This window comes from Dipodomys spectabilis, unplaced genomic scaffold (assembly GCF_019054845.1).
Source record: "Dipodomys spectabilis isolate Male_0828 unplaced genomic scaffold, ASM1905484v1 ptg000255l, whole genome shotgun sequence".
NCBI classification, from domain to species: Eukaryota; Metazoa; Chordata; class Mammalia; order Rodentia; family Heteromyidae; genus Dipodomys; species Dipodomys spectabilis.
Window position 1 is genome coordinate 395,978 of NW_024870932.1, and position 72,089 is coordinate 468,066.

The following is a 72,089-nucleotide window of genomic DNA, read 5'->3' on the forward strand; positions in this document are numbered from 1 at the left end:
TCCATTGTCCTGACACACCTGACCTAGGATCGTCCTCCCTCTTTATCTTCCTGCTTATCCCTTGCTCCGCCCCTGACACTCTCTCACCCCGACACCTCCCTAGCCCTTAGACACTTTCTTATTATCTGACCAGAAATAACTTGCTGGGGCCAGGAAGATTGAAACCTGGTGACTCACCCTGAGCCCTGAGGTTGCTTCCCCCAGCAGTTGGTTACCACAGAGCTCCTGGATATCATGAAGTTGCTGAAGGGTCAGTGACTTACTCCTACATACTGGCTTTAGGCTCTGAAATGCTACCCACAGAATTTGTAAATGGTTGGCTCTCTTGATCCAGGGACTCAAACCCAAGGTTCGCATTCTCTCTTCTTCCTTCCTTTCCTCGTTTTTTCCTTCATCCTTCCTTCCACTCTCTCTGGTTCTTTTTTATATTTTTATTTTTTATTTTTAAAATTCTGTACAGAGGGGTTACAATTACATGGGCAAGATAATGAGTACATTTCTTTCTTTTTTTATTGTGAGAATACCATACATAGGAGTTAAAATTACATGGGCAAGATAACTCGTATATTTATTATCAAGCCTTGCTGTCATCTACTTGTTTCCCCTTCCCATCCCTTCCCATACTCCTCCACTCACCCACCCTATCCTCCCTTCACCGCCCACCAATGTTGATAAATTCGTTTTTCGACATAATGACTTGTACAACTCATTTTTACAATGGGTCCTCCTGTATCCCTAGTTAAACGATTTGTTTCTTTCCCTCCACAAATTATACCAATATCAAATACAGTGAAAGTATGGACCATAGGGGAGGGACATTCAAAGCAACATAGAAATCATCTGATAAATATTATAGAAAGAATTACATGAAAGGAAAAAAAAACAAAAAAAATATTTGAATACTTATCTTGGGGTACATTCCACTAACATCAACTTATCTGACCTTTTCTGCTTGACTCAGACATATACTAGTTATTGCAAATATGGGAAACCATGGGACCTATGTTTCTTTGGTACTGGCTTAATTCACTTAATATAATTTTTTCCAAGTCTTTCCATTTCCTAACAAATGGGGCAATATCTTTCTTTCTGATGGAGGCATAGAATTCCATTGTGTATATATACCACATTTTCTTGATCCATTCAAATCCTGAGGGGCATCTGGGTTGGTTCCATATTTTAGCTATAGTAAATAATAGTGCAATAAACATAGTTGTGCTGGTAGCTTTAGTGTGGCCTTGTTTGTGATAATTTGGGTAAATGCCCAAAAGAGGGATTGCTGGGTCATAGGGAAGCTCTATGTGGAGTCTTTTGAGGAACCTCCATACTGCTGTCCAAAGTGGTTGAACATGGTTACACTCCGACCAACAATGCAGTAAGGTTCCCTATTGTCCACATCCCCTCCAGCATCTGTTGTTATTAGAGTTCTTGACTATAGCCATTCTAACTGGGGTGAGGTGGCTTGGGAGGGTTTTTATGACTAGGGAGGTTGAGCATTTCTTCATGTGTCTGTTGGTTATCCTTCATTCCTCTTCAGAGAAGTTTTTTTTTTTTTTTTTTAGTAGTTTAGCCCACTTATTTGTTGGGCAGTTGTTTCTTTATAGATTTGTTGTTGGAGGATTTATTTTTTTGAGTTCCACGTATATTTTAGATATGAGTCCCTTGTCTGTTGTATGGCTCGTGAAGAACTTCTCCCAATCTGTGAGCTTTCTATCGATCTTGCTAGCTATGTCCTTTGCCATGAAGAAGCTCTGAAATTTCATGCAATCTCATTTGTCCAACCTTTCTTTGATGTGTTGTGTTTCTGGATCTCTATTAAGAAAATTTCGGCCTGTGCCAATGAGTCCTAGGGTGTCTCCTATTCAGAACCAACTCTGTTTTGTTGATTCTTCCTATTTTTTTTGGATTCTAATTCATTTAATTCTGATTTAATTTTAATTATTTCTTTCTGTCTATTGTATTGGGGTTTATCTTGCTTGTCTTTTTCAAGGAGGCTCAGCTGTCTCATTAAGTTGTTAGTTTCAGATTTCTCCAATTTGTTGATGCAGGAACTCAGAGCTATAAACTTGCCTCTGAGTATTGCCTTTGCTGGGTCCCAGAGGAGCTGGTAGTTTGTGTGCTCATTTTTGATGAATATCATGAACACTTGAATTTCCTTTCTAATCTCTTCCATGACCCACTGGTGGTTCAATAGTGTGTTGTTCAGCCTCGATGTGTTACTGGACTTTCTTAGGTGGCTTTTGCTGTTGAATTCTAATTTTATTCTCTTATGATCTGACAGAATGCAAGGTATGACTTCAGTGTTTCTAAATTTGCACAATTTTGCTTTGTCTCCTAAAATGTGGTCTATTTTGGAAAATATTAAATGTGCTGGTGAGAAGAACGTGTATTCTGATGCTGCTGGGTGAAATATTCCATAGACGTCTGTTAAATCTAGTTGAGCTATGCAGTTATTTTTGTCTGCGGTGTCTCTGTTGATTTTTTGCTGAGTTTATGTATCTAGTGGGGATATATATGTGTTAAAGTTCCCAACAATTAATGTCTTTGGATCTATTTGAGATTTGAGAGAAAGTAGTGTTTCTTGGATAAATTTGGGTGCTCCGTTGTTTGGTGAATAGATATTTGGAATTGTAATATCCTCCTGAAGGAAAGATCTCTTAATTATTATATAGCGACCTTCTTTACCTCTTCTAACTAATTTTAATATGAAGTCTATTTTATCTTATATTAGTACTGCAACTCTTGCCTGTTTATGGGAGGGCTGTTTGCTTGGTAGATTTTTTTTCAGCCTTTCACATTCAAAATGTGTTTGTTTTTATGGGCAAGGTGTAACTCCTGAAGGCAACAGATAGAAGGATCTTGCTTTTTACACCAACTAGTCAGTCTATGTTGCTTAATTGCAGAGTTAATCCCGTTAATGTTAAGAGATAGGACTTAGAGGTATTTGGGAGTTCCTGCCATTTTATCCACCTTCTTGAGGGTTGCGGCACCTGGGTTCTTCCTATGGTTCTTGGATTCTCAGGTTGGGTGTGGTTTCTTGGCCTGTACTGTGGTCTTGTTGGTTTTCTATGTTTAGGACATCTTTAAGTATCTTTTGTAGGGCTGGTTTGGTGGAGATATGTTATTTCCATTTTTCTGTGCTATGGAAGGTTTTTACATGACCTGAGATTATGAAGGAGAGTTTAGCTAGGTGAAGTATTCTTGGTTGATTGTTGTTTGTCTTTAGTGCATGTCATACATCATGCCAGGATCTTCTTGCTTTGATTGTCTCTCCTGAGAAATCTGAGGTGATTTTAATTGGTTTCCCTTTATAGGTGATTTATCTTTCTCTTTGGCTGGATTAAGGATCCTTTCCTTGTTCTGAATTGATCCTTTGCGGATTATAATGTGACGGTAGGATGTCTTCTTCTGTTCTGGTCTATTTGGAGTTCTAAAAGTTTCTTGTATCTGAATAGGCCTATCTTTTTGTATGTTTGGGAAGTTCTCTGCTAGGATCCTGTTAAACAAATTTCCTAGACCATTAACTTCTGTCTCTAGGTGTTCCTCTACACCCATTATCCTCACATTAGGCCTTCTGATGATATCTTTCAAGTGTTGAATAGATCTATCTTATTTCTTGGACTTGTCTTGGATGGTTGTATGTTCTTCCTCTATAATATCTAAGTTGTCTTAAATCCAAGAGTTTCGATCTTCTGCATGGTCTAACATACTGCCAAGACTTTCTACTTTGTTTTTTCTTTTTTTTCCTTCTAATTGATCGGCTTTGATGGCTTCAAATTCTTTGTTGGAACTTTGTTCTAGATTTTGTGAGAACTTCTTTACTTCCTTAATTTGGTGTTCTGTGTTTATTCTCAAATCACTTAGTTGATTTGTTATGATTTCCGTGGACTCTCATTCCTTCTGATTTGCTCCACTGAGCATTCCCTTCCCGGTCTCCCTGATTTCTTTTTTTTGAGTGAGGGTCAGGTCGTGGGGCCTGAACTCTGGGCCTGGGCACTGTCCCTCAGCTCTTCAGCTCAAGGCTAGCACTCTACCACTTGAACCACAGTGTCTCTTCTGGCTTTTTTCTTTTTGCTTATGTGGTGCTCAGGAATTGAACCCAGGGACTCATGCATACAAGGCAATCACTATACCACTGAGCCCCCTTACCAGCGCATGTCTCTCTGATTTCTTTCAACTCTCTGTTTTTGTATTCCATGAATGCCTCCATTGATATTTGGCTATTCTCAGCCCCATCTCTCAGTTCCTGTATTTCTCTTTCATTAGCATCCTCACGTTCATGCATTTCCTGTAGTTCTCTTTGAGTGTTATCAGCCTGTTCATGCCATTGCTGACTTGCTCTTTGTCTGTTCTCAGCCAGCTCACGCAATTGCTATCTATCTCTTTAACTGATCTGAACCTGCTCACACAATTCCTTTATTTCTTTTTGAGTGTTCTCAATCTGCTCAGGAAATTCCTGTATCAATCTTTGAGTAGATTCCTCGTGCTCATGTGTCTCCTGTATTGATCTTTGGTTTGCCTCCTCTCTCTCCCTATCATGCTCACACTGACACCTTTGCATGTTTTCACTCTTTTCATTTACACTGTTTACCTGAGTGTTTGTAGAGCTTTTTGGGAACTCTCCTCTGGATTATGCATTATCTGTTCTGTCCCCTGATTGTCATGATTGGGAGTTGAGATCCCCAGCATTGCCATTTTTCTTGTGTTTTTCCAGCTTGTTCTGCCCATTTGGGATGAGAATAACACCAGTTTTGTGCTAGAACACTATTTTAAAGTAACTATCAAACAAAGTCTGTAATTGCACAGTCAAAAGTCTGCAGATAAAATCTTGTTCAAGAGATAAAATCTATTGAACATTAAACAACTATGTCTTAATGGCCTAAGAACAGCAATGGAGAATTTGGCAACCAGAAATTATTAGGTTTAGGGGAAATGTGGGGAAAAATAGGATTAGAGTGAAGTGGGAAGGTCAGGGAGAGTGGAATTAACCATGTCTTCATCTCAAAGAGGGAAATGGATTGGACAGAATGATAGCAGAGAGGGGAAAAAAAGAAAAAGAAAGAAAGAACAAGAAAAAAAAGAAGAAAAAGAAAAAAGAGAGAGAAGAAAAAAATGGAAAAACAAAAATTTAAAATTAAAAAGTGAAACCCTTAAAAACTGCAAATTTGAAGAATGAGGACGGAATGAGAGGAGGGGAGGGATAGGAAGGAGACATGAAAAACTAGAAAAATAAAAATGTTTAAAATATTATATGGTTATAAAGAGGTAATACTGCTATTAAAGAATTTAAGTCTAAGTGGTTTTGAATTGAGTAATAAATTTCTGGATTAAGTGTGTTCACAATGGAGGATAAGATCTAATAATCGACGACGGGTATATTTGAGGGTGAGCAGAACAGCAATTAAGTCATGCAGAAAAGAATGGAAGAGAAGAAGTGAAAATAATGAGAAAAGAAAGAAAAAGAAAAGGATCAAAAGGTCAGTACAGAAGAAAAGCACACACACATATACACCTAAAATAAAATTTATATGAGGAAAAAAATAATGTAAAACAAAAATTTTTTAAAATTAAATTTAAAAAAATTAAAAATAAGTTACAAAAAAGGAAAGGTCTGGTGGGGGATGGGAAGATTCAGTATCTCCCTTGTGTCCATAACCAGTCTCTTGGTGGAGTCTCTGGTCTGCTTGTGGTGTTTGGTTTTCCTACGGCTTGATCGGTTACTTAAGTCAGTTTGTTTGGGCAAGCTGAAAAATGCTCTGCTTTACCCAGGATTTTGTGATCCTCCTCCCAGGCTAGTTCACTGGGAGAGGGATCTGTTTTGAGTATCGCAGAAGAGGGAGATGGCTGTGCCCTCTAGTTTGGAGATGATGACATGAGGCTAGTTTCTGGGGTGAGTTGAGGCCTTTCAGCAAATAGTATTTATTGCCTGAGGGGCTAGCTTCTGAGACATTCTCAGAGTCCAGCCTCTAGCCTTTCTCAGGGTTATGCTTACTGATTTTCAATTATCTAGGCTGCTGTAGGGAGGTACAGCCTCTGGCTCTGTTTACCCAATGAAGAAAGCCACTCCTGGGGGCAGAATTTCCTCTGCCTGGGGTGGGTGACTATTTCCTTTTAGGGGTTGAGCCTGGTATGTCTGGACAGGTTCCTCTGACCTGCTAAATGAGTGCCTTGTTTTCTCCCAAGGCATGAGATGGAGCTGGCAGCTCATCCAGGCCTTTGTCTGTATCAAGATGGAGATTAGTGTTGAGAAAATTGTAATTAAAGGCACTAAGTGCATAGCCTAAAGATACACAGTGAGGAAGGAAATGAGTCAAAGTTTCCAAAAGCCTTTCAGCAATACAAAAATGGTAGGTAAAATCTCTCCATTCTCTTATACTCTCAATTCAAAATTCATATTGTCCAATAACTAATAACATAACAATTATGCCCATGTTAATTTCTTTTTGTCACATTTTGTCTTCAACACAGACTGTGTTGGTGACATTGGAATATCATGCACAAACTGAGATTATAAATTGAGGTCCAAAGAGAGCCAAATTTCTTCTGTTCCACAGTTCTAGTATCCTTTTTAAAAAGTACTAAAAGTATTAATCAGGGCAAAAAACCCCCATAAAATTATTTTTCAAAAATTTAAATGAACTAGAAAAGGGCCAGGAATGGAGATGTAGCTAATATATTAGCTGACCAGTATAGAGAGAAAAGGCCTAGCGAGTCCTTGAAGCCCTTAGTTCAAACTCTACGCACGCCAACAATCAGGTATGCACACGCACAAGCATGCATGTGCACACACACACACACACATTCAAAATATATTCGGGTCAGTGTATTGCATTAATTTCTTTGTTAATGATATAATATGGGTAAAATAATAGAAATAAACTCTTCCATCTCAGAATATTTTTAACCTTTTTTTATTGTAAAAATAATGTACAGAGGGCTTACAGTTACATGTGCAAGGTAATGAGTACATTTCCTATCAAGCATTGTTACCTCCCCTTTGTATTTCCCCCACCATCCCTTCCCTTCCACCTCCACAAGTACACTCCTCACCACTCCCTATCCCAACCCCGCCTAAATTGTAAAGTTAGTTTTTCAACATAGTGTCTTGTGCATATCATTGTTACAATGGGTCAACCTGTATCTCTTTTTAAGCATTTTGTTTTTTCCCTTTCCCTCCCCAAATTAGAGAAGTATATATACAAGACGCAGGCACAACGACATCAAATACAGTGTAAACAGGGGTTATGTTGTGTGGGAAGACCATATAAAAATAAAAAATCACATTGTACGTTATAATTACGTTAGAAACAGCAGCAAGAAAGAAAAAAAAAACAACCGTGTTCCTATCTTGGGGCTCATTTAGCTTAATATCACCTTATCTAGTCATATGCACATAGTTTTTGACCATTTCTGCTTATCCCAGACATATATTTACTTAATGAAAATAAGGGATACCATGGGACCTATGATTCTTTGGACTTAGCTTACTTCAGTTAATATAATTTTTTTTCCAAGTTTTTCGTAACAAATTGCGTGATGTCATTCATTCTGATGGACGATAGAGTTCCCATGCACACACACACACACACACACACACACACACAATTTTCTTGATGCATTCATCTACTGAGGGGCATCCGGATTGGTTCTATATCTTAGCTTTGGTAAATAATGCTGCAATAAACATAGTTGTGCTGGTAGTTGTAGTATCGTCTTGTTTGTTTGTGATCATTTGGGTGAATGCCCAAAAGTGGGATTGCTGGGTCATAGGGGAGCTCTATGTGGAATCTTTTTTTTTTATTGTGAAAATATTGTACAGAGGGGTTACAATTACATGAGGAAGATAATGTGTATATTTCTTATCAAGCATTGTGGCCTCCTCCTTTGTTTCCACTTCCCATCCCTTCTCATCTTCCCCCTGCCCCCCCCCACCCAATCCTCCCCGCTCCCCCGCCCACACCAAAGTTTTAAAGTTCATTTTCGACATAACAACTTGTACATCTCATTGTTGCAATAGGTCCACCTGTATCCCTATTTAAACGATTTGTTTTTCCCCTTCCCCTCCACAAATTATACCGACATCAAATAGAGTGAAAGCAGGATTTATACTGTGGGGAGGGACATACAAAGCAACAAAGAAATAATCTTATAAATGTGTTAGAAACAATCGCATGAAAGAAAAAAACATTTGAATACATATCTTATGGTTCATTTCCCTAACATCAACTTATCTGAACTTTTCTGCTTGACTCAGACATATACTAGATATTTCAAATAAGGGAAACTATGGGACCTATGTTTCTTTGGGCCTGGCTTAGTTCGCTTAATATAATTTTTTCCAAGTCTTTCTATTTCCTAACAAATTGGGCAATGTCATTGTTTCTGATGGAGGCATAGAATTCCATTGTGTATATATACCAAATTTTCTTGATCCATTCATCTACTGAGGGGCATCTGGGTTGGTTCCATATCTTAGCTATTAATAGTGCTGCAATAAACATAGTCATGCTGGTTGTTTTAGTGTAGTCTTGTTTGTAAACATTTGAGTAAATGCCCAAAAGTGGGGTTGCTGGGTCATAGGGAGCTCTATTTGGAGTCTTTTGAGGAACCTTCCTACTACTTTCCAAAGTGGTTGAACAAGTTAACACTCCCACCAACAATGCAGTAAGGTTCCCTTCTTTCCTCTATGTGGAATCTTTTGAGGAGTCTCAACACTGCTTTCCAAGTGGTTGAACAAGTTTACACTCCCACCAAGAATGCAGTAGGGTTCCCTTCTGGCCACATCCCCTCCAGCATCTGTTGTAAAAATATGGACTGCTTCACGAATTTGTGTGTTATACTTGCACAGGGGCTTTGCTAATCTTCTGCATATTGTTCCAATTTTAGTGTATGTGCTACCGAATTGAGCACAGAACATTTTTTATATATAAAGTGGAATTGATTTTCTTAAACTAGATAATTCAACAAAAAGTAAGTTCAAAAATATTGTAGTGAAATTTTAGAACCATATATTTCATACATAAGCACACATTTAAGAATAAAGTCGAGATTGATATGTCAAAAACAAAATAATCCCGGATATTTGTTGTTCAAGAGATGTGTAGCAAGAGGAATTCAGTTATTCTATACAAGTCACCTGTCATAATGAACACTGCAGCAAGTGTTAAGGTTTGTTACAAGTTTTAATGTTTTGGGCTGAGAAGGTAGATCAATGGTAGAGCACTTGCCTTGCTTGCATGAGGCCCTGGGTTCTATTCCTCAGCACCACATAAGCAGGAAAAAAAGCCGGACATGGTGCTGTTGTGGCTCAAGTGGTAGAGTGCAAGCCTTGAGCTGAAGAGCTGAGGGATAGTACCCAGGCCCACAGTTCAGGACTCACAACTGGACCTCCCTCCAAAACATTTAATGTTTTTATATGTTTAATTTTGGGAATTTGCTTATATATGCCAAAATTAAGACTTTTTGTCAGGCCATAAACTTTTCCATAAAGTATTTAAGATTTATGGTACTAGACATATACTACTATGTATGTCCATTTCAGACTTTATAGAAACGCTACTAATGGGAAGTTGCAAAGTCTTTATGTAAAGAAACAGAGCAAAGAGTTAAGACTTTTACTATAAAGTTTCTGTTAAAACTTTAGGGCTTCCTTTCTTTATATGTTAGCGAGGAACAAATGATGATATAAGCCATATATAAATTATGAGATGAGATATAAATAGTAATCTTAGAGGGTAACTTTAAAGACTTCTCATAGCCTATAAAACTCTTGTTGAACATCATAATTTTAGCCAGTTTTTAATGTACAGGAATATGAGAAATAGTAAAATCTAATATGTAGTACACTTGAAATACTGGAAACACTGGTATTTGTTTTTTATTTTATTAATCATTAATATTTAATTATTGCTTTTCTTTATTTGTAGCATTGTTTTCCTTGTTATAATATAATACAAATTTTTGTAAGTCATTATTACGAGGTACTTTGAGAATGTTACTGGGATGGCCAAACCATTTTTTACAGGTGCATGTGAATTTACAAAGAGCAAAATTAACACAATATTGATTAAAAATTTTCTCAAGTAGCGTCTGAATCAGGAGTGTTGAGAAATGTCCACACAGAAAATCTTGGACCTAGGCTGAATCAGTGGTATTAGAGTTGAGGCCACAAAAGTGAAGAATGTGTTTTGCTTAGTTTTTTGTTTTTGTTTTTGTTCGTTGTGGGGCTTGAACTCTGGGTCCTGGATTCTGTCCCTCAGCTCTTCAGCTCAAGGTTAGTGCTACCACTTGAGCCACAGCACCACTTCTGTCTTTTTCTCCTTATGTGATGCTGAGGAATCAAACCCAGGACCAAATGCATGCAAGGCAAGCACTCTACCCCTGAGCCACCGACCCAGCACCTGAGAGACTGTATTTTAAAAAAATCATCTAAACAACATTTGCTTTCTGCTTTGGGTTATATAATGAAATATATGAATATTTTTTTATGTATTGTCATACTTCTAAATTTATACTAACTTCAGCCACTTTGTCCTTTTAAAAGTCATGAAATATCTCTGAGAGTTTGCTTCTGTGAAGATTGTTGTTGCATTTATAATTTCTTCTGAGTAATCTTTATTTTTTATCCAAATCACTTTATATTTTATATTGATGGGTTTTCATATATCAAATATCTTCAAATGTACCTGTAGAGTCTAAAGATAGCAGTATGAATATTCTCATACAGCTCTTGTTCATCTGTTATGCACTTTAAGAATTATGATATTTCTCTCTCTCCTTCACTCTCTCTCATTTCCTCTCTTTCTATTTCATGCTCCATGTCTGCTTCTTAGAATATATGCTGGTCTACTATTATCCTTCAGGATCCACTGGTTTTGTGGGAAAAAGATAGGGATCATCAGTTACCCTTGCATTCTTTAAGAGTTATAACAGTGCTATGAAATTATTCTTTGCCATTCTAAATGGAAAAACAACAGATCTAGGAATTCCTTTTCACTTTTAGTACTATTATAAATTTTATCTCATAGGAATCATTGGGATGGATAATATACTTTAACCTGTGACCTAAAAGTTCATTTTCTTTTATAAACATCCTTTTTCTTTTATGATCAGTAAATAACAAAAACAAAGCTATCCTATGGAAAGTAGGCTGAAGTTGTTCACAGGGATGAAAAATGAGGTAATGGGGGAAGTGAGCACAGATCCTCAGAGCAGTTTATCATGTACATTTTGTGAAAATGACAATTTGCTGTAAGCTCTAGATTAAATCAATCACTGAACACCTGATATATGTATATGTATGCCCATATATTTGTATATGTATATTTATTTATATATGCATATGTGTGCAATTGCCCTTATATATGTACATATGTATGTTATACACACAAATACACACATACATATACACATGTATACATGCACACATGAGAAAGACACATAGATACAGCCAACACAAGTTTCAGTACCTGTTGAATATGCATTAGACGGAATGCTTGGAACCAATTAGGTTGAAGATGTATTTGTCTCTAAGAGTTCTTTTAATGCTCCTGCTATCTCTTAAAACTGGTAGGTATTGACAGATTCGCCTTGCAAAATGCAGTACATGTGACAGCAAATCATTCAGAAATCTAAGTAAAGTTCATATGGTGTCTCCTTGCTCCCAATGGAATGCTTGCTCTTTTAGCCACTCTCAACAACCAAAGCAGCAGGAGAATACCCTGGTAAAGAATAAAATTATAAGGCTTTAAATGGCATCCTTCCTTGAGCTCTTTTCCAACAGCCAGCATCAATTCCATTATGTCAAAAAACGATCTTTACAACTTTGGCAGGGGTGGTGGGAGATGGGAAGGGATGGGAGGGGGAAACAAAGGAGGAGACAACAATGCTTCATGAGCAAAGTACTCATTACTTTGCTCATGTAATTGTAATTTCTCTGTATGGTATTTTCACAATTAAATAAAAATTGACATAACGTTTTGTACATCTCATTGTTGTAATACGTCCACCTGTAACCGTATTTAAAACCTATTTTCCCTTCCCCTCCACAAATTATATCAACATCAAATACAGTGAAATCAGGGCTTACACCCTGGGGGAGGTAAATACAAAGCAAGAAAGATATCATCTTATAAATATGTTGGAAACAATCGCAAGAAAGAAAAAAAAAACATTTGAATGCTTATCTTGGAGTTCGTTTCGCCTAACATCAACTTGTAAGGGGGCGTGGGGTTTGGAGGGGGTGGAGAGGGGAAGGAATGATATGGGGAACCAAAGGAGGAGGCAACAATTCTTGATAAGAAATGTTCTCACTATCTTGCCATGTAATTGTAACCCCTCTTTATGGTATTTTCACATTAATAAAAATATTAAAAATAAAGATTCTATGCAGAATTATAGTTTAAATGATGAGTTAGTACATATGTTTTGTAGATTCTGACCTCACATGTGTCAGAAAAATATCCATGGATTCATAACTAGAAACTCTGAAGTATATGGTATATTAATTAGGTAAGTTTCATTAGATAGTTAATGAAGAGAACACCACATGATATTCAGTCAGGTAAAGTAGTTTATATACTGATCTGCTGTCCATGCCATACATGGTGGAGAGGCATGTAAAAAAAAAGGGTGGGGGAGGCCACCCAAACTTGGACCAGGAAGTATCTAGGCAAAGGACCGGATGAGGTATTGCCAGGTGAGGGAGAATTCTGCCACACTGAATCTGGATGTTCAGGGCCTGGGACTCTTCTTCGGTCAGATGGAAAGTGTGACTAGAGGCTGACCAGGTTGTGACGTAGCAGGAAGGGGAGGTGGCTGCCTCTAGGTGTGCCAGATACCTAGGTAACACATAAAGAGTGGAAACTTAGCCAAGACATGTACAAGTGTCTGCATAGGGTCTGTATGGCAGGGGCAGATCTAATACCAAATACAGGTAGTACCTCTGCCATGTGACTCCTGACTTCAAACCATTCATTTTCATTTTCTTTCTTTCTTTCCTTCTTTCTTTCTTTCTTTCTTTCTTTCTTTCTTTCTTTCTTTCTTTCTTTCTTTCTTTCTTTCTTTCTTTCTTTCTTTCTTTCTTTCTTTCTTTCTTTTTCTTCTTTCCTTCCTTCCTTCCTTCTTCCTTTTTTCTTTATTTTTATTCCTTCCTTCCTTTCTTCCTTCCTTCCTTCCTTCCTTCCTTCCTTCCTTTCTCTCTCCCTCTCACCCTCTCTCTATCTCTCCTCTCTTTCACTCACCCTCCTCCCCCCCGCCTCAGTATTCTCAACTCTCAAATAATGAACACTTGGTGAGTTGAAATCACAGGCTGCGAAGAGCAGCTCAATCGGAAAATATGAAATTAATTTAATGTTTCCTTACACCTCTACCACAGGTCACTGGAATCAAATAATGAACACTCAGCAGTAGGGCATCTCAAGACATTTGGAGGAGGAAAGCAAGCACGTTCACTGCATTCTGTGAGCTCCACCCTGAGAAGGTGGGGCAGACTCTTCCCTCCTCTTGGCTAAATCTCAGCCCAGTTTCTGCATCAGGAGATGTGACTGCCTCCAAGTGAGCCAGTTACATGTGATGCAGGTAATGGGCAGAAACTTAGCCTCTTGTGATGAGATTAATGGCATGATTCAACATGATCCACTAATTTGTCGAGATTGAGACCTTCTAAATTTTTGGTTAGGCTATGTTCAAATTGTGATCTATTTATTTCTTCTTTTTTTTTTGGGGGGGGGTCCGGTCATGGGGCCTGAACTCTGGGCCTAGGCGCTGTTCCTCAGCTCTTCAGCTCAAGGCTAGCACTCTACCACTTGAGCCACAGTGCCACTTCTGGCTTTTTTCTTTTTGCTTATGTGGTGCTGAGGAATCGAACCCAGGGCCTCAGGCATGCAAAGCAAGCGCTCTACCACTGAGCCAAATTCCCAGCCCCAATCTATTTATTTCTGATTGCTAACCATGATTATAGATGTGAGCCAGCACATCAGACCATTCAAAGTCCTTTATCACACATGGAAGAAATGAAGCTTCCCAAATGACATACAAGTTGACCGACAGCAAATAAGTCCTCAATTCTGGTCGAGATGTGTTTTTAATGTGAAGCAAAATTTACTTAGCAAAGTATCTGACTAATATGATTATACTTTCAAACTTAACCTACATTTTAATATCAAATCACCTATTAGCCAATGATTCACTCAAATTACCTGTAATCATTTATTTCTGTCATATCTTCTAGAGGTAGAATGGAAGCACACACTATTAACTAAAGTGGTAGAATTTGGGAGGATCACAGTTCTGAATCAGTCTAGAAAGGAAACTTTCACCTATATCAACTTACTAGGTAGAGATATTGGAATGCCATCACGATCCCTGCTTTTTAGTCTGGATCCAAAAATTGCTACTCTATGAGTAAAGTAACTTAAACAAGAAAGGATTGGTGGAGTGACTCCAGTGGTGGAGTACCTGTCTGGCAAACAGTACATCAAAACTGAAATGAACTTCCTAAAGATAAAATAAGAAAAGTAAAGAAACAACAACTCATACTGAACATGGTTTCAATGTAAAGATTTACACTAAATTATTGTAGTTATAATGCCATCATTTATTTCTAGGGGCAAACACATTTTGTGTCAACCGTAAATGAAAAATAACACAGTATATACAAAGCTTTGATAAAACACAGGTCTGGCTTACAATGGTGAACACTTAAGTTTGCATGTGCAGTGGTGTTGCAGGGTTGTTAAGGTTCACTGGACAGATATTGCTGTTTTATATATATATATGTATATATATGTGTGTGTGTATATATATATATATATACACATATATATACACACACACACACACACATATATATATATATATACATATGTATTTATATATTAAGTGGTGTATAAATAAAAATAAAAATTTACAATGAATAAATTTAGTGAACAGATAACCTTTCCCAAATAAATATTTTACCTGAATAAATTCATGTCTTGAGGTCTCCAATGCTATATCACACTTAAATGGTTGCTGATCCCCTTCAGCTTATTTATAATATTGGGATTTTTGTTTTTCAGATGAAAAAGCCTGTCAATAAATGACATTCCTTTCTTTAGAAAATGAAAAGCACATTGTGTAATCTGGCTCTTTATGTGTCCTCAAAATCACCTTTCATAATTTCAAGTACATATTGATTTAGACAGATCTCTCTCATTTTCTTCCAATAATACCTATAGGAAGGAGAAAATGAAGGGTCATTCTGTTTCTTTGGGAGCTTCTGTTATTAATCACTGCAATAAATATTATGAAAATGAATCTCTGAAATTATTTAGAGAGATGACTTGAAAGTTACCTTTCTACACACTCATGCTAGTCCCTCAAATAAATCAGAGAACTTAAAATAAGTAACATTTTAGCTGGGAGCCAGTGGCTTATACCTGTAATCCTAGCAACCCAGGAACTGAGATCTGAGGTTGGTAGTTCAAAGCTAGCCCTGGCAGGAAATCCGTAACACTCTTACCTTCAATTAATCACCAGAAAACCGGAAGTGGCACTGTGGTTCAAGTGGTAAAGTGCCAGCCTTTATCTAAAACGCTTAGGGACATCGCCCAGACCTGGAATTCAAGCCCCATGACCAAGAAATATAAAAAAGGAAAAAAAGGGGGGAAAGCAACATTTTAACGCTAATGTGCACATATACACAAAAATTGTCTAGAAATAAAATTATAACAGCAAGAGATTAACATGAAATTGCCTTCAATCATTCATGTAGACAATCTATACTGAGGGCAGGCTATTGGAGCTCACATCACTAACTAAAGGGGTAGAAATTGAGAAGATCACTGCTCAGAACCAGTGTGCAAGGAAAGTAATAAGATTCTCATAACATCTTAATGCCTGGCATGTTGGAATGCATTTGTGATACTAGTTACTTGGCAGACAGAGGTGAAGAACTTAGCCTCTGTTCAGCCCTCAGCAAAATTGATAATCTATGAGCAAAGTAACTACATTGAAAAAAGGATTGTTCTAATGGTAGAATACTTGTTCAGCCAACAAAATATCTAAATTCATACTCATTTCCTAAAAGAGAAAAAAAGCAAAGAAAGAAAGAGAAAGAAAGAAAAATAGAATAGGAGGAGGAGAGAAGGAAAGGAAAGAAGGAAGGAAGGAAGGAAGGAAGGAAGGAAGGAAGGAAGAAAGAAGGAAGGAAGGAAGGAAGGAAGAAAAGCAAGTAAGGAAGAAAGAAAGAAAGAAAGGAAAAAAGAATAGAAAGAAAGAAAGGGTGGAAGAAAGAATGGGAGGAAGAAAGAAAGGAAGAAAGAGAAGTATAAATAAAAACCTCACGCCGGGCGCCGGTGGCTCACGCCTGTAATCCTAGCTACTCAGGAGGCTGAGATCTGAGAATCGCGGTTCAAAGCCAGCCCGGGCAGAAAAAGACCGTGAGACTCCTATCTCCAATAAACCACTAGAAAACCAGAAGTGGCGCTGTAGCTCAAGTGGTAGAGCGCTCGCCTTGAGCTGAAGAGCTGAGGGACAGCACCCAGGCCCAGAGTTCAAGCCCCATACCCGAAAAAAAAAAAAAAAAAAAAAAAAAAAAAACCTCAGCAGGTGTTAGATGTTAATAATGACCCTAAATACTTTTGGTTATAAATGCTATCATTTAATTCCCTGAGAAGATACATTTTGTATCAAGCCCTGTTGTATGGACTTGGGACCCACGAAAGACCACCAGAGACCACTACCAATGCAAACAGCAAAAGAGTCATTTATTTGCAAGCTCAAGCTTGGTCTTCCGCACATCAGGTAACCGGTGACATTAAGAGTCCCAGAGCACAAAATCAGCACAGCTTTTATAGTACTGAACAAACAAATTTAGGGAATTTCCACACAAGCAGTTACATGATTGGTTTGAGTCCACCCTAACTGCTCTGCCCTGTTTCTGAACTATTGGTTTATCCTGTTCCTGGAACACTTGGACAACTGTTCTTCTTTCATAAGGGTGGACAGTGTTGGTGGCATCCTGCATTTTTTTCTCTATCTTGGGGTTACTCTGAGGGCAGCTTGGCACAATATGGTGTGGTTAATCTCAAATTGGAGTTACTTTGGCTCTTCATTCTCTCCTCTTCTAGAACATCGGGGACCAATCATGGTCTCCTAATTGGCACAATCTTCTATATTTACAGTTTGGTATTGGGATCTCAGAACTAATAGATGGACTGTGCTGATTCTCTTTTTACAAAGGACACCAGTGTACAAGGTCCGATTGTGAGTAACAAAATTTAAAGTAACAAAGGCTCTTACATTTTCTTCCAGCAATCCTGACTCCGTATACCACACCTTTATACCAGCTGTACTCGTAAGCTCCAATTTTAAGACATACTCACACAATTTGCTACATACTTAAACTTTCTGATGTTTGTCTTCTTTATGAATATTTTAAGACAATCCTTACTTTTTAAATCCTTTCTTATCTAGAGGATACCAAATTTTCCCTAATTCTTTTCCTAAGTCTTTCTTTACTACACTCTACTTCTTTACAATTCCTTGAGCTTCTTTGGGGCTAGAATTTAAAACTGCCCATTTTTCCTTCGACTTGTGGAACCAAGTTATTTCAGAAAGCCTCAAGGCACCAGTGGGATGAAAAGCTTACTAGATTTTAAGGCTAAGATTAAGGCTGGTTCTCATTCCTACTCCTACTTCCATTGATTTAAAAAAATCTCTCCTTTATCTTTAAAACACACCCAGGAGGAAGCATGTTATTACAATACCAGAGCCAAACTAGGCTGTGACCCTGATGTATGTAAGGCAAGCCAGTGATATACTTGAGCCCAATATCCACTGTGGGAGTAGAGAGGTTACTGGATATCACCAAAAGAATGTCCTACAAGATCTTACTGGATATCACCAAAAGAATGTCCTACAAGATCTTAGTATTAGCAGCGTTCAACCAGGAAGCATTTTCAGGTGATGGAATCAGGCAGGAGTTGAGTCTACTTTTACCAGGGTGGGGGTGGTCTGGGTAATGATACAGATTTGCTCCAGGTGACTGTCAAGCTGTCATTGAACTTTACTCATTAGGGTGTGCAGCAGCAAGTGCAGTAGCATGGGACTGTCACATCTCATGCTTGGCTGAAAATTCCTACACAGACTGGTTAAGGATACATTGCATAGGCTTGGCAGGCTATGATCCCACTAGATTTTAAAGCTATTTAGACAATAGCCCAGGATAATTAACCAAGATAACAATTTTTTCAACGAGATAGTTCTTTTAATAAGGCTAGGATTTTCAAGGCAGATATAGAGGGCTCAGGATTGTACTATTCTTTCCCATGTCTTTTCCTTCTGTCAATTTTGCCACATTTTTTAAAAAAGTGACTGTGGTCCCTTGTTCTTAAAAGGGGATGATGGGCAAAGATTCATCTTCTGTCACTTTTTCAAGCTGACTCAGGGGTGTTGATCCTACCTAACCAGGAACCTATATCCTTAGCCTATTTTACAAAGAGGTTACCAGGATTAAACGTCATTAAGAACAACATTTTAACTTTTGACAAATTCACAGACCTTTTTTCTGACTACAGCAGTGTAGATTATTTAGTCTTCTGGATCTTTCTGGATGGCTTAGTAATGTGATCTCTAGTAACCTAAGAATGTCTGAGTTACCTATGCAGGCCTTCAGACAGATATCAATAGAAAAACACTCTCAGGTTTACAAACTTTTTCCTGAGCAGATGAATTTCATGTAGCTGGAGTCAGCTCAAAAGTTAATGCCAATTAGAGCTTTGGGCACATACAGAGGTTGGGATCTAAACTATCTTCCACATTTTACAGCATTAGCTTTTAGTACTATCACAGATGACTGACTAGTTCCTGTCCCTTACAAGGTAGATAGTCATAGACTTTAGGCATGCTTACAAACTATCTTCCCATCACCTCCTGATTCTGACCAATTTTTGAAGGGGCACATACAAATGACTCTAGGATCTGATATTATTTCTGCCGTTCAAGCAATGGCTTACAATCTCCGAATGCTCCTCCATTGCTTTTAGTCCCAGGAGTGTCTTCTCCACACTGGGAAAAATGCCTCATTGGCATTTCCCTTAGTTGGTTGCTGGACTTGAACTCAGGGCCTGAGTGCTGTCCCTAAGCTCTACAGCTCAAGGCTCACATTCTGCCACTTTGAATCCTAAAGCAGCTCTGCTTACTTTTTCAGCCTTCTGCTGGCTGAGTAGAGGTGACAGTCTCACATGGACCTTTTTCTGCCCGGGCTGGATTCGAACCAGTTGCAAATCAATGAGTCGCAAAAATACCACTTTACTCCGATTAAAAGCAAGAAGGTGATCAACATAGAAGTAGCTTTTAAGCATATCCTTACCTGAAACTTACTAAGAATCAAAGTTACATCTGACAAATTTACAAGAATCCTCACTCCTTTTTGTGATCCTGCTGGGAACTGTTAAAAAAATACCTATGAGAGCAAACTGAAATAGTAATTAAGCAATCTTTTTGGTAATCCTAATTTTTCCTTTTTGTACTTTGAGGGAAATGTTTAGAACAATTTTACTTTTAAACTTTATATACAGAAATCCATTCCTAATTTATGAGCCTCCTATTAATCTGTTTTAATATTCTATACTTTAGTTTTTAGCTGCAATTTGAAAAATCCCTTGAACTCTCAAGGCTAGGTGTGTTACTCATTTCCTCTTGGCTGCTTGTTTTAAAACAGATACAACATGAAATCGTTTAAACTCAAATAACATATTTTCTTAATGAAAAAATTACAATCACCATCATTTTACCAAGAATCTAGATTTAACACCTTTATGCCTTAAAAAAACATATCCAATGGGAGAATATCATTGAGAGCAAATCACGTTGAACAAATGAAATTTTTAACCCTCTTTTTACGGCCTTCTTACTTTTAATATTAACACATCCAAGGGGCAGTTTTAGCAATGCTAAACGGATCTTCACATCACTCATTTTTACCATCATGTCTCCAGTGTCTATCTGCAGGAAAAATTGACAGAATAAAGATGGGCCACTTGACCCTTCCTGTGGAAAGGGCACGCACCCAATCCGACTCTTTAGCATTAGATGAACTGTGTTTGTGCCAGCTTGCCCTCTTTCACCATGCGTGGACTCCTCCCATGGCCTGTTCCTCCATGCATGACCAGCTAAACTGCACTTCTGCCTGTTCACCATCCACTCCTAAAGATAGGTATTCTGTTAGCTTCTAAGTTTCTCCTTTTTGTTAAGCCAGATATATTGATTACAGTATAAACAGCTTTACGCATTCTAAAATACCAGATTTTCTAATTTTCAAGTTAAAGAATCCTTAAAAAACCTATTTTAAACAATGTGAAAATGCTTTAAAAATGTTTTGGTAATGTCCAAAGCTCATAACATTTTGAATTTTAAATTTAAACTCACACAATTGTTACAAAATGCTAACAATTACTATCATGAACATGTTCACAAACACATACAAAATACACTCAAATCTTTAAGCACCCCAAAATCAAAATCAGTTGTATGCACATTTTCTAAAGTTTTCAAACAAAAATTTAAGACAATATTTCTTTTAACTGAAGTAATTTTGTAGAACTTCATTTTCCCAGGGCTTGCTTGTTTAGCAAGGCATATCAACAGTTGGTCTTGAATCCCTTCTGTTGGAGGAAGGATGTGGGGGTGGGGGAGAGCCTGAAACTAAACTGGCCTGAATTTTATCCAATTTTATTTTTATTTATTTATTTTTCTTAATGTGTTTTTTTAATTGTGAAAATACTGTACAGAAGAGTTACAATTACATGGGCAAGATAATGAGTACATTTCTTATCAAACATTGTAGCCTCCTCTTTTGTTTCCTCTGCCCATCCCTTCCTATCCTACTCCCACCTCTTCACCCAACCCTCCTCTCTTCCTCCCCCCACGACAGTTATAAAGGTCGTTTTCAACATAACGACTTGTACATCTCATTGTTGCAATGGGTCCAAATGTATCCCTATTTAAGCGATTTATTTTTTCCCTTTCCCTCCACAAATTATACCGACATCAAATACAGTGAAAGCAGGGGTTATACCGTGAAGGAGGGACATACAAAGCAACAAAGAAATAATCTTATAAACGTGTTAGAAACAATCGCATGAAAGAAAAAAAAATTGAATACATATCTTAGGGTTCATTTCCCTAACATCAACTTATCTGACCTTTTCTGCTTGACTCATACATATACTACTTATTGAAAATAAGGGAAACCATGGAAACTATGTTTTTTTGGACCTGGCTTACTTCACTTAATATAATTTTTTTCAAGTTTTTCCATTTCCTAACAAATGGGGCAATGTGATTCTTTCTGATGGAGGCATAGAATTCCATTGTGTATATAGACCACATTTTCTTGATCCATTCATCTACTGAGAGGCATCTGTGTTGGATTCATATCTTACCTATGGTAAATAATTCTGCAATAAACATAGTCATGCTGGTAGCTTTAGTGTGGTCTTGTTTGTGATCATTTGGGTAAATGCCCAAAAGTGGGATTGCTGGGTCATGGGGGAGCTCAAGCTGATTCAAACTTTGGCAAAGTAGCAGGGTATAAAATTACCCCTCAAAATGCAATGGCTTTTCTTTATGCCAACAATGAGAAAAGTGTTTCTAAAATTAGGAAAGCAACTTCATTCGTAACAGCCCCACAAAAAATAAAATACCCAGAAATTATCTTAACCAAAGAAATGAAGGACATCTATGATGAAAATTTTGAAAACTTGAAAAAGGAAATCAAAACAGAACTTAGAAATTGGCAAAAACTTCCATGTTCCTGGATTGGAAAGATCAACATCGTGAAAATGGCAATACTTCCCAAGGCTATTTACAAATTCAATGAGATACCTATCAATATTCCAACATCATTCCTCAAGGAAATAGAAGAGGCAATCCAAAAATTCATATGGAATAATAAAAGACCCCAAATTGCAAAAACAATCCTCAACAGAAAGAACAGTGCTGGAGGAATATCAATATCAAAATTCAAACTCTACTACTAAATCCTTTGCAATCAAAGCAGCTTGGTACTGGCACAAGAACAGACCTCAGGACCAATGGAATGGAATTGAAAACCCAAATAATTGTGAAGCCAAGCAGCAGTTTCCTTTTCATTCTGCACCCGCATTGGATGTTGGCTGGCAGAGCAACAACACCTTTGCTTCATGTAGTACAGAGATGTGCGTTCATGTCTGCAAATTACGACAACACAGATATATTAAAACATTCCAGGGACATACAAATGAAGTAAATGCTATCAAGTGGGACCCCACTGGCAATCTTCTGGCCTCCTGTTCTGATGACATGACTTTGAAGATATGGAGCATGAAACAAGATAATTGTGTACATGATTTGCAAGCACATAATAAAGAAATTTATACTATAAAATGGAGTCCAGCAGGACCTGGGACAAATAATCCAAATGCCAACCTTATGTTAGCAAGTGCGTCCTTTGATTCTATAGTTATGTTATGGGATGTAGACTGAGGGATTTGCATCCATACTTTGACAAAACATCAAGAACCTGTGTACAGTGTTGCTTTCAGTCCCGATGGCAAGTATCTGGCAAGTGGTTCTTTTGACAAATGTGTGCACATCTGGAACACAGACAGTTGCTCTAGCTCACAGCTATAGGGGAACAGGTGGAATTTTTGAAGTTTGCTGGAATGCAGCAGGAGACAACGTTTGAGCCAGTGCATCAGATGGTTCATTTTGTGTATTAGACCTTCAGAAATAGCGCTACTACTTGGAAGCCATGGACCGACTATGAATGAGTACATAGCAAAAATCACTGTCCCTGACCCATGTACTGCTACAGTCCCACTTGAACCATGGCCAGTCCACTACAGCCAAATGTAAGAGAAGCATATCCATGCAATGTATATATACAAAATTGCACCCTGAAGATGACAGAGTTTTGTCACAGCTTGTGAATTCTGTTCACCAAGTGCTTGAATCTAATCTGCTGTGCCCCTAAAATAGCATTTAGAAGTTTGGGATATGAAAAACAGAAGAGAGAAATAACTATACGCTATAAAAACAGACAATATATGTACCAGAGTTTGGATACTAATCACAGCCTTGTTCCTCCCCTTTGAATCAATCAGCAGACACCATTGATTCTATTCTGTTTTCCCTTCAGTAGTGAGCAGTTTGTATGTACAGAGAAAATGGACGTAACAAAACTCGCAGCAGTAGTTTGTTCTTACTTTTAAATTTTGTTTTTGGTTTGATTATGGATGCATCAAGTAAGGGAGTGAATCAGTTCCTTGTTTATATTTTTTTCACCTTTTAAACAATAACAATTTTCTTAAAAATACTTTAAAGCTTTCTTTAGAAGAGGTAGATTTTTGGTATATTTTTGGCTCCCAGAGCATATATTCAACTGGTACATATTGTGGAAGGCGGCATTGGAAGTTAAATGAAAGCATAGGACTTTGGTCATGTCAACCTAGAAGAGACATCTGTAAAGAAGGATCTTATGCTCTGTTTCTGTTTCTATTTCTATTTCTCTCTCTGTCTCTCTGTCTCTAATTCTCTCTCTGTCTCACTATATTTTATTTTAGTGATGTGACAAACACAATAGGTTATTTTGAGGGACATATTTCTGCCAATTAAATACTAGAAGGGCACAAATGTTTTGTTTTTCATTAAGTACCATATCGAACATACAAAAAAAAATCTTCTGATGTTTTGTAACCATAAGTAAATTATCAATAAAATGTGCACTATTGCAAAAAGGAGCAAAGTAGTTTGGGGCTTTTTTTAAAAAAAATTGTTTTGCTTTCATTTTTAAGAGATTAAAATGTTTCTGGATGAGGAATAGCTTCTCAAAGTGTCCATCATTCTGTATAGAAGCTTAAATATGTAATGTAACCAAACTCCAGTATTAAAAATCTCTCGTTATTTTCTTTTATACAAAGCAAGATAACGGCATATAACAACTGCCATTATATGGCAAAATGTTTGCTACCTTAGTTTAAAAACAATCTTTAAGACAAAAGACTTGCATCAAGGTGTTTTTAAATAGCACTGATTCAGAATTTTAAAAAGAAAAAAAAGTGATTGCACTAACCTCACTGCTGCTTTGACTCTGCATTTGTGGTGCTCGTGAGTAAATATAGATAGATAGATAGATAGATAGATAGATAGATAGATAGATAGATAGATAGATAGATAGATAGATTTATGCTGCTATTTTTTCCCAGAAATCACTATTATATCCTGTCCCTTACTCTGTTTATATCAAGTATTTTCTTAAAAAATATAGGTATCAAATCAAATTTCCTCTTGTGCTCATGCAGCTAAAAGTAAAGTAATAGGTAAATGTAAGCATGAGCCATGCCTATGTGTGTGATTTAATAGGGTTTGTCATGATCTGCATAAGAATCTAGGACTATCAATTTTAAAGAAAGTAGTTGTCAAATTTTTATCTTAAAAATTTTTAATTAAGGAATTGCCTATAATCAAGTTTAGCAAATGTATAACACTACTTCTGTTACTAATTATTTTGAGGGCTTTACTAGTAAAAGTTTAACCTATGTTCTAAGTTGAACTAGAAATTGATTTATCCCCAGTAATGCAACTTTTTATTTTCAGCATCTGTTGTTTTGTTATTTTTACAAAATAGCATTGATAGAAGCAAATCTTAGTTTACTAAGGTAGGGTAGCATTTGCTATTGGTGAAAGGAATACGTACACTTAATTTCACTATACTATGATACTGTAATGTTTTTTAAAATTTACATCCAGAGAGGCAGTCATTCACGATGGTTTTTTGCCAGTTGTTTTTAGGGTTTTGGATCACGATAGAGGTATTTAGAACTTAACTCCCCTGTGACTTATGTAGGAAACCTAATATGCTGAGCATCTGGCGCTTGATATCCTGCTTTTATTGCTAGAGGTCCACATCTGTGTTTGACTTCTCTTGTTGTTTAAAAAAATAAATAAAAATTTAAAAAGCTGTGCAATAATTTTTAAATGTGCTCCCAGGAATAGACACAAATGTTTTGAGTATTTTTAAGCTGCATTTTCCTTTAGGGATGCATTGTCAATTGCACTGAATTTGAATTTGAAAGTCAGAGGTGATTATTAATAGTACTTTTGTATTTGGATATGGACAATTTATTCATTTGGATACAGTTAATGACTTTTTTCCCAGCTGATTTAAAAGATAGTCAAGAAATTCTGCAATATAGCTGCCAAAATAGACTGCTACATTTTTATGATATTGTCATGTTTTCTGTTTTTTTTTTATTCTTCTGCTATTTTACTTAAATCATAATAGCCAAGATAGGACATATATTTAAAGAGTATAAATTCAGAGCTTTATTATCCTGAAGTCTAGGGTCTTTCAAGTATAAGCTTCTCTGAAAGGTGTCCATCTCATAAGCTGGTTCTTCATGAGTATCCATGTGTTGGGTTTTGCTGCTGTTCTCAACATCACCAATGCCTGCTGTGTGGCACCATGCTGCTCCAATAGACATGAATAAGATTGTCTCTAATTGAGCAGTAACATGATTGCAAGAGAGCAAGTTTCACAGCCTGTAAAAGTTCTATATTTGAAGTTCTTACTCATTTTTCCTCCCATTTTCTCATGAGAACAATTTATTCCTGAAGATCAGCTGAATGCAGTTATTTTTCTATAGTATTCACTGCAAATCATTATGTTTTATGCTACCATTATGAAATTTAATCGTAAGGAAAAATAGAAAGGAAAACTTGACTGAATTCTTACAGATTTAAATAAAATAAGGAACAGCTGGCACTCTTAAAAGTCATAAAGGAAATTTTTTTTCTTCTCCATGTAGGAAGTCTCTTAAGTACTTATCTTTCCTCTAATCCCCCTTTCCTGTAATTGATCAGGTAATATAATTGATTTTAAAATGAGTTTTAGAAGTGGTAACTGGTAATTTCCTAATAGGTCTTAGCATGTATCAAATTCTGTTTTAAAAAATTATTCTCTAGGTAAAGTAAGATTTAGGATTAAACACTTTTTACAGATACTGAAAGTGCTTCCTTTTGTGGTGTAAAAAACAAATTATGGTGCAAAAAGTAATCATTAGATTGAATTACATGAAGGTTTTTTTGTTTTTTGACATAAAAATGTCAAGAGAATGGCCAAAGATTTGTACTTTTTCACTTAACTTATAAAGCACACCTTTTTTCCTTAAACTTCTTTCTGTAAAATTAGATTTAATGAGAGAGTACTATTTTTAAGGAGATATCTGTTTATGTAGAATGATTTTGTTAAGAGTAATGTAAACTATTAATGATTAGAGGCCTAAAGAGGGCTGTGCATTTTTGCTATTTGAAGGAATCATAAATGACCATACTTTGAGAGAGCGAAAATTACAAGTTTTACTAAATGCTTACAAAAACAAATCTCATGCAGTGCTATTTACTCTTTTAAGACCACATTCATTTTCTTAAGCACATTGTATGTTTCTACAGAACCTGTGTTCCTGCTCACATATGAAGGACCGGACTTGTAAATGGTGAATTACTATTGACAGTTTTGCAGAAATCTAGTTTCATTGGACCAACATTGTGGCACTGCAGCAAATGCCAACATTTTGGGGAATAGCAGCAAACCTACAGAGACCCTGGTTGTTGTTGTTGTTGCTGTTGTGGTTGTTTGTTTTGGTTCCCTTCCTTTCCCTTCTCTGAATCAGCAGGGGTGGCTGAAGGGTAGGGAGCTTATGTATTACTCTTTCCAGTAGTAGATCTGAGTGTCACGTTTAATATCAATTTTAGACATGATTCTATTTCAGTGTAGAAGAGAGAGAAAACGAGGAGGTATTCACTTTTTTAATACACTGATTTAGAAATTTGATGTCTTATATCAGTACTTCTGAGGCATTGATAGCATCTTTTATTTTCTGCCTTTACGTTGACAGTGTTGAAGCAGGGTGAATAATTAAACTAGGGCATATTTTTCTTTTCTAGTGAGCTGCTTCATGATGTTTCCTTTGGAATTTCTGGATAAGTTCAAGAAAATGTTCTACATTTTGTATCTAGTCTGATGTACTTATGCATCTCATTACAGACAAAAACAAACAGACTGCATTTTGTAGGCCTGCAATCCTTGAATACAGAAGTAATTTTCTTCTTTCCTAACTTTGACATTGTAGCAATAATGTTTTCATTTAGATTTTTTCCATATCCTTTTGGTCTAATTCTGTGAGCCTACCTGTAGCACTGGATTAAGGTGTCTGCATCATTTCTTTAGTTATTTGGTTAACTTTAAAACTGTTGTAAAAGTGTAAACCAGCCAATGACAGTGTTTTGTACATGTTAAAGAACTTATTGTTCAGTTTTCATGATTATTGTGTAAGGAAGACTGATGAAGATGTTCTATGCTGTCCTGGACCATGTTAATTACACTTACAATGTATTTGGTTCCACATCACAATGATTAGTCCCCAATGACTCTTTTATCCTTTCTAGGCACATTTTTTATTGTTGTTGTTGCAGTTTCCCTTTGCATTGTATTGCTTTGACAACTGTAATTTGAATCAGATCTGAAAGAGGTCCAGAATAAAATATATTTTGATATTAAAAAGAACTGAAAACCCAGAAATGAACCTACAGACCTATAGCCATCTAATCTTCGATATGGGAGCTAAAAAATAGAATGGAAGAAAGACAGCCTCTTCAGTAAATGGTGCTGGAAAAATTGGTTATCTACTTGTGGAAAACTAAAGCTAGATCCATATATATCACCCTGCACCAGAATCAACTCCAAATGGATCAAAGACCTCGGAGTCAAAGCAGACACTCTGAAATCATTACAGAATGTAATAGGAGAAACCCAAGGTCTCCTTGGCACAGACCTAAATTTTCTTAATAGAGACTCAGAAACACAACAAATCAAAGAAAGGTTGGACAAATGGGATTGCATGAAATTGCAGAGCTTCTGCATGGCAAAGAACATAGCCAGCAAGATCAAAAGAAAGCCCACTGATTGGGAGAAGATCTTCATTAACCATACAACAGACAAGGGTCTCATATCTAAAATATACCTGGAACTCAAAAAATTAAGTCCCCTAACAACAAATCTTCAAAGAAACAACTGCCCAATAAATAAGTGGGCTAAAGACTTTAAGAGAAACTTTTCTGAAGAAGAAAGAAGGATGGCCAAGAGACACATGTAAAAATGCTCAACTTCCCTAGCTATTAAAGCAATGCAAATCAAAACAACATTGAGATACCACCTCACTCCAGTTAGAATGGCTAGAATCAAGAACTCTAATAACAACAGACGCTGGAGGGGATTTGGACAGAAGGGAAACTTACTGCATTGTTGGTGGGACTGTAACCTTGTTCAACCACTTTTATCCAATTTTAGACAAGAGCACTTTACATTGTTGAGACTAGCAGAAAAGTCAAAGCTAGGCACATAGCCTTCTCTGTGAGTGAGCCCAGTTAGAGGCTGGAAATTTTATTTCCCCAGAGATGTTCAAATAAATAACAAAAACACAAAAACCAAAAACCCACAGTTAAAACTAGTACGAATTCTAAAACCGCATTAGAGAAGACAATAACCAAAGGTTGAGTTTATCCTACCAGAACTCTGTGGCATTCTCACTCAGCAAGCTGAATCCAGAGTCTGCTGAGTGAGCCTGCCACTCTCAACCAGAACTTCCCTATCTCAGGAAACATAGAACAGAGAACAATCAGGTCTCAGTGAATGGGGTGACATCCCACCAAAATTTGTTGACCCAGGGTCCTTCCAAGGTGGAAGAGAAGTCCCAGTCATTTGGGGGCAAGGGAAATAAGTCCCTAGAGACCATCCTCTCCAACTGGTAGATTCTCCCCCATACTCCGTCCCCTCGGGCCAAGGCCTAAGGCTAAGATAAACCACAAATGACAAACAACACTCAACACAAAGACACTAATTACCAAGACACATTGCAGTGTTGTAAATTGCCAACAACCAGAAAGTGCCAGTCTACAGACCGAGAGTTTCCAAAAAAAATGTCTGTACTAAACAGCAATCTACCCAGAAGGGTCTGTGGACGTCTCTTCATAGACCCCATTGGCAGTCTTAAAGTGTGTCCACCAAGACTCCTTGCCAACCTGAGTACAGACCCCTCAGGAAACCAGAATTACAGATACAGAACCTGCAGGCAACCAAATATACAGAATGGCAATGCCTTGACTTAACAGCTGGGTTTTGGGGATTCTGTGGTGGGGAGTCTGGAGAGTCTTATGAGGCAGATTCCAGACGAGCCACAAGAAATGTTGTATGGACTTAGGATCTCTGGTGATCCCCCAAAGATCACCAGAGACCTCGACCAATGCGAACAGCAAAAGAGTTGTTTATGTGCAAGCTTAAGCTTGTTCCTCCGCGCACCTGGTAACAGGTGATGCTAAGAGTCCCTGAGCACAAAATCTGCACACATTTTATAATATTGAACAAACAAGTTTAAGGAATTTCCACAGAAGCAGTTACATGATTGGTTTGAGTCCACCCTTACAGCTCTGCCCTTTTTCTGAACTATTGGTATGTCCTGTTCCTGGAACACTTGGGTAACTGCTCTGCTTTCTTAAGGGTGGGCAGGGTTGATGGCAAATTGTGTTTTTTTTCTCTCTCTCTTGGGGTTACTCTGAGGGCAGCCTAGCACAAGATGGTGGGGTTAATCTCAAATATGAGTTACTTTGGCTATTTAGCCTGAATAAACCATAGCATACCACATACAGAACATTGGTAAAACACAGGTCTGGATTACACTTTTGGACCAATAGGAGGGTATGTCTAATGCTGTTGCAGGTGTGTCTTAAGGTGTGAGGAGATTTTCATTCTGATGATGTTGAAATGATGAAATAGACTAACTTGGACAGATCCCTGCTGAGACGTATATTAAGTCACAGCTTAACAAAGAGCAATTTTTGCAATGAAATATATTGAACAACAAGACAACGTGACCAAAATTATTTTTACGTTATTCGATGTATTTTTTACACTGTATATCACATGTACAAGTTCCTCATTCCCATCTGTCTCATTATGTTGTCTATATTTGTTTTTGTTTTGTTTTCAGAACCATGGTATAACAGGGAATTTCTTATATTTTTGTCTTCTAGTCTTCAGAAAGTCTGCAGTTAAATAGGCTTACTTTCCTTTTTAGAAAATAAAAAGCACTTTGGGTGAGGTCTTCATCATAATTTTGTTATGATCTCGAATACGTTTTTATTTCTGGCATTTCACCTGTATAATCTCACTTCAACATTTTCCAAAGGGCAGTTTAGTGGAAGGAGGAAATTCAAAGTGAATTCTGGTAGAAAATTTCTGTTACAAAAATCTCTGGTACATAGTAAGGTAAGCAGCTCAAAAAATATTTATTAGAAAGATGAGTTGAAAGTTATCTATTTATACACTAAAACTCTTTCCTCAAGGAAAACAGAAGATTTAAAATAATTAATATTTTTGAAGTTAATGGGCACAAATGTGCACGAATTTTCTAGAAATACAATGATCACTCATGAAACCTTATTGATACTTCAAAGAATGCTGTCCAATAAGAGGAATCACTTTTAAACATTTTCACACAATGTATATCTGTCTGGTAACAGAACCCCAAACTAGACTAAGGCATCTAATAGCTATCTAATTGTTGCTGTCTTTTTACAATACCGATTTCTTATCATATTGATTAGTATTAATTCTATGGCCAGTATAAAATCCCATTTGTAATAAAAGTTACTAAATGGGACCTTCATGGATGAGATGGTGTGGAGTTTCTGGTGGAGCCCTGTCTGGGTCAAGGGAAGAGTTGGTATTGGCACAGCCTCTGTGGTGAAGCATGGTGTGGCTTAGAGGGCGAAGGCCAGTCTGTGTAGGACTTTGAGACAGCAGGGAGGGGACAGGAAGGACTAGACTTGTTAGGGGCGGGGTCTCTTGTGGAGTAGGCTGGATTTAGGATGGAGTCTGGCAGGTGGACGGGTTTTCAGTGGAAGAAGGTGGGGTCACTGGGGAGGAGGCTGTTTGGGGCAGAGCTTTGAGAAAGAAGAACAAGGCTACAAAGGAGAAGGTGACTTAGAGTAGGGGTGCTGTTAGAGCACTGTGAGCCCTTGTGGGATATGTAGGGTGAGGTTTCCCATAAGGCAGGGCAGGGAATGGAAGCAAGAAGCTGACAGAAAGTGGGGATTCTGATGCAAGAATGTGGAGCCATGAGGGTGAGGCTTTTCAGGGTCTGGCTTTGAGAGGGCAGGGTGGTACTAAGAATATGTAGGCTAGTAAGGGACTGGGTTTCTGGTGAAGAATGGCAGACCTTTGGGAAATGTATTAGGGTGGAGGTGGGGTTTCTGGCAGAGCAGGATGTAGTCGCATTGTATGGAGGATTTTTTCAGGACCAGGGCTTTGTGAGAGCAGTGATAGGATTCGGTGCACTAGACTAGTTAGGATGGGGTTTCTCGTGTAGCCAGTCACCACTTCGAAAAGAGGAGAAAGGTTAGGTGGGGATTTCAGTCTTCCAAGGCAGGGCATGGACTTTGGACAGGGTTTCCAGTAAGGCAAATCAACCTTCTAAAGGGACTATGGAGGGACAGGGATATACAGTTGAGCCTGGTGAGCTTCCAGAGGGAGACCAACTGGTGCAGTGGTTTCCATTGGAGCAATGTGGGTGTCGAGAGATGGGACAATGTGGTGGGTGTTTTCTAGGCTTCAAGAGGGAGGCGAACTTGAGCAGTGGTTTCCAGTGGAACAATGTGGGTGTCGAGAGATGGGATACTGTGGTGGGAGTTTTCTAGTGGGGTATTTCTGGATCAGGACAGGGCTTAGAGCCATAGAGCTAGTTGGAGGAGAGGCTTGGATAAGGAGTGGAAGGGCTACAATGGTGCATGATAATTATGAGAAGGGTGTCTGGTGGAGTAGAGTGTGGATCTGAGGGAGGAGCCAATAGGATGCCGGTTTATCTGGGGAGCAAAGCAGAGTATTAAAGTGTAGATGTGCGAGGTGGAGAGGCTTGTGGTGGAGCAGGGCTGGCTTTCCAGGCAGGAAGCAAGGAGGAGCTTCATGGAAAGTTATACGGAGGTGGAGGGTTTTTGGTATAGCATGATGGGCTTTGTAGGAAGAGGTAGGTTCACACTGTGTTTGGGAGGTTAGTCCACTTAGAAGTAGGCTAGTTATGGGCAGAGTTTCTGATGGAACTAGGAGGGGCTTGACGGAGAAGGCTGGTTGGGGGTAGGGTATGAAAGGGAAGGGAGGAGCTTGGAGGTACTAGGATATGGGAGCAATGCGACTATGAGGGAGTATAGTAGTTAGAGGCAGGATATCTGGTGGATGAGGTGGGGATTCGAGGGAGGAGCCCTATGTAGACTGGGTTTTGGTGCAGTTAGGCGGGACATAGAAAGAGTTATGGACCTGCACTGATTTCTGGTGGTGCAGAGCAGGGATTCCAGGAAAGGGTGGAGTGGAAGAGGGATTTCCCTAAAGCAGAGGAGACTTTTCAGGAAGGAGTCTGTTTGCAGTCAGGTCTTTGAAAGTTTATAGCAGGTCTACCAGGGTGTAGGTTAGTTAAGGTTAGGCTTTTTAAGTAGGAAGCTGCCTGGAAGTGGGTTTCCAGTGGAGCCAGTCAAGTTTTATGGGAAAGGGGACTAAGAAAGGGGCAAGACTTAGCGGGGCTACAAAAAATAAACAGTTACCTATAATAAATACAATATAAGAACACCATTTTCTGTCAGTGTGCACTTATATTACTTTTATGTATGCGGGAGATTCTTGAGAAAGTAACCAAGTAACAATTCTTTCCTGGTAAAATTTTAATTTATTCCAGTTGAGTGAAAATAAAACCACAGCTCACATCAGGCTCAGAGGCACACAGTAGACTAAGACACATGAAGGACTAGAATTGATTCCCCAGCACCAACATTAACTACCACAAATAAAAGTTTAAAATGTCTCAGTTGGGCATAGTAGACATTATTGTCTTTAAATTGTGAATGAATAGAACTTTTACTCTGACCACTTTAGAAATCCTAAAATGAAGTAAATAGTAATGTTTTAACTTTATACAATATTGGAAAGTATGCTAAAAATAATTAGGAATATATAAAATTGTACACAGTATGTTCATTCTCCAGCATCAATTCTAATCTAGAAGAATTTAAAACCAGAAAATTGCCATATAGTGGGGTTGCAGCATGGTTTCTTTTCCGTCATCAAAATGGTGACTTAAGCAATGTGCCTTTATCATTGGATGCATCGATGATAAAACATATCTAATAATGTGAAGTACTACTATACAGACCCTGAAGAAACTCAGAAGGATCTATGAAATGATGTTGGAATAAAATTAATGACTAATTACAGTAGAAATTAATCTTCACTAGGCCAATAAATACTTTCCAGAAGAAAAGGCTATATTGAAAAATAAACAGTGAAAATGAAGCAAGCAGGCAGACCATGAAGTAAACTTTATCCAATGAACAACATCTATCGAGGCATGATTGCACTCTTCCTTTACCTAAGTTACAGTTACTGACCTATGTTCTTTCCTAATGCCAAATAATAAAGTCATGAAAATGCAGTAATCATTTTCAAGACATTAGGTGTTACAGAAAAAATTCAATGAATTTATTGCTAGAAAGTAAAGATAGATGTCTGAGCTAAAGAGTGAAGAAAATGTCCCCAATCTCTGGCCCTCCACTGTGAGAAGGGTACAAGATGAAACACAAGGAGAATGGACAGAAGTACAGTAGTGCATACCAGTAGTTCCCAAGATACAATGATGAATGTAACGGGAGAAAATCAACAAGACCTTCACGGGACTTAGCATGGGAGAATAGAGAGAAGAACAGTGAAAATCCAAGGAGAATTACAAAGGATACCCTTGCATATTTGGCAGAAGAGTGAGTGGCATTGAGGTCTAAACTATGTGGAGGTGTTATAGGAAACTAACTGTGTTCATATGGTGCCACAAGCAGTGAAGAACTTACGATTTACAAGACATTGAATAATCATAAAAGTCTTGCTTCAGTAGTACAGAGTTAAACCTTGATAAATTCTGTTTTGAAACACCTAACAAACTATAAAACCAAGACCAGAAGATTCAAATTGTATATAAGTGACTTGACTGTTCGCAGGAATAGAGTTCAAAAAATCAAATAACATAATGTGGATGCAAAAGCATAACATTATTAAGGTAACCGTTAAACCACACACATTTTATGGGAGTAGTACTGATTATAAAAGATTTGTTTTCCTTACACATTTTGCATGTACAAAACCAAAAAAACAAAGCAAAACAAAGAAAAGACAATTGACAATAGAGCTAGATGCCAGTGCTTCCTCCCTATTCCTAGATAGTCACGAGCCTGAGATGGGAATATCATGGTTCACAGATGGCTGAGTTAGCAATCCATGAGACATTTATGTTCAATTATTCAATCAAAGACAGAGTTAAACCTTGGTTCAAATACTACAGACTCAGTCAGTCATGAGTGAAAAAACCAAGCAAAAGTTTAAGGCTCTGAGTCAAGTTTCATTAGTGTGCGTGTGTGTGCGTGCGTGTGTGTGTGTGTGTGCGCGCACATACAAATGGAATAAGAGAGGAAGAGGGAGAGAAAACAGGGAATATTAAGAGTTTAAGGACTATCCTAAGCATATATTAATTAATAAAAATGAGGGAAACCATGGAACCTATGTTTCTTTGAGTCTGGCTTCCTTCACATAATATGATTGGTTTCCAAGTCTTTCCATTTTATTATGAAAGGGGCTGTGTCATTATTTCTGATAGAATCATAAAATTACATAGTTCGTATATACCACATTTTCCTGATCCATTCATCTCTTGAGGGGCATCTTGACTGGTTCCAATAATGCTGCCAAAAACATAGTTGTAGATTTAGTGGATTTTAGCTTGAGATCATTTGGACAAATGCCCAGGAGTGGGATTACTGGCTCCAGAGCTACGTACATTTGACCTTACAAAATAATGCTAATTGAAATGAACTCCAAAACATGGAAAAAAAACATCTTTTTTCAGATGTCAACCTTGATGTCAGTAGAGTATCTAGATCTTATTTTATTTCCTTTGTCTTTTACCATTGGTTTATCCCTGTCAATCTCTGTCTTGATTCTGGTTGCTTCCATCTTGTATATACATTTATCTGATTTGGAGAAGGAAAGGGAAAAAAATATAATGATGAAAAAAGTACAAAGAGTGACCCATTGCAACAATGATATTCACAAGATACTATATAACAGAAATGAACTGTACAACTTTGGAGTGGGTGCGAGGTATAGGTGGTGGGAAGGGATAGGAGAACAACAATGGAGTGGGTAACAATATTCAATAAGGAATGCAACTTACTCATGTAACGGTAACTACTCTGTACAGTATTTTTGAAATAAAATAAAATTTTAAAATTGAACCTATCTTAGAAAAAAATATAGGTTTCAAAATCATACATCTGTCACAGACCTTGTGAGTGATTCTAAAATCAAGCTGTTAGACTTGGAAAAGGATAAATTGGGAAGCCATCAAAAGGCTGAGAGCTGTGCTCTGGAAAGGCCAAGCAGTCAAGGGAAGACAGGGGTATGATTTATTACCTCAAGAGTATTTAAGTTCGAGCTGTTGGACACTAAAAGATTATGACTTCTGAGACAAGATGGATGTTTGTGCTATGGTTGGAATGACTATTTTTCCCTTCTGCTCCCTAACAATAAGGGATTCAATTGGCACTATGTCTACAAACAATACTTCATGTTAATAGTTGTAACCACAAGCTATATTGATGTCTTTGTTTGCGGACATACCTGCAGCCACTGACCACCCCCACTGCAGTAGTAGAATGAATATAAAAGATGTTAAGCAGGATTTTGGGATCCAGAAGATGGTAACGGGGCTTTGGGTCCTCTGGTGTCTTCTTTCCTGTCACTTCCTGTGATTTCTCAGTTCTTTGTCCAGGTATCCCATCATCTTGGATGTCCCATGGTTGTGGTTAGTGACAGTACTGATATTCTGAACACCTCAAAACAAACCATGAAAAACACTTCCTCAAAGAACACTGACAAATGTATAGGAGCACCTGGAAAGATACCAAACATCAGCAGTAACCCTAAGATCCTCTAGCAAGAAAGTACAATTCAGGAGTATCTTTACTTCTGATAATATGAGATAGATAATTGTCCCTTTTCTATATTTAGTATTTGGTACTGCATACATTTTCAGAAACACATATAAATTGTGAAATAAAGTCATTTATTTCATAGGTCACAGACCATGTGACTGGAGTGATGACCCTAATATCTTCTCAGTTCCCTGATTCAGAATTAGATGAGTGTGAATTGCCTAATTATGAACATTTCTCCATGAAACTCAAGAACACAAAATGAAGTGTCAGGGTCAGGCCATTCCATACCTGTAAGGGTTTTACATATATTAGAGTAATATACGCCTACACTGCTCAGCACTCATGGCACATTGGTGTGTTATAATGGTCTTCAGATCAGAAATATGCTAAAGCTTAAAGTAGAATGATGGGCTATACATTTTCAATGCAAGAGTGATGATCACCCCCTGCAATTATTCTCAGTGGAGAATCTTTCCTATATATTTTACTGACTTAGCTTCTATTCTGGGCTTTACCATTATCAGGCAGGGTCACACTGTATTGAGCTACAATACTGCAGCAAACTTAGCTGCTTTTGAATTTTATCTCCAATATTGATACCAAGGTCAACTCTAATCACATAGTTAGTAGACACCTGAACTTTTCAATCCTGGTTAAAAATTCAGTTATCACTGCTCATTGCTAGTGTTAAAGATTTCACCCCTTTAGATTTATTGTGTATCTTCTTGTATTTCCAACACTGCTTTAGATGTTGGATTTTGAAGTAGAGCTTTAGTTTGGATTTGATTTATGGAGGTGCTAGTGGTGCCAGTTGAACTGCATATATTGTAATGAAAGTAATTTGATGTTTTGACATATGAATTTAATTTTGGGAATTGAGGAAGTGAATATACATGACTCACAAAAGTTTCTTTATGTGTATTGGTATTGCTATATTGTGAACTTCCTAAAAGCCAGCCATGGGAGCACATGTCCCTAATCCCATCTCTTCTGTCACTGAGATAAGGCTTGAAAGGTTCAGACCACTTGGCACTTCATAGGAAGAACTTTTCTACAAAGAATGGGGAGAGAACAGCAAAAAGAGAAAATGAATCTTCCAACTGTTTTGTTACATATTCTTTACACTTAACCATTAAGACCACCATAATAGTATTGTTTATGACTTCTTTCCTACACTTTTCCTGTTCTGAGCTGTTTTATTTATGGATCTCTAAAAATCATATAAGAAACGCATAAGAAATCTATATAAATCATAAAAAAATGTTTGTTAGGGATATATAATCCAAAAAGAGTAATTTTAGGAAAGTAGTAAGCACATAAAATGTAATGCATTGACTTTGTTGAAAACTTCAGCAGTTGTATTTTATTTACTCTGATAACAAAGTTTATAAACTAAGTTACAATAGTATTCCAAATGGAAAACAGAACTAGAAACATGAAATGTAGGACTAAAGAATGCTACTGCTACCACTAATAGAATAAGAATGAAATTTAGGCAAAACTCCTTCAGAGTAAAAGCCACAGGACATATGTTCATATGAACAAAAGAACTTTTTTGGTAGTAAAGACAAATTTTCACAGATATTAATATCAATTGGGTATATATTTCTTAAGGCCTTCAGGAAGGATGGTGTGACCATGTTGATGGAATCTGACTTCTTTGGGACCTACTTCACAATGTGCAGATACCATTCCAAACACTGCAATTGCATTAGGGTAATTTTAGTGCTCATGTGTGTTCTTCAAGTTAGGAAATGAATTAAGTATTTTATGAAAAACAGAAGTAGGCAAGAAGGCCAAACAAATTTCCCAAGTACCTAAGACTGATCAGTTGTAGACCTATAATTCAAATCCAGGTTTCCACCAGGCATATCTGAGGCTATTCTCTGTCACATTCATTACCTTTAAAGAGCTATGGAGCAGGTGAACCCACATTATCTTCATAATTATGGTTATAAGGCCAATAACAATGCTACAGAATATAAGCATTTTTAAATGAAAAGGGTGTAGATAATGAGAGCGTAAGTGATCTTTATACCAAGTAAAGATCGGTTTAATTTCTGCAGAAATACCTGAATGAACATCACTCACCTTCCACTGTTAATTATTCCTGGAGTAATTCCTTAAGGAGAACAAATCCACTTTTTCTGATGAACACAGGCTTTTATCATTAAGTACCTTGAATACACAGGGAATAGTTTTTATGGATATATAATCCAAAAGAAATAATTTTTGTGACTAGTTACTTTCTTGTTGTACCAAAGAAAATTGATTCTTTATTCTAAAACATATATCAATTTAATGGATATTAGTTTTATTAGTATAAATTAGGTGTGCATAATATATGTAATGTATTCTATTACATAACATATAAATGATATATTTATAATACATGTATCATTATTGATATTCTATAAATAATATTCTATAAATATTTTATAAGTATTATAAATAATATATGTATAAAACTGGTTTTAGTATTATACTGTGAATGATACAAGGAATGACAACTTTATTTAAATAAATATATTTGTATGTTTTAGTCACATAATTTATTTTTGTGCCAGTACTGAGACTTGAACTATGGTCTGGGTTTGTCCCTGAGCCATTTCACTTAGACTGGCTTCATATAGCTATCTTCAGATCTCAGCCCCTAAGTAGCTGGGATTACAGACATGAGTCATGTTATATTTTTTGAATTCCTTCCTTGGCATGTTCCTACATAATTATTTCTGAATATTAAATTATGTTATGGTATTCCATTTCTAAACCAATTCTGAATAAATAACTACTTATTGGGTAAAACTCTATGTTGGAATCGAACTTGTAAGGACCCTACTTTACTATCAATTTTCAAAGACATTTCTAATTTAATTCCTGGACAGATGAGAAGAGAAATTAAATTATGTATGCCTAATATATATAAAATATTATATTACATAACATAAATAATATATTTATAATATATGCATAAGTAGGGATATTCTATAATTACTATAAATAATATATTATAAAACTGGTTTTAATATTATACTGTAAAGGATACAAGGAATGTCAACAACCCTATCTTAACTGTCTCATTTTCAACAGTATATAAGCTATGCAATGAACATATACCTCAAGAAAGCACACCTCTGTAATCACATATTCACCTTCAAATATTCTCCTCATCATTATGAGGACAAGAAGTGTCACTGTGGCTCAAGTGGTAGAAGGCTACTCTTGAGCTGAAGAACTCAGTGATACACTCAGGTCCTGAAATTAAACCCCAGGACTGACAAAAATAAAATTTGAAGAATTAAAGCATTAGGTCTGGGAAGGAGACTCAGTGGTAGAGTGCTTGTCTTTCATTCATGAGGTCCTGGGTTCAATTCCTCAGCACTACACAAAAAGAAAAAAAAAGTGGAAATGGCTTTGTGGCTCAAGTGGTAGAGCACTAGCCTTGAGCTGAAAAGCTCATCAGGAACAGAGCCCAGACCCAGAGATCAGGCCATCCTAATACCACCAACAACAACAAATTAAAGCATTAAACAACCTCAAGTTGTTGTCCAGAATAATGAGGGCTGCATTATCCATTTACATGACTTAGTGACTTTAAGCCTAGTTTACCAGGGGAGGCAGTGGGCAATTGTGTGTTTGCCAAAACCTGCAAAATTCCTTTGTACTTTACCAAGGAGGGAGAAAGGAGGGAATGTGGGGAGGAGGGGAGGTGTTTGGTGACCTTGCCTTTTGGTTCAGTGAGTGTTTTCTGGAGTAAATTCAGAGAAATTCTGCTTGCAATCCTAGTTGCATGGGGAATGAAAAAGCCATGCCCTGGAAGTGATTTTATCCTGTCTTTGGCCTGGTTCCAACCACCACAGTATAATCCAAGTATCACTTCAGGACCAAGAAGCCGTGAAGACTACTGATCCACTGGACATGTGGACCTAACCACAGCCAGAAAAGGCAAACAATGCAATGCCCAGGGCAGCACTGGAAATCTACACCAGGAAGAGACTTTTTAAAATATTTTTTTTATTGTAAAAATGCTATACAGAGGGTTTACAGTTACATGAGTAAGGTAATGAGTACATTTCCTATTGAGCATTGTTACCTCCACCTTTGTTTTTCCCCTATTACTTCCCTCCCCACCTCTCCAACTCCTTCCTCCTTGACTCCTGCCCGACATTGTAAATTCATTTTCGACACAGTGTCCTGTACAACTCATCGTCACAATGGGTCAAAATGCATCCCCATTTCAGCATTCTGCTATAACCTTTCCACTCCCCAAATTATAAAAATGTATATAAAAGATGCAGAACAGAACACTAGAATCAAATACAGTGAAAAAAGGTATTATACCATGGGGGTATGAACCTACAAAAGAATCACATAGTGCATTATAAGTATATTAAAAACAAAAGGCAAGAAAGATAAAACCACTTGTGTCTCTGACTTGGAGTATATTTCTCTTAACATCATCATATATGGTCATATGTACATAGCCTTTGACCTTCTGTGCTTGTTTTAGACATGTACTAGTCCTTGCAAACAAGGGAAAACATGGGACCCATGTTTCTTTGGGCCTAGCCTTACTTCACTTAGTATAATACTTAGCAAGACTTTCCATTTCCTAAAAAATGGGGCAATTTCATTCTTTCTAATAGAGTCATAGAATTCCATTGTGTGTGTGTGTGTGTGTGTGTGTGTGTATGTGTGTGTGTGTGTGTGTGTGTGTGTGTGTGTGTGTGTGTGTATCACATTTTCTTGATCCATTCATGTACTGAGGAGCATCAAGGTTGGTTCCATATAATAGCTATGGTGAATAATGCTGCAATAAACATGGTTGGGCTGGCAACTTTGGTATGACCTTGTTTGTGATCATTTGGGTAAATGCCTAAATGCCCAAAATTGGGATTGCTGGGTCATAGGGGAGCTTTACCTGGAGTCTTTTCAAGAACTTCCATAATGCTTTACAAAGTGTTTAAACAAGTTTACATTCCCACCAACAATGCAATAGGGGTCCTTTTAGCCACACCCACTCCAACATCTGTTGTTATTATATTTCTTGATTATAGCCATTCTAACTAGAGTAAGATGCAATCTCAATGTTGTCTTGATTTGCATTCTTTTGTGGCTAGAATAGTTGAGCATTTCTTCATGTGTCTAATGGACATTTTTATTTCCTCTTCAGAGAACTCTCTCTTTAAGTCTTTAGCCCACTTAGCTATTGAGCAGTTGTTTCTTTGAGGATTTGCTGTTGGAGGATTTAATTTTTTGAGTCTTAAGTATATTTTAGATATAAGACCTTGTGGGTTTTATGTCTCATGAAGATCTTCTCCCAGAACATGGGTTTTCTATTGATCTTGCTAACTAAGACCTTTGCTTTGCAGAAGCTCTGATGTTTCATGTAATCCCATTTGTCCAAATTTTCTTTGATTTGTTTTTTGACTATTATAATATGTTTATTATATACAGTCTCCATTAGCACTTGGAATTTATAATTCCATCACATCTTGTAATAGCAAATTACTAGTTTCATAAAGAGATGAATTAAAAAATGAATTTCTTAACTTATCTTTCTTTACTCTTTGTTTCTGGCTCTGTATAAAGAAAATTTCGGCCTGTACTGAAAAGCTCTAGAGTCTATCTTATTCCTTCATGCAATGTTTTCATGGTGTCTTATTTTGAGGTCTTTGATCCATTTGGAGTTGATTCTCGTGCAGGGTGATATATACGGATCTGGCTTTAGTTTTCTACAGGTGTTTAACCAATTGTGCCAACATCATTTACTCAAAAGGCTGTCTTTCTTCCATTCTATTTTTTGCTCCCTTGTCAAACATTCAGGGGCTATTGGACAGGGGATTCATTTCTGAGTCTTCAGTCCTATTCCATTGGTCCTCAGGTCTGTTCTTGTGCCAGAACCAAGCTGTTCTTATTACTATGGCTTTTTAGTAGAGTTTGAAATTTGGAACTGATATTGCTCCAGTGGTGTTCTTTCTACTAAGGATTGACAAACCTAAAGCCATCATTATAGTTAATGGTGAAAAGTTAAGGACATTTCTTATAAATTCAGGAATGAGATAAGGATGTCTGCTCTCTCCACTACTCTTCAACTTAGTATTAGAATGCTAGATGGGGCAATAAGGCAAGATGCTAACTTACATGGGATAGCACACTATCCCTTCCCTCTCCCACCTCCATCAGTCTTCTCTCCCCATGGTGTAAAGTTCATTTTCAGTATAGTGTGCTATGAGTATTATTGTTGCAATAGGTCATCCTGTGTTGAATCTAAATTTTCTATTTCTCTAATTCTAATTCTAATTCTGTCTGGTATCCTAACCCTAACCATAATAATAGTGATAGCTCAATTCAGAAGTTAACAGAAAATACCCTTTTTGCTCATCCTGATAATCTACTGTACGTCTTGAATTAAGTTGCAGTTTAGCTTAAATCTTCCAAATTACTTTATATGTGCATATATAAAGATGGAATTTTATATGAAATACAGAAGATCTTTGGAGAAAGGAGTAACAAAAAGGAAATAGAGGAAGTAAAATCAAATATTTTAATATATTATGGAAAGAGAATCATTAAACTGCCACTTCTGAAAATTAATACCATTAACAAAATAACTAAAAATAAATATATAAATAACACACTGCCTTCCAGTGGTCTTGAAGAGAACCATGATATGTCTTGTGAAAGAAATACTTGTGTTAGATAAACTTTGTTCATGCATAATTTATATTGTTATTGGCCAATTTTTTAACTTAATGAATAAAAATTTATCAAATAAGATTTCATGACAAAATATAAATCAGTTACTTAAAAATTGTTTGAGAAAAAGTTATAGTCATGAGTTTTAAGAAGCTAAATTTCTATTTCCCTACAAAGAAATGATTTAGGTTTACTAATCTAGTATTTCTAGTAAGTTTAGAGAACATAATTGACATGTAAAACAATGAACTGTACATATTGTGTTTTGGATTTAAAAAATTGTCTTTTATTCAAATGAATACTTAGGTTTACTTTTCAAAATAAATGCAATTTTATCTCCTTTCAGAACAAGTACTTACCCTGCAGTTAAATGTATTAGGATATTCAGGTATTTAAAAGCTATATTTTCTATGTTTGTTATGTAGTTCTACATATTCAAAATGACATGATTTTTTTATTCGTACATGTCTAACCTGTGAGCTTTTTGCTTCATCAATATACATTATCTCATGAGGTTGTTGTGAAGGCTCCAGTAACCAGTGTGATCAAAAACATTTCCTGGATTCTAAATTTTAAATCTAATCATTTTTAGCCTTTGATTATATCAGTTATTGTCTCTTCAGAACAATTAAACTAAAATAAATACTACCTTTTAAACATTTCACTCACATTTTAAATAATATTAACATAGGTTAAACAGAGACTAATCATTTCAAAGTCACCATATTTGATGATCTTAGCATGAAGAATGTAGAGAGTATAAGAACCCTATACTCAATATTTTTAGTTAGATTAAAATTATATATCTGGATTTCTAAATTGGAGTAAATCACATGGAAATAGGAAAACAATAAGAAAAATGATTACTTTGGAATAATTTTCTTCTTAAAATTTTTTTATTGTGAAAATACCATTCAGAGGGGTTACAAAAATATGGGCAAGGTAATCAGTTCATTTCTTATCAAGCATTGTTGCCTCCTCCTTTGTTTCCCCTTACCATCCTTTCCCATCTTTACCCCTTTGCCAGCCAAAGTTGTAAAGTTCCTTTTTCAACATAAGGTCTTGTACATCTCATTGTTGCAATGGGTCCAATGGTATCCCTAAAATTAGGAAGCAAAAATATCTCTAAGAAATATATTTTTCAATAAAATGTTTCAATCCTTAGGTAAAGTGCTTTATCCTTCAAATATTGAAGGATAAAGTTTTTCTCAAAATAGAAATTCTGCAAATAATCTAATGTATGTTTTCATGCACAAAATTCTATGACTTCTAGTCTTGTTATGTGATTTTCATTATATTTTTATTGAGAAATGATTCCTAATTATATTTATTACAAACTTCTGTATTTATACAAATCATGCCTGTACACGCTAAGTTACATAATTTAATACACAAACAAAATTATCTTTTTTCCTGTCTCTCACAGGTAAAGATGAGGTGCTGAAGTATATTAAATGAAAGCACTCTAAAAGAGAGTCTATGTGTATCATTTAAAAGACTTGTTTTTCCCCTTCCCCTCCACAAATTATACCGACATGAAATACAGTGAAAGCAGGGGTTAGACTGTGGGGGAGGGACATACAAAGCAACAAAGAAATAATCTTATAAATGCGTTAGAAACAATGGCATGAAAGAAAAAAAAACATTTGAATACATATCTTAGGGTTCATTTCCCTAACATCACCTTATCTGACCTTTTCTGCTTGACTCAGACATATATTAGATATTGCAAATAAGGGAAACCATGGAATCTATGTTTCTTTGGGCTTGGCTTACTTCACTTAATATAATTTTTTCCAAGGCTTTCCATTTCCTAACAAATGGGCCAATGCCATTCTTTCTGATGGACGCAACAATGAGAAGTACAAGTAGTTATGTAGAAAACGAACTTTATAACTTTGGTGGGGGGGGCGGGAAAGATTGGGTGGGGAGGCGGCAGGAGGATGGGAAGGGATGGGAAGGGGAAACAAAGGATGAGGCTACAATGCTTGATAAAAAATGTACTCATTATCTGCTCATGTAATTGTAACCCCTCTGTACAGTATTTTCACAATAAAAAAATAAATAAAAATTAAAAAAATAAAAGAAAGTCTATGTGGACTGGAAATTTGCAACATGAGGATGGGATCATGAGCACTTTCTATTTGGCTGAACAGGAGTTCTTGTCTCTAAAGTACTTTCTTGCCATTTAATCACACAGGGAAAGCCACAAAATTTGAAGTTCATATGAAAGAATTACATTCCTAAAAGTTGTGGCAACCCTGCTCAAAAGCTCAATTTCATCACAAGTTCTTTGTGCTTGCTGGCTGATCAATTTCCCTATCATATTTACATATTATTAAGCATATTAGTCATTCAACTGGCAGTACATGGCAGAAGACTCCTGAAATCACATCTATTGCAATGTAATATTTAGAAGAGAAGAAAAAGATTATATTGACCTCCAATTCCTCCCTTTGGCCTTCAATATAGTAGTTAATTGTCAAAATAATCACATAAGATGTTAGTCTATTTTCCAAATTTAATTAGAGATTAAGCAAATGTTTTTTGCAGTAAAGTGATGACAGTAGTATCACAGCTCTGATATGAGCACCTCCTCCCTAACAAGTAATGCTCTATGGACTGTAAATATGGACGCCACACTAAATTCTCTCTCTTTCTCTCTCTCTCTCTCTCTCTCTTTCTCTCTCTCTCTCTCCACACACACACACACACACACACACACACACAGAGCTGCCACCCAGACACATCGAAGATCAATCCCATTCCTCTGTAATTATAGTTGATTGATGTTTGTTCCCTTGCTTTTCTTTGATTCAGGATCTTGCTTGGACCTGTATGTTTCCCCGAGATCAAGTCCCTTCTTAGTATACCGTAAATGTTTGTATGCTTCAGGCCAATTAACAGTACCTTGAATACAATATCTTCCAACTTGACATTCAAGTCAAACTCCATGAATTCATACTACTATTCCAAAATATTAAAATGTATTGGATCTAGGGACAAAATGCCCACCTTGTTATTTTAGAAGGAATTGACATCATGAAAAATAAGAATATTAATTAGGAACTGAGGTAAGAGAATGGGAGTATGTGGGAAAATGTAGAATACTGTATGTGTGTTAGAGATACAGAATAATAGGCTCATTTATTGAAAACTTGTCATCCTATATTGAAAGCTCAATTCATGTATACAGTTTTCCAGTTACTCTGCTTACCTAACACTTCTGATCACAAATCCTCTTATGAATGTTTATATTATCTTTGAATAAATCAAAGTTTGCAGGTACTTATCATCTTAAGGAAAGACAGTCTGCTTCTACGTTTTTCATTATATGTGACAAACCCTTATTTTTTGTTTCCCTGATTGCTGAATAAATGTATTCCTGGAAACAGGATATTGACAGCAAATCTGAGTGTAATTTTCATTTCGTAAATTTTAAATATAATATAAACTTTGTATTGACTAGTTATTTTTTAAATGATTAATATTCATGAACTCAATATTTTGGTGCCTTTAAGTCAATTGAGAATTTCTGTGGTAGTCCTTGTGTCTAATTGACGTAACCATTATGTTATTTATGTATAAACATTGCATTGCACTTTTTTATTTTTATATATAAAATAATCCCCAAGGGTTTACTTTCAAATGATAATGGGGGGAGGTTGTCTTCTTGTTCCAAACTTTATATTTACGTCAGTAAAAGTACTAGAAACACATGATGTTTACTAGAGCAATATAAAAGATGAGAACATATTTCTAAAGAGAATGGATTTATTGATTAAAACATAGAATAGAGTGAAATAGTCAGGTTTCTTGTTTGAGACTGCATAAATTTCATATGAATGTAGCTCAAGATAGGACTCAAAGATAAATTCATATTTATATTACTGAGATTTACATCACAATATAAGAAATATACGTATTTTAAGGAATTGGTCTTTCAAAGCCCTAGATACCTAATGGATGAAGAATGGAATTGAAAAAAAGCAGAGGAAAACCATTCAACATGCATCTATTATGATTTTATAATACTAATATGAAAGTTTTTGCCTTTCTGAAGAAGAACGTTTAGGCAGTAATTTCAATGTAAGTTAGCAATTGTAATGAGTCTAAAGTCTTTTCCTCCAAGATATCCAAGAATACTATACTCATCCTTTGAAGAGTAAATAAGTAATTATTTTCATTAGCTTTGCTTAATATGAATTTATTTGTAGTAAATAGGTTAAAATGTCTTCTTTCTCTCAATGTAATAACATACATTCTGTCTCTTTCTGTTTCTTCATACTAGCCTGAAATCACTACTTCAACGTAATATAAGCAGAAAAACAAAAATAACCTGACACTACAATCACAAATCTTAAAGTATGTGAAAATATCCATAATATAAAATATAAATCTGAGGAAGAGGAAAAACAATGACAGAATAACAACAGAAAATTACCCTAGCAATCTCTAATGAAACAAAGGTTTATAGTCCTAGCAGATACTCCAGTTCTACAGGGTCACATAAAATCAGCTATAATTATAGATATGCAGCTATAAATATAGATATAGCTATAAACATATAATTCATAAGAAGATTTTATACTGTCTTCACAAGAAAATAGAATTCTATGAAAAGGTGCCAGCCAGGTAGTTGACTGCTATGACTGTGTTGGCCAACACATTCAAAAGCACATCTGCAGTGTGGAAATAAATGAGCAACATGGAAAAAAGCAGGAACAGAAGCGTACATCAGAGAAAGCCACATCCATACACATAGACAATTCACCATACCACTGGACAGTCCGAAATGTCACTGGAACCATAAATATTAACATCACAACTTCTCACCACAACTGATTTCTATTCCTACACTTAATGGACCTGAAAAATGCAATTCCAGAAAAACAAATCATAACAGGAGACCAAACAAAGACCTGGCAAATCAACCAAGAACATAGAGAGTCACCTATTAAGGTCATAGATCCCCCAAAACGAAACCTCCAAATGGACAAAACAAATCAGAAAAATACAAGAAAAGTGATGTCAAGGTAGTATAATTCACACAGTAAATAACCAGGCATTAGAACAGACAATCCAGGACCTAGAAGAGAGTTATCAAAACGTATTACAGATACTGCTGAAAAATGTCATTAATGGAAAGATAGAAAACCTCTACAAGGAAATTTGTGAACAAATGAGACCAACCAAAGATTAGCAAAATAATTTATGGATTCTACAAACAGAAAGATAAATAAATTCTGAGAAGTCAAGGGAGTCCAAGAAAAAATGGATGCCCAGTTAAAAGATATGAGAGAAGACACAGCTAAGAAAACAACTCTTGCAACTCCCCAACCCATAGAAAAAAATGTACAGAGGGCTGGGAAGGTGGCTCAGTGGTAGAGCACTTGTCTTCCATTCCTAAGGACCTGGGTTCGATTCATCAGCACCACATAAGCAAAAAAAAAAAAAGAAAGAAAGAAAGAACCCGGAAGTGGCGCTGTGGCTCAAGTGATAGAGCACTAGCCTTGAGCTGAAGAGCTGAGGGACAGTGTCTAGGCCCAGATTTCAGGCCCCATGACCGGACCCAAAAAAAATGCACAGAAAGTCCATAAAAGACCTAAAATAAAGCTTTAATAGAGAGATAGAACCCCTAAAAAATTACCAACTAGAAGAGAGGGAAATCAAAAACAAAGTAGAAAGTCTCCACAGCAAATAGATGACATAGAAGATAATCTCAGGGCCAAATACAGAATAGATCTAATAGGAAAGAGGAAATAATCATTTAGAACAAATCCAAAAAATAAGAAATGATCTTGCCAGAACATCAAGACTCAGTTAGAAGATCAAATTTCGGGTAGATAGGTATAAGAAGGAGAAGAGCAGGAAACTAAATGGATGGGAAATATATTACAGAATTCTAGCAGAGAACATGCCAAACATCCAAAGATACAGGCTCATTCAGAGAAGCGAAGCCTTTAGAACAAACACAGAATTCTAGAACTGAAAAATCCACCATGACATCATAATCCATTAGAGGATCATTAATAATCAAGGAAAGGATTCTTAAAGCTGCCATAGAGAAAAGATTGATTATTTATAAAGGATATACAGCCAGAATAAAAACAGATTTCTTAGCTGATATGGTAAAAAGGAGAGCCTGGGATGATGTATGACAAACACTAAAGGTAAACAACTACCAACCGTGAATACGGTCCCAAGCCAAACTTTCCTTTGCATTTAAAGGATAAATAAACATATTTCATGACAAGGACAACTTGAAACAACGTATCTCCACCAAATCAGCATGATAGAATTTAATCAAATATATCTTACATAGAGAAGATCAAGAAGAACAGGAACTGGTTATATAAAATGTTCCCTACCAGAGTTCAAGGTAAATTTATTAAGAGTAAATCAGGCACAGCTCCTAACAACAGGTGTATAAAATAGCAGGACTTATCAGATATTTCTGTCTTAACTCTCAATAGTAATGGACTTAAATTTCCAAATAGAAGACATAAATTAGATAGCATTTAAAAACAAGATGCATAAATCTAGTATCTATGAGAGACACATTATCAAACACATTCTATGAAGCTAGAATTAGACTCTTCCACAAATCACATAGGGACTCACCAAAGAAAGAGAACTATGAACTCAACTCTTTGATAAGTATTAAAGAACTTCTTAATAAAATTCTCACTAACCAATTTCAGCAACTAAGAAAACAATCATACGGAATGATCAAATAGGATTCAACTTGGATAAAAGTGGATTTAATATTCTTGTGAATAAACATAATACAAACTATCAGCAGAAGCAGGGACAAGAAACACATGATCATCTATAGGGATGTAGAAATAGCTTTTAACAAGCTCCAATACCGCTTTGTGATTAAAAGGTCTGAGAAGCTAGGAATGCATGAAACATTCCTCAATATAATACTGAGTATGTATATGACACAGATAATTAGCATTTACCTCACGGTGGAAGCCTGAAAACATTAACATCAGGAATGAGACAAGGATGTCCACTCTCTCTACTACTCTTCAATATGGTAGTCGAATTTCTTGCAAGAACAATAGACAAGAGAAAAACATAAAGCAAATCCAAATATGGAAGAAGTAAAACTATCCCTTTTTACAGATGAAATGACCCTGTATTTAAAGGACCCTGTAGCTTCCTCCCTCAAGTTAGTACAGGTGATGCTAACATTCAGCAATGTAGCAGGGTATAAAAACCACAAGAAACTGCAGTTTTTCTGTTACCAACAATGGGAAGATCCACGCTGAAATCTAAAATACAACCTCATATGTATTAGCCTCAAAAACAAATCAAAGCTAAACAAAACAAAACAACAACAACAAAACTAGGAATTAATTAATTTAACTAAAATTGTGAAGGACCTATATGTGAAAACTTTATAAATATAAAAAGGGAAATTGAAGGAGATTCAAGGAAATAGAATGTCTTTCAATGTTCCTGGTTAGAAGAATTAACATTTTAAAAATTGCAATACTTCCCCCAAACAACTGGCAATGCAATACTCATCAAAATCCCAACAATATACTTCAGTGCAGTAGAGAAAGCAATCCAACTTTAATATGGAATTACAAAATTACAGATGATACAGAATGCTTAGAAATGAATTCATGGGCCTATAGTCATCTTACACACACACATACACACACACACACACACAAACACACAATGGGATTATATTCACCCATCAGAACGATGACTTTTCACCAGTGGTAAGAAGGAAAATGAAAGGTTTGGGAAAATTATATTAAGAGAAAAGAGAAAGGAATGCAGACACAGAGCAATATAGGTTTCAGAGATTCATTTATTTATTGAAACTCGAGGGTGCATACAAATCTATAAGTAAACAAGACAGATTCTACCTAGTCCCAGTTAATATGGCCATTACCAAGAAAACTAACAATGGCAAATGCTGGCCAATTGGGAATTCTATTACACTATTGGTGGGAAATTAAACTGGTTCAACTATAGTGGAATGCAGTACGGAGTTTCCTGAAAAGACTAAACCTATATCTCCCTTAAGACCCAGTAATTTCCCTCATGAGCAGTAATCCAATCAATAACAAACAGCCTCACATGAAAGCTACCAGTATATCCATGTTCAGGGCCCAGGCCCAGAGTTGAAGGACTGGAAAAAATTTACCACTGCTGGTATTTGTTTCCGCAACTATGAACCGTTTGATATAAGATACCAAATCCATCTATTTCCAGTAGCTAGTTTAGGACTTAAAGGTAGTGGGTGATAAAATGGCTCTTTGTTGAATGTTAGGAGAAGATGTAGGCAGTCCATGAAATGGGGATTTGTTGGTGTTGTTGTTCGAGGTGCTTGAAGTCTGGGCTTGGGCACTGTCCCTGAGCTCTTCAACTCAAGGTGAGTGCTCTACCTCTTGAGCGACAGTGCCTCTTCTGGTTTTCTGGGGGTTAAATGGAAATAAGAGTCTCAGGGACTTTCTTGCCCAAGCTGTCTTTGAATTGAAGTCCTCAGATCTCAGCTTCCTGAGTAGCTAGGATTACAGCTGTGAGCCACTGGCACCAGGTAAAAATGAGGGATTTTTAGAAAAGAAAATCGCCCTCTTCACCTGTGTCTAAACCTCAGATATTACTATTTGAGCACTTCACCTTTAACTCATTTCATCAGACATTTGTAAATTTTCTCTTTTCCTTCATGTGGGAATACTGCAGTCAATATCAACTCAGCTGGGGAACTGGATAATTGTACGGTATTTGCTAGCACCTAATTTAAGAACTTTTACATCAAAAGAAATAAAACCATCATTTGGAATAATTGTGTTTTCCTTTTATTACAAATCTGTGCTGGATTACTTCCTAATGTGATATTGGACCTCCTAAGAGAATGATGACATTTTCTTTCTCTTCAGCCTTCTCCCACATATGGTCAAATATTTAAGAATTCAAAGATTTGCATTGATAATTGATTAAGCTGACTTCTAAGAAAATGTGCATTTCTGGAATTTGGTCTGCTGTCTTGTTCTTATATGCACAGGCTTTCTATGATTTATTTGTTCTACAAGGAATTCTACTTTCCAATCTTTGTGTGACCAATTTTAGTGTCTCAGATCAGTTTTTCTGACCCTCTCTCTGGAGTCTCATTTGAGTATGCCTCATAAAAAATATTTTAGTTATCAGCTAAATGACTCTCAGCTTCTGTTTTTTGCCTAACTTTATTTAGGCTGTGATAGCAACCTTGCCTGGCTGTGCTTACTGGAGTGCTTTTTGTGTGTTTGTTAGTGTGTGTGTGTGTGTGTGTGTGTGTGTGTGTGTGTGTGTGTGTGTATGTGTGTGTATGTGTGTGTGTGTGTGTGTGTTTTGTTTTAGTGGTCTAGGATTACTATTCAAGGTAGTAGTTTCTCTTGGCCCCTGTGATCCCCTGGCCTAGAGTCAATGGGTTTTTCTATAGATACAAAGAACACCTTACTAAATTCCTGTTTTAATTGTCCCACAATGAGGCAATCAGGCATCCTTGCAAAGCCATCAATAATGCTTTGTAACCACTTACAGAAGTTGTCTATCAAGATGGCTTTCCAAGGTTGACTGTGAAAATTGTTCATTTCAATGTAGGCACCATAAAGCACATCACAATCCTGGGATCAAACTTTTGGAAGAAAGATTCTCCTTCCTTCCTTCTCTTATGATAGATCAAACCATAATATTCTTCAGTTGTGGAGCCTGGAGCACATTTTCTCAAGAATATTCTGTAGTGTATAAAAGGACCAACTTTCAAAATAAAGGTGAAAATACTTGTCTACAACAGATTGATTTATCTTGCTTATATCTGTTGTTATTTTCATTACTTCAAACACATGGATAATTTATATTGGTATTTGATAAGTGGCAAAAGATTAATGGAATAAGCATTCAGTTTATTTTCATATATCCAATATAATACATTTAGCCCGTCATGGAAAATTAACTACAACTGTAGAAAAAATGTCAGGAATATAAAATAAGCATCAAGATAAGGTCAGGAAGATGGCGGTAGAGAAGGTGGAGGCTAAACAAGCTCTAGCATAAAAAGCAGTTTTAGTGATCCAGTGAACAGTACTAGGCCAGAGAATTACACCAAGTGTGCCATCACAGGACAGAGAGTTTGGCCAGAGAGGGAAAATCAAGTCAAAGAGACAGATCAGAGCACTTGCCAGGAGCTGTGGCAGCGGCGGCAGCGGCGGCGCCCATGGCCGTCATTCCTGCAACACAGAGGGTCTGGGACAAAGGCACCAGATGCAGCGGGCAAGCTGATTCTACTCAATACCAGCAAGAACTGACAAGGAGCAGATATCTTCACACTGCAGATTGCAGACCAGAGACGACCCAGGAACCAAGACTCCAGTGGCATGAGTAGAAGCCTGACATCCTCACTCCTTCTCAGGGATCAGAGGAGGGAAGGCATTCATCCCCCACCCATCTACTGGAGATCTCCATCTTTAATACTGACAAAGGCGTGGATGAGCTGCCAGTTCCAATTCAGGCCTTGGGAAAAAATAAGACAGCTATTTGGCAGGTCACAAGAACCTGCCCAGACCTGCCAAGTTCAACTCCAACCAAGAAAAAGTCACCCACCCAAGGCAGAGGAAATCTGCCCCCTGGGAGTGGCTTTCTTCACTGGATAAACAGAGCCAGAGGTTGCCCCTCCCTACAGCAGCCTAGACAGTCAATTGAAATTCAGTAAACATAAACTCTAAGAAAGGCTCCAGGATGTGCTCTGTGAGTGTTTCAGAATCTAGCCCCTCAGGGAAAAGCTACAGTTTACTGAAAGGCCTCAACTCAACCCAGAACCTAGATTCATGAAAGCATCTCCAAACAAGAGAAAACAGACATCTCCCTCTTTTGCGATACTCAAAACGGATCCCTCTCTCACTGAAGTAGCCTGAGAGGAGGATCACAAAATCCTGGGTAAAGCAGAGCATTTTTCAGCTTGCCCAAACAAACTGCCTTAAGTAACCAATCAAGCCACAGGAAAACCAAACATCACAAGCAGACCAGGGACTCCACCAAGAGGCTGGTTACTCACACAAGGGAAATACAGAATCTTCTCATCCCCCAGCCCACAAAAAAAAAAAAAAAAATCAACGAACTTTCTTTTTGTTTTTGTAACTTATTTTTAATTTTGTTTAATTTTTTGTTTTTTAAAATTTTTGTTTATATTGTTTATTGTTTTCTTCCTCATATAATTTTTATTTTAGGTGAATATGTGTGTGTGCTTATTTTTTAATCTCTACTGAACTTTTGATCCATTTCTTTCTTTCTTTCTTTCTCTCTTTCTCTTTCTTTCTCTCTTTCTCTTTCTTTCTTTCTTTCTTTCTTTCTTTCTTTCTTTCTTTCTTTCTTTCTTTCTTTCTTTCTTTCTTCCTTCCTTCCTTCCTTTCTTTCTTTCTTTCTTTCTTTCTTTCTTTCTTTCTTTGCTCTTTTCACTTCTTCTCTTTCATTCTTTTCTGGATGACTTAATTGCTGTTCTGCTCAACCTCAAATATACCCGTCGACGATTATTAGATCTTATCCTCCATTGTGTACACACTTAATTCAGAAATTTATTACTCAATTCAAAACCTCTTAAATTCTTTAATAGCAGTATTACCTCTTTATACCCATATAATATTTTAAACATTTTTATTTTTCTAGCTTTTCATGTCTCCTTTATATGCCTCCCCTCCTTTCATCCCTTCCCCATTCTTCTCTGAATACTACTTCTTCAAACTTGCAGTTTTTAAGGGTTTCATTTTTTAATATTAATTTTTGCTTTTCCATTTTTTCTTGTGTCTTTTTTTCCTTTCTCTTCTTTTTTTCTTACTCTTTTTTCTCTCGCTGTTATCATTCTGTCGAATCAATTTCCCTCTTTGAGATGAGGACATGGTTAATTCCACTCTCTCTCACCTTCCCACATGCCTCTAATCCTATTGTTCCCCAAATTTTACCTAAACCTAATAATTTCTGGTTGCCAAATTCTCCTTTGCTGCTCTTAGGCCATTAAGACATAATTGTTTGATGTTCAATAGATTGGATCTTTTGAACCAGATTGTATCTGCAGAATTTTGACTGTGAAACTACGGACTTTGGCTGATGCTTACCTTAAAATAGTGTTCTAGCACAAAACTGGTGTTATTCTCATCCCAAATGAGCAGAACAAGCCAGAAAAACACAAGAAAAATGGCAAGCCCAGGGTTCTCAATTCTCATTCATAACAATCAATCAGGGGAGAGAAGAGATAATGCATAATCCAGAGGAGAGTTCCCAAAAAGTTCTACAAACACTACAGGTAAACAGGGTAAATGAAAAGAGTGAAAACATGCAAAGGTCTCAGTGTGAGCATGATAGGGAGAGAGAGGAGGCAAACCAAAGATCAATACAGGAGACTCATTAGCTTGAGGAAGCTACTCAAAGAGTGATACAGGAATTTCGTGAGCAGATTGAGAACACTCAAAGAGAAACAAAGGAATTGTGTGAGCAGGTTCAGATCAGTAAAACAGATAGATAGCAATTACATGAGCTGGCTGAGAACAGACAAAGAGGAAGTCAGGAATGGCGTGAACAGGCTGAGAACACTCAAAGAGAAATTCAGGAAATGTGTAAACGTGGGGATGCTAATTAAAGAGAAATACAGTAACTGAGAGATCGGGATGAGAAAGGACAAAGATCACTGGAGGCATTCATGGAATACAAAAACTGAGAGCTGAAAGAAATCAGGGAGACCGCAAAGGGAATGCTCAGTGGAGAACAGCAGAAGGAATGGGAGTTCTAGGAAACCATAACCAATCAACTAAGTGATTTGAGAATAAACACTGAACACCAAATTAAGGAAGTAAAGAAGTTCTTACAAGATCTAGAACAAAGTTCCAACAAAGAATTTGAAGTTATCAAAGTCAACCAATCAGAAGGAGAAGAAATAAAAAAACAAAGTAGAAAGTCTTGACAGTAGGTTAAGCCATGCAGAAGATCGAATCTCAGGGATTGAATACAGCCTAGATATTATAGAGAAAGAACATAAAACCATTCAAGACAAATCCAAGAAATATGATATATCTCTTCAATTCTATTTGGAAAACACCATCAGAAGGCCTAATCTGAGGATAATGGGTGTAGAGGAATACCTAGAGACAGAAGTTAATGGTCTAGGAAATTTGTTTCACAGGATCCTAGCAGAGAGCTTCCCAAACATGCAAAAAGACAAGGCTATTCAAATACAAGAAGCTTTTAGACCTACAAATAGACCAGACCAGAACAGGACATCCTATGGTCAAATTATTATCCCCACAGGATCAATTCAGACCAAGAAAAAAATCCTTAAAGCTGTCAAGGAGAAAAGATCAATAACATATAAAGGGAAACCAATTAGAATCACCTCAGATTTCTCAAAGACAATTAAAGCAAGAAAAGCCTGGAATGATGTATGCCATGCCCTAAAGACAAGCAAATATCAACCAGGAATACTGTACCCAGATAAACTCTCCTTCATAACCTAAGGTAAAATAAAAAACTTCCATAGCAAAGAAAAATTGAAACAATATATCTCCACCAAACCAGCTCTACAAAGATACCTAAAGATGTCCTACACATAGAAAACCTACAAGACCACAATAAACACCAAGAACCCACACCCAAACTGAGAATCCATGAACCATAGGAAGAACCCAGTTGCGGCAGCCGCAAAGAAGGAGCATATAATGGCAGGAACTCCCAAATACTTCTAAGTCCTATCTCTTAACATTAATGAGCTTAACTCTCCAATTAAGCAACGTAGACTGTCTAGTTGGATTAAAAAGAAAGATCCTATTGCCTTCAGGATTCCCACCATGTCCATAAAAACAACACATTTTAAATGTGAAAGGCTGGAACAAAATCTATCAAGCAAATGGCCCCCAGGAACAGGCAGAAGTTGCAATACTAATATCAGATAAAATAGACTTCAAATTAAAATTAGTTAGAAGAGATAAAGAAAGTCTCTCAATACTATTTAAGGGATCTCTACTTCAGGAGGTTATTACAGTTCTAAATCTCTATTCACCAAACAATGGAGCATTCAAATTTGTCCAAGAAACACAACTTTCTCTCAAATCTCATATAGATCCAAATACATTAATTGTCGGGGGTTTTAATACACCAGTATACCCACTAGATAGATCAACTTGGCAAAAACTCAACAGAGAAACCGCAGATATAAACAACTGCATAGATCAAAAGATTTAACAGACACCTACCAAATATTTCACCCAGCAGTATCAGAATACATGTTCTTCTCAGCAGCACATGGAATATTTTCCAAAATAGACTACATTTTAGGTCACAAAGCAAACATTTCCAAATTCAGGAACACTGAAGTAAAACCTTGCATTCTCTCAGATCACAAGGGAAAAAAATTAGAACTCAACACCAAAAGCCACCAAAGAAATTCCTGTAACATATGGAGGCTGAACAACACACTGTTGAATCACCAGTAGGTCATGGAAGAGATTAGAAACGAAATTCATGTGTTCAAGGTATTCAACAGAAATAAGCACACAAACTACTAGCTCCTCTGGGACACAGCAAAGGCTGTATTCAGAGGTAAGTTTTTATCTTTGAGTTCTTACATCAACAAATTGGATAGATCTGAAACTAACAATTTAATGAGACAGCTGAGCCTCCTTGAAAGATTGCAAGATAAATCCCAATCCAGTAGATGGAATGAAATAATTAAAATTAAATCAGAATTAAATGAATTAGAATAAAAAATAGACAGAATCCACAAAACAGAGTTGGTTCTTCGAAAAAATTAACAAAATAGACAGACCCCCCAGCAAATCTTATCAGAAAAAGAAGAGAACACAGCAAAGGCAGTACTCAGAGGCAAATTTATATCTTTGAGTTCTTTCATCAACAAATTCGATACATCTGAAACTAAAAATTTAATGAGACAGCTGAGCCTCCTTGAAAAAGAGCAAGATAAACCCCAATCCAGTAGATGGAAAGAAATAATTAAAATTAAATCAGAATTAAATGAATTAGAAAAAAAATAGAAAGAATCAACAAAACAAAGTGTTGGTTCTTAGGAAAAATCAACAAAATAGACAGACCCCCCCAGCAAATCTTATCAGAAAAAGAAGAGAACACACCCAAATAAATGAACTCAGAGATGAGAATTGAAATATCACCACAGAAACAAACAAGATTCAGAACATTATATGGGAATACTTCTCAAACCTTTATGCTAATATGTTTGAGAACTTGACAGAAATGGACCTTTTCCTAGCAAATACCGACATGCGAAAACTAAATCAAGATGAATTAACCCATCGTAACAAGCCCATATCAAGCATTGAAATAGAAACAGCAATAAGAGACCTCACAACTAAGAAAAGCCCAGGACCAGATGGTTTTACAGCAGAGTTCTACAAGGCCTTCAAAGCAGAATTCACACCAATGCTCCTTCAAATTTTTAATGGAATTGAAAGGGAAAGTTCACTACCAAATTCATCCAATGAAGCTATAATAACCCTCATCCCAAAACCAGGCAAGGACTCATAAAAGAAAGAGAACTATAGACCCATTTCATTGATGAACATTGATGCAAAACTTCTCAACAAAATTTTGGCCAATCGACTTCAACAATTCATCCAAAAAATCATATGCCACAATCAAACAGGATTCATTTCAGGGATGCAATGCTGGTTCAATATACGCAAATCAAATAACATAATTCATCACATCAACAAGAGCAAGAATAAGAACCACATGGTTATCTCAATAGATGCAGGGAAAACATTAGACAAGATCCAACACCCCTTTAAGATGAAGGTTCTGCAAAGACTAGGAATCCATGGAACCTTCCTCAATATAATAAAGGCTGTATATTAAAACCTCAAGCCAGTATTATGCTCAATTTTGAAAAATTAACGCCATGTCCTCTAAACTCAGGATCGACAGAAGGATGCCCACTCACTCCATTGCTCTTCAATCTAGTATTAGAATGCCTAACTAGAGCAATAATACAAGGTGCAAACATCAAGGGGTTCCAAATAGGGAAAGAGGAAGTAAAACTTTCCCTCTTTGCAGATGACATGATCTTGCATTTAAAGAATCCCATTGAGTCTACTCCCAAATTCTTCAAGGTGATTCAAAACTTTAGCAAAGTAGCAGGGTATAAAATTAGCCTTCAAAAATCAATGGCTTTTCTATATGCCAACAATGAGAAAAGTGTGGCTGAAATCAGGAAAGCAACTCCATTCGTAATAGCTCCACAAAAAATAAAATACCTAGGAATTAACCAAACAAGTGAAGGACATCTATGATGAAAACTTTAAAAACCTGAAAAACGAAATCAAAACAGAACTTAGAATGTGGCAAAAACTCCCATGCTCCTGGATTGGAAAAATCAACATCGTGAAAATGGCAATACTTCCCAAGACTATCTACAAATTCAATGTGATACCTATCAATATTCCAATCTCATTCTTCAAGGAAATAGAAGACTCAATCCAAAAATTCATATAGAACAATAAAAGATGCCGAATAACAAAAACAATCTTTAACAGAAAGAACAGTGCTGCAGGAATATCAATACCAAATTTTAAACTCTACTACAAAGCCATAGTATTCAAAATAGCTTGGTACTGGCACAAGAACAGACCCCAGGACCAATTGAATAGACTTGAAAACCCAGAAATGAATCTAAAGCCCTGCAGCCATCTAACCATCGATAAGGGAGCTAAAAAAAAAAAATAGAATGGAAGAAAGACAGCCTCTTCAGTAAATGCTGCTTGTAAAATTGGTTAAATACTTGTGGAAAACTAACGCTAGATCCTTATATATCAACTTGCACCAGAATCAACTCCAAATGGATCAAAGACCTCGGAGTCAAAGCAGACACTCTGAAAACATTACAGAATGGAGTAGGAGAAACCCTAGGTCTCCTTGGCGCAGGCTGAAATTTTCTTAATATAGACCCAGAAAAACAACAAATGGAAGAAAGGTTGGACAAATGGGATTGCATGAAATTGGAGAGCTTCTGCATGGCAAAGGACATAGCTCGCAAGATCAATAGAAAGCCCACAGATTGCGAGAAGATTTTCACTAGCCATACATCAGACAAGGGTCTCATATCTAAAATATACCTGGAACTCAAAAAATTAAATCCCCCCCAAACAAATCTTCAAACAAACAATTGCCCAATAAATAACTGTGCTAAAGACTTAAAGAGAAACTTCTCTGAAGAGGAAAGAACGATGGCCAATAGACACATGAATAAATGCTCAAGCTCTCTAGCCATAAAAGAAATGCAAATCAAAACAACAATCATATAGCACCTCATCCTAGTTAGAATGGTTATAATCAAGAATTCTAATAACAACAGCTGCTGGAGGGCATACAGAAAGAAAGGAACCTAACTGCATTGTTGGTGGGAGTGTAATCTTGTTCAACCACTTTGAAAAGCAGTATGGAGGTTCCTCAAAAGACTCCACATAGAGTTCCCTTATGTCCCGGCAATCCCACTTTTGGGCATTTACCCAAATGATCACAAACAAGACCAAACTAAAGCTACCAGCACAACTATGTTTATTGCAGCATTATTTACCATAGCTAAGTTATGGAACCAACCAAGATGCCCCTCAGTAGTTGAATGGATCAAGAAAATGTGGTATATATACACAATGGAATTCTATGCCTCCATCAGAAAGAATGACATTGCTCCATTTGTTAGGAAATGGAAAGACTTGGAAAAAAATTCTATTACACGAAGTAAGCCAGGCTCAAAGAAACATAGGTCCCATGGTTTCCCGTATTTGCAATAACTAGTATATGTCTGAGTCAAGCAGGAAAGGTCAGATAAGTTGATGTTAGTGGAATATACCCCAAGATAAGTATTCAAATATTTTTTTTCCTTTCATGCAATTGTTTCTATCATATTTATAAGATGATTTCTATGTTGCTTTGAATGTCCCTCCCCTATGGTCCATACTTTCACTGTATTTGATATTAGTATAATTTGTGGAGGGAAAGAAACAAATAGTTTAACTAGGGGTACAGGAGGACCCATTGCAACAATGAGTTGTACAAGTCGTTATGTCGAAAAGCGAATTTAACAGCATTGGTGGGCGGTGGGGGGAGGATCGGGTGGGGGAGTAGAGGAGTATGGGAAGGGATGGGAAGGGGAAACAAGTAGATGACAGCAATGCTTGAAAATAAATGTACGAGTTATCTTGCCCATGTAATTGTAACTCCTATGTATGGTATTCTCACAATAAAAAAAAAAAAGAAAGAAATGTACTCATTATCTTGCCCATGTAATTGTAACTCCTATGTATGGTATTCTCACAATAAAAAAAAAAAAGAAAGAAATGTACTCATTATCTTGCCCATGTAATTGTAAGCTCTCTGTACAGAATTTTAACAATAACAAAATAAAATAAAAAAGGAATCAGAGAGAGTGGAGGAAAGGATGAAGGGAAAAAATAGGAAAGGAAGGAAGAAGAGAGCATGCGAGCCTAGGCTTTGAGTCCCGGGAGCAAGAGAACCAACCATACACAATTTCTGTGGGTAGCATTTCAGAGCCTAAAGCCAGTATGTAGTAGTAAGCCACTGACCCTTCAAAAACTTCATGATATCCAGGAGCTCTGTGGTCACCAACTGCTGAGGAAAGCAGCCTCAGGGCTCAGGGTGAGTCACCAGGTTTCAATCTTCCTGCCCCCAGCAAGTTATTTTCTAGTCAGATAATAAGAAAGTGTCTAAGGGCTAGGGAGGTGTTGGGGTGAGAGAGTGTCAGCGGCGGGGCAAGGTATAAGCAGGAAGATGAATAGGGAGGACGATCCTAGGTCAGGTGTGTCAGGACAATGGAGCCATGACCTCACTTCACAACACAGATCACCAGTTATAGAGTCTTTGACCCAGCCACATTTCTATTAAGAGTCCTGGCACCTTGGGTTCACCATTGACTACCTGGCTGTCGTAAACTGAAGGATGACTGTGCAGTATATCTTTGGGGACTGGGATTTTCAATGGCTGAATCTGAAGATGACACCCCTGGTGTTCATTCCTCCACCAGAGACAGAGGTAAGTGGGCCACTGGCACAGGACAGCCAGGGAATGAGGAAGGAAGTTGGGACCCAAGTTACCTCGAGACATCCTCTAGGGGGTACTAGGACCAAGGGACTTCCATTCTCAGAGGCAGATGTGGGTCTCTTTGCTGGCTCAGTCTTATTCTACCTGGCAGATCTGGGATTCAGAGAGGGCTGACTGAAGGTGGGGCAGGCATGGGGAGGCTGGTGGGAATACAAGAGGAACTGGGCTCTGAGCAGGGTTGTTTCTATGAGGATACTCAAAACCCAGGAACTTTTCTGGGATGGATCAGCCCTTTTCTCCTTTTTCCTGAGAGAGAGGGACCTAGAGACCTCCAGTCCCTTGGCTGAGAAATCCTTTCGTTCCCACATCCTGTGGTTGGAAAACTAGAACTCACTTTGCTGCCCAGTGTCAAGGCAGGACAGTGAGAGATCCTGAGTCTTTGATAAGGTCAGGGGAACCTCAGTATGAGATTGTACTTGAACATCATAAATTGGTGCATGGTCAGTCCCATATAAGACTGCCATGGTGTAAGACAGAATCTAGAGAATCAGAGCAGGATGGGGTCTGTTCTGGGAGTCGTGAGTATTATGTGTGAGCTTTGAGTTCCTGTGTGCCCACATGCTTCCCTTTCTTGGGTGGGTCTTTGCTAGAAAAAGCTTGAAACTAGGGCCTGGGTCTTATCCCTTGTCTTTGATGCTCAAAGCTAGCACTTTACCATTTGAGCCACAGCTCCACTTCCAACTTTTTTGGGTGTTTAATTGGAGAAAAAGTGTTCTCATGGACTTTGCTGCCAAAGGTGGCATTTAACTGTAATCCGCAGATCTCAATTTCCTGAGGGGATAGGGTGAAAGGAATGGAAAAGTATCTTTGTCCGGGTGCCAGTAGCTCATGGCTGTCATCCTAGGTACTCACGAGCTGAGACCTGAGGATCACAGTACAAAGCTATCCTTGGCAGGAAGACCCTGAGACGCATCTCCAACAAACTACCCAGAAAACCAGAAGGGGTGCTCTGGCTCAATAGTAGAGTGCTTGCCTTGAGCTGAAGAGCTCAGGGACAGCACCCAGGCTCAGAGTTCAAGCATCACAACTGAAAAAAAGAAAGAAATCCAACATCTTTGCCTGCAAAGGATGGTGGAAGTGTGGCGGGGGGGGGGGGGAGGACAGGAGGTGCTTTGGTTGAGAGACAAGGTGCTGGCTTCACTGTACAGACATTTTTAAGAACTCCCCAAGTTTGCCCCAGATTGAAGCCACAGCTACAAGAGGACGTGGCCTGTGACAGGCAGGGAGTGGGCGAATGGTTGCAGGGGTGGGATTGTTGTGTCTGTATTCTCTCCATTGAGGGATGGATTTGGATGTTGGGTGACAGTCTGAAGTCAAAGGTTGCAAGAAGTTTGTGGCCTGACGAGGATGGGTTTCCTCTGGGTATGTGAAGGTGGCTGAAACCGGAAGCCGCTGATGCCTCACAACTCACATCCTCGCTACACAGAAGGCTGAGATGTGAAGACATAGTTCCAAGCCAGCATGGGCAGAAAAGTCTGTGAGACTTGATGTCCAATGGACCACAAGAGAACAGGAATTGGCACTGTGGCTCAAGTGGGAGAGTGCTCACCTTCAGCTGAAGAGCTGAGGGACAGCGCCCTGGCTGAGTTCAAACCTCATGACCAACTACAAAAAAGAGGGGGCTTAGTTTTCCACATAGCAGTGTGTACAGTAGGAACTGCCATACTGCACTATGAGACATTCCAGATATGTGAGAGGCTTACTGGTTTATCTATAGTGGGTCTGATGTCTGTAGTGCCACCTTCTTGAGTGTGGGATGTGATCCTAATGGAGAGAGTTCATGGTTCTGTTCTCAGGGCCTGCTGAAGCTTTAGGCTGTCCGAGTGTGTGTGTGTGTTTGTGTGTGTGTGTGTCTATCTGTCTGTCTGTGTCTGTGTCTGTGTGTGTTTGGAGGTGGAAGACCTGAGCCTTGAACTCAGGTCCTAGGTTCTGTTCCTGAGATTTTGCTCTCAAAGCTATTGTTCTGATACTTGAGCCACAACTCCACCTCTGGCTTTTTGGTGGTTCACTGTAGACAAGAGCCTCACAGACTTTCCAGCATGGGCTGGCTTTGAACCGTGATCCTCAAACCTCAGCCTCCTGAATAGCAAGGAAGACTAACATGAAGCACCCCTACCGTTTGTGCGTGCGTGTGCGCGCATGTGTGTGTGTGTGTGTGTGTGTGTGTGTGTGTGTGTGTGTGTGTGTAGAAGTGTGCTGTAACAATGAGTGGTGGACCCTTTGGGAACTTCTGCCTGCTTTCTTTGGGGGGTACATGGGTTTTGTGTCTGAGGTCTGGGGACCTCGAAGGGAGCGATGCTTGATGGGGACTCAGCACAGTTAAATTATAAGACCAAGGTATCTGTGTGCCCTGGAGCTTTCTACTATCTTGGACCTGGTTGGAGGAAGTGGGAGCTTGGGAAGACCTGGGGGTTGGGCCCTCAGGGGATGCTCCCCAGGGGGACAGACAGCATGGACAGCACTTAGTAAGTATGAAATCCATGTTAGTATGGAGCGCACAGTCATGGGTCAGACATTGGGTCTTCTCATCATGATGTCTGATGGTTGAGGGCAAACCTATTTTAAATGTTGACCTGTGATCTTCAGATCTCAGCTCCTGAGTAGCTAGGATTTTTGTCATGAGCCTCTGGCAGGGGTCCTCTGAATCTTTTTAGTATAATAGTGTTTGAATTCAAGGCTTTAGGCTTGCCAGTCAGGTCTTCTACCAATTTGAGCCAAGACATTCTGTCTTGGGCATTTCCAAGATAAAGACTTAATATATGCTCAGGCTGGTCTGGATCGGGATTCCCCACTGCTACCTTTCTGGCCAGACCCTGGTTAAAAGAAAATGAATTCACTCTATGTCTATTTTGCTTTTCTGGGGTGTGTCGTTTCAGGGAGTGGAGGTGCTGTGAAGAGGAAAGACCACAGAACTGACACCTCCTGGGGGACATTTTTTTCTGTGACAGAGCCAAGTCATTGCTGTGTATGACGAGGAAGCCGCCATCAGACTGACCTGGAACAATGCAACAAAGGTACGTAGGCTGTTGAAATATCAAACCCACCCACATCTGCTTTCCACTCACAACAAGGGGGGTGCAGTGCAGGTGGTCCAGCACTGGCCCTAGGGGATTATAAATAGATGGTGGTGGTCAGGTGCCGGTGGTTCTCACATATTCTCCTGGCTATTGGGGAGGCTGAGGTCTGATGTATGCGACTCATAGCCAGCTCAGGCAGGAGAGTCTGTGAAATCCTTATCTCCCATAAACCAACACCCCCCCCCCAAAAAAAAAAGTCAGATATGGTGCTGTGGCTCAAGTGGTAGAGCCTAAGCCTTGAGTAAAAGAAACTCAGGGATTACACCCAGGCCCTGAATCCAAACCCTAGGACTCACAAAAGAATAATGAAATAAATAAATAGTGGGCACCTGTTAGCTTACTACCGATAAGGATGGATTGAGTCTTCTCTCTGTTACTTGTAGCCAAAGGTAATGGTCTTCTCTTGTTGTTCCTCTAAACCTCTCCTTCTCTCCATTATCTTTCCAGGCTTCGCTTGCAGGATAGAATTCAGATCATTCCCCTCGATATGAACTCATGTACCCTCCCCTACCTGCCTTTCTTGGGCTGGGAATCCTGGATGTACTCATCTTTGGGAGGATCAGGCACTGGAGAGATAGGGTAGGTATCTCCAAAACTTATACACTCACACACACACACACACACACACACACACACACACACACACACACACACACACACACAAACACTCACTCACGCAGGCCAACTCAGACTAGCCTTTTCCAAAGACACTTTATCTCCTTGGATTAACTGACCTAGGAGAGGAACTTGATCCCCAGTAACTGAGTATTTTAACTAGGGCTTGCTAGTTGACATGAGATAAACAGAAGCTCAAATGAAAGGCTCTGGTGCCAGTCACCTCTGGCTCATGCTAGGCCTTCCCCTTCATGTGCTCTCAACCCACATGATCAGGAAGGCAGAGTGTGACAAGGCCAACAGCCTGCAGAACAGAGAAGACCCCACTCTGCCAGGGTGATTGGAACAGGCATCTTGGAAGCAGCACATGAAAAGGGGTCTTGCTTAACAAGGAGGATTTGACAGGAAGCACAGAGAGCACAGATGCTGTACATAAAGGACAACATAGAGGAGCATGTTCATTTCCAGCCAAGGCTGCTGCTGAGAAACATGGTACAGATGTACAAGACTTTCCTGAGACCGGCCCCAGGGGTTACAGAAGAACAGCCATCCAGGGTTCGATCCAGTGTTGTCTTAGCAGTAGTGGGTGCGCCTAGCACACAAGAAACCCTTTGTTCGATTCCTAGGTCCTGAATACACAGAAAAAGTTGAAAGTGGCACCGTGGCTCAGGTGGAAGAGAGCTCGTGTAGAACAAAAGAAGCTTAGGTCCAGTGCCCGGGCCCCAAGGTCAAGCCCCAGTACTGTCAACATAAAACAGCACTCCGAAGGACCTTGGTGACTGGTGGATGGCTATGCCCTGTAGCTCTTGGTAGATCCATATATTTTTTTGTGTCTCCTTCTTTGACAGAGGGGAGCTGGACACTCCTGCCTTGGGATCCCCTGGACTCAGTTATCAGCAACCCTCCCATCATCTTCCACCAGGACATGGAGCAATTGTCCCCAGAAATCCTCAGATACAGGTTGGGTGGGGCGGGGGGCATACAGGGCAGAACCCAGAAGTCCTAGTGGGTCTTATCTGCCCCAGATGACCAGGCCATCCAGAGGAGGTGGATGGGAGCTTAGAGCGGGGTAGCGATGTGGAAGGGGCCCTTAAATGACTATGGCCCTACCTAGATTCCAAGCCTCCCTTTGCTGTCCCTGAGGGATCAAGAGGAGTGACTAGGTGGTAGTGTCTAGAGGAGGACTAGTTGGAAATTCTAAAGAATGACACACCATAACCCATGTGCCGATGGCTCATGCCTGTCATCCTGGCTACTCTGGAGGCTGAGATCAAGAGGATCTTGTTTCCCCAGTACCTGCAGGAAAGTCCATGAGAGTCTCGTCTTCAATCTCCAACCAAAAGCGGCGCTATGGCTTAAATGGGAGAACACTGGCCTTGAGCAAAATTTATCATTAAACCCTGAGTTCAAGCCCTTCAACCAAAAAAAAATCAAGAAGGAAAGACAAACCTTGCCTGCAAGATATGGTGAAGGAGTAGGGTTTCTGTGGTTTGGAGACCAGCTGCTGGCCTCAGTGTACAGACATTTCAAAGAACTCCCCAGATTTGCCCAAGTGTGAAGTTACAGCATGGTGGCCGTTGCCTTACCAAGAACTCCAGAGTTCGTGGCCTTTCTTAGGCAGGGAGTGGGCGAATGGGAATAGGGGTGGGTGACTAGTGTCAATTATATTCTCTCCATCCATGGAAGAATGGTTTTGTATGCTGGTGTCAAAGTGTGAAGTGAAGGGTTGCATGTGGTTTGTGGCCTGACAAGTTGGTTTTCCCCTGGGTGTAAGAAGGTGGCTGAAGCCGGATGCTGCCAGTGGCTCACAACTGTCATACTAGTTACTCAGGAGGCTGAGATCTGAGGATCGTGTTTCAAACCCAGCGTGGGAAGGAAAATCTGTGAGACTTTATCTCCAGTGAACCAACAGAAAAACGGAAGTCGCTCTGTGGCTCCAGTGGTAGACCACGCTCCTTCAATTTAAGAGCTGAGGGACTGTGCACAAGCCCAAAGTTCAAACCCCATGACCAACAACCAAGAATAAGGTAGCTGCGTTTTCTGCATAGTGTTGTGTACCGTAGGTAATGGCATGCTGTGTCATGAACCATTCCAGACATGTAAGAGGCTCTGAGTTTTGTCTACAATTGGTCTGAGGATGATAGTGCCATCTTCTCAAGGGTTGAGATGTTCAGGTGCTCAGGGACTGCTGAAGCCTTGGGTTACCCGTGTTTGGGGTGTGTGTGTGTGTGTGTGTGTGTGAGTGTGTGTGTGTGTGTGTGTGTGTGTGTGTGTATTTTGCCCTCATCTTTCTCTGTCCCTTTCCTAGGTGCCTATCTGCCTCTTTCTGATGTCCCTCCTCCACAGCAATATTGCCTTTAGCCCCCTATCAGGGTCTAAAATGAGTCTTAAATTGCCAGAGACGTGCATATTCCAGGTTTTCTTCGGGGCTCAAGTCTGGTTATCCATATCTTTGGCTACCTCCTGGGATTCTGGGTTAGCAGGGCCAGCTGGCATAGGTTCTTCCCTGCCACAGAGTGGGGAGGGTACAGGGGATCAGTCATGCAATGCCCTGTCCTTTGCCTCAGCTGGGCCTCTGGCTGCATGTCCCTCCTTGGAGGCTGGCAGTAGAGTTGGGGAAAAGTGATTGCCAGTGGCTTTGGCCAAGTTGAGCATGATAGCTGAGTGAAGGCCGCCCAACCAAGGAGCTTCTGGGACTACATGGGACGTGAGGCCAAGGTGGCTTGGAAGTATCCGTCAGTGTCTAGGAAATGTCAACGTACCTTACCACAGGAAAGTCTATCTTCTGGCCCCAGCTGGGCCTCTCTAGTTCCTTTTAGACAATTCCAGATGCCCAGAATACAGAGGCACAGACTTCAGATTCCATGGCCAGGGAACTGGGGGGTGAGAGAGTGGTATGGCCAATACCTCAATGTTCTGGGGCATTAGCCTTGACCTGGCTCTGCCCCCCTTGTGTATATTCACTTCCTAATCCAGTGCTGGCCTCACACAGGCCATTTGTGGCACTGCTGTGGAAGTGGCAGTAGCGGAAGTGAGATCTAGGATGACCAAAATCTGGATTTCTGGCCTATGGGGATAGGGAAGGTAAAGGGTGTCTATTAAGAAAAAACATCTCAGAGCTGGAATTCAGGGCTTAGGTACTGTCCTTCAGCTAACACTCTACCACTTGAGCCACAGATCACTTTTCATCTTTTTAGTAGTTTAGTGGAGAGAAGAGTCTCATGGACTTTCCTGCCAGGGCTGGCTTCAAGCTGCCTTCTTAAGAGCTCAGCCTCTTGAGTAGCTGCTATGAGCCATTAGCAACTGCTAAAGATATTAACTTGTTTATGTGCATGTATGTGAACGTGTAACTATGTGTGTGTGTGTGTGTGTGTGTGTGTGTGTGTGTTTACCGGGGCTTGAACTCAGAGCCTTAGTGGTATCCTTTAGCTTGTTTGCACAACGTTGGTGCTGTACTTCTTGATCTATAGTAGCTCCGCTTCCCAGCTTTTTGGTGATTTATTGGAGAGAAGATTCTGCCCAAGCTAGCTTTCAATCTTGATTGATCCTCAGGCGTCAGTCTTGAGTAGGTAGGATTATAGGCATGAGCCACTGGCATCTAGCTACAAGGATGTCTTCTCATACTCTTTTCTGTTGTAACAGATTGTCTAATTGCCCTGGCCTAGATCCTCTGACCTCCACATCAGCTCCCAGCAGCCCCTGACTGTGTGGAGAACATAAAGCTCAAATGTGGTCTTATTTCTTTGTCCTCAGGGGAGGGAATGTTTCCTCTGAAGCCTGGGGTAGGAGGGGTAGCTGCAGATGGGTACTCGGCTAGGAGAGAGGTACTCTGTTTTAGCCAAGAAGGAAAGTGTGGCCAGATGCTAATAGCTGATGCTGTCCTATTCCTAGCTCCTCAGGAGGCTCAGATGTGAGGATTACCATGCAGAGCCAATCCGGCTAGAAAAGTGTGTGAGACTCTCATCTGCAAATAACCACACAAAGGCTGTAAGAAAAGCAATGGCTCAAGTGGTAGAGTGATAGCTTTGAACGAAAAAAATTGAGGGACAGAGCCCAGGCCCTGAGTTCAATCCCTAGCACCAAGATGCACGTGTGCACGTGCATGCACACACATGCACGCACATGCACACCCTCACACACACAGAGGAAGGTGATAATGATGAGCTGAGATAGAATTGGGGGGAATCCTGAGGCTTAGTCATAGTAAACTCTCAAGGCAGAACAAGTGGTTTCTCCTAAGTCCTTCTTGGGCTGAGTGGGTCTGGGCCATGGCAGTAAGGTCCATGGAATCTGCCCCTCCATCCATGCACAGGACATAAGACCAAGGGAAAGACATTATGGATGCTACTTTGTAGTCGATCCAGGATTGCAGACCTTCATCTGCCCCCAAGCACTGGAGAGGAAAGCAGGGCTCCAAGACCTGGGACTCTTGGGATAGCAACTGCTACAAGCATCAGCCAGTCAGCTGTGGATTCCTGATCCTACAACTCTTTCATGAGCCCAACTCAACACCTGCCCAAGGTGTGCCTGACAGATTCATACTCTTGTGATACCTGCATGAGTAGGTGTTACCTGCTGTGCCATCTTGCAGCTCCTGCCCCTCCTGGCCAAGTACCGTGGTCTGAAACATCGGTTTACTGCTCAGATACACACTGCACCCATTACTGATGCCATTCTAATGACCCGGCTGATAACCTCCATGCCCCAAAGATAGACCCTTCTCTGATACTGTGGCCCATCCCATACACAAAGGCCACCAAAGAGGCTGCTCTGAAAACACCTAGACATTGGGAGACCCGATTCTAGGGGCCCATTAGAAAGTACTCTGTCTAGAGCCACAGATTGAGGTCCAAGCAGGTGTTGGTCATGGGGCTCGAACTCTGGGCCGGGGCACTGTCCCTCAGCTCTTCATCTTTCCACTTTAGCCACAGCACCTCTTCTGGTTTTCTGGTGGTTCCTTGGAGATCAGAGTCGCCTGGACTTTCTTGCCTGGGCTGGCTTAAAACCACGATCCTCAGATCTCAGTCTCCTGAGGAGCTAGGAGGACATGCGTGAACAACATGCACTTAGCTGATCTGGCCTTTCACCACAGTGGGCTAGGAGGTCCTAAAAGCTTTTCTTTATTTTTATTCTGTGCTAGTATTGGGGCTTGAACTCAGAATCTTGGCCTTGGTCTCTTAACTTTTTCTCAAGGCTGGCAGTTTACCACTTGAGCCACATTTCCATTTCTGGCTTTTGGTAGTTCCTTAGCAAGAAAAGAGTTTCACTAATTTTCTTCCCCTGAGCTGTCTTTGACCCACGATTTCTGATCTCAGTCTCCTGAGTAGCTAGGATTTAGAGGGGTTGAGCCACAACTGGCATTGGGCAAGAAGATTTTCTTACAAAAGTGTTCTTCCCTGCATTTGCCCTGACTCCTCCAGTCAAAGGAGGCCTCTGAGGGTCAGGAACTTTGAAAAATCTATTCCAGCCACTGGAAATGGCTAGGGTCCTTGGTGAAAAGTCAAGCTAATCTTCACCCTGGGCCTGATTCTGGGCCTTAAACTCAAGGTCTGGGCATGTTCCTGAGCTTCTTTTGCTCAAGGCTAGCACTCTATCACCTAAGTCACAGTGCCACTTTTGGCTTTTTCTTTTTCTCTGGTACTGAGGAATTGAACCCAGGGCTTCCTGCAATCTAGGTAAGCACTCTACCACTAAGCCACATTCACAGCCCAAAGCCTAATTCTAACAGGAGATATGAAGGTTGGATTTATTGGCTTACCCCTTTTCGGCACAGAAATCACTGGCTATTTCCTATCTTTGCCAGACTTTGGGACCAGCCTGAGACTCGGCAATCAGGAATGATGAATGAGTGATAGCCACCAGGCCTGGGATCTAGAATATGGAGCTATAACCCTGGACAACTCCTAAAGCCTAGGAAGTGTGGTCTTTCCAGAGACAGTGGCTGGCTTCTAGGTGTCCCGATGGGACACCTCACCTAAAACATAATTCACCCATTGCACACACCAGCCTAGGCAAAGCCTTTGGGGTCTCCATACTTAAATGGCAGAGAAGGATGCTTTGTTCAAGCTGCTGGCTCAGACTTAGTACTGTCTGAGTGCTTGACTGAGCTTGCCCAGGTTTGGGGGCTGGTTATGGGCAACCTGCTGAATGCCCATCATCCATACACCATCTGTCCATACACAGAGACATAGAATTACTGCCTCCTTTTTTTCCCCCCCCACAGGTCCAGAATTGAACTATGAGCCTAGGCCCTGTCCCTGAGCTCCTTTTGCCCAAGGGTAGTGCTCTGACCTTGAGTCACAGCCCACCCATGTGTGTATTTCCCACCCCCCCGTGGTGTCTTAGAAATAAGAGTGTCAGGAACTTTCTTGCCCCAGCTGACTTCAAACTGGCTTTCGCTATATCTCAGCCTCCTGAGGAACTGGGATTACAGGCAGATGTCGTTGACACCTAGCTTAT

General features: G+C 38.6%; 1 non-coding gene and 1 pseudogene across 1 annotated transcript; one reads left to right on the top strand and one right to left on the bottom strand.

The window, feature by feature from the left end:
- Window positions 1–8,803: 8,803 nt before the first annotated feature.
- LOC122124947 lies at window positions 8,804–8,910 on the bottom strand. The gene has a single exon (XR_006150698.1). It is a non-coding gene; the product is annotated as a U6 spliceosomal RNA (small nuclear RNA).
- Window positions 8,911–17,858: 8,948 nt separating this feature from the next.
- On the top strand, window positions 17,859–22,759 carry LOC122124942 (annotated as a pseudogene).
- Window positions 22,760–72,089: the final 49,330 nt, after the last annotated feature.